The sequence below is a fragment of the Sciurus carolinensis genome, chromosome 15, assembly GCF_902686445.1.
Source record: "Sciurus carolinensis chromosome 15, mSciCar1.2, whole genome shotgun sequence".
Taxonomy (NCBI): Eukaryota; Metazoa; Chordata; class Mammalia; order Rodentia; family Sciuridae; genus Sciurus; species Sciurus carolinensis.
Window position 1 is genome coordinate 78,671,361 of NC_062227.1, and position 71,464 is coordinate 78,742,824.

Here is a 71,464-nt window from a genome sequence, read left to right on the forward strand (position 1 = left end):
CACTGTGGCGCCGGCCAGATCCCCCACCTAGTGCCTGCTGAGATGGGCAGGCAAAGTGTAAGAACCAGAATGTTGGCCTTGCCTGAAAGTTTCTCCCTGAGAGGATCTGCAGGGTTAACGGGACTTCAGAGGACAGACCTGGCAGCCGCCACCCGTCAGGTGGTGAGAGTGCACCTTAGTGGTAACGACGCTTCAACACCACATGCCCTGCAGGTGCCACGAGGATGGGGCATTCTGGTAACCTCATTGCATTGTGGAAAGACGTTAGCCAAACCTGACTCATGAAATGCAAAGAAAACCTGTAGTTGATATAGCACTGGTATTAATTTCTTTGTTTTGATCATTTCACTGTGTTTAGGTAAGATATTAGCTGGGTGCTGTGTATATAAATACTTGGCTAATTTTGCAACTTTTCTTAAAGTCTAATATCAGTTCAAAGTGAGGACTTTTTTTTTTTTTTTTTTTTTTTTTTTTTCCTGCGGTACTGGGGATCGAACTCAACTGAGCTATCTCCCTAGCCCTGAGAACTTTTTAAAAAGGAAACAGGTCACTGGTTTCAGGCACCGCTGTACCAGCAGTTGGTATTTTTGTTGCTGGGTACCTCTTCACTCCCCCAACACTGCTGTGAGAAATGCATTCGCTAATCCTGGAAAAAGAACCACAGGGTCTTTACTCAGAAATGGGCTCATGATCAACTTGATCATGATCAAGTTGATCATGAGCCCATTGCAAGCAGTTCTTGCACCAAAGCGTGTAGCACCCTGCACAGCCCACTGGATCCACTAGAGGAATGGTCTCATTCAAGACCCTAAGATTAAAAATAGGATTTATAGCCACATGCGTCTAGCATCCAACAGTTGTAGAGTAGATGTAAGAAGCAACCACAACTTCTGAGATTGCACAGCCAGGGATGAGCCCATCCCCAAGGACCGAGGACAGACCTTGCTGGCAAGTGTGTGGCCACGGCCCAGCATCCACTGGGGGAACCACAGTGGTGAGCACTGACAGAATTTGCTGGAAATTGGCTCTCTGGAAAGCCAGGGAAAGCTGTGCACAGGGAAGCATCTAGCCAAAGGCATTCCACTGTGAAGCTCCCAAGGATGGTGTTAGGGGCAGCTGACGGCCTCCAGTGTGTCCAGTGTGTGCTGGACAGTGAGAACACAGGCAGGCTGTAAGAACCAGGAGTTTGTTCTAGTTCCTCTGTGGCTGCCTAATTCCAGAAATCAGTATAGAAAGTGTTCTCCTTATATGTACAGACTGCATTTAAAATATCAGTCTTTTTCATTAAAAAGTTGATATTTTGTCCCCTTGCTGACTGTTTTGACTTGGGTCAGAACTTGGATGGAGTCTCTCATACCCAGCACTTACTAGAACAGAATGGTGAATTGAAAGTCACTCAGCAATCATGGCCTCTTGTTAGTAGCAGGGTTCCCCAGGTCCCCCCTGCCCTGGGACATCTCTACCATATCGTACCATATTTCAGAAGCCAGACTTGTCTCTTCCTCCTTATGCTTTCTAACCCTGTCCTCCCCCTGCCCCCAACTAGTCCTTTCAGGGAAGCGATCCTGAGAACAATTGGATAAAATTTTACATGCATGGGTCACTCAATTGTCTATTGTCAATTGTTTCTCTCTCTGTCTTTCGGGCCTTTCACTTTGCACTTTCATGTGTCTAGTTAGGAGAGAAAAACTTTATTCGATGGTAATGATAAGTCTGTGATTCAGCAATGAATTGTTCTAGAAGTTGGTCTTGGGTGTGGAGCGCTTAGGGAAATCAACCTGGTTCTGCATTGTGTTCCCAGCAGGAAGCTGACCACTGAGAAAAACAACCACCTTGTCTGACTTAAAAGTGGCTGTGCCACATTCTTCAGCTATAAGAGAAAGAACCAAGTGAAGCAGCTCTGACTTGAAGAACATTGAGTGGACCTAGGCAAAGTCAAGTTCATTCTGTTCTTATCATTTTGGAACCTGTGTCAGAAAACGTTACACTAGAAATGACCAGGATCCTTTAACTACAGTGTATTAATTATTGAGAAGACTTGCACACAGTGAAGGTTTATGCTTTTATCCTTCATGTAAAAGTCTGCAAGGAACCCAGGGCTGGTGTGGTGGCCATGCTGTCATCCTGGGCCCAGGACCCTCCTGTTACACAGTAGATCTCTTCCACCCTGGGCTTCTTCTCAAGGACGGTTATCTGTCTGCCACCTCCTGCTGGAGCAGCCAGTGGAAAGAAGAGAAAGAGGGGGTCAAGGTAGAGTTCTTCCCTTAAAGAGCATAAGCCAAACTTAGCAGGTTTTTCTTCCATTTGCATCTTACTGTCTAGAAAGTAGTCACATGGCTGTCCACACCTGCATAAGAGGTAGGAAAAAGACCTGTCCAAAAATCCTGTGACAGTGTAGGAGAGGGAGAACAGATAGCAGAAGTCAGCTTTTAAGTTCCTCTATTATACCCTGATTATATTATGACACCTACCCCAAGGAAAAGAGATCAGAAGAATTTTTTAAAAGAAATGAAAACCACTAAGGAAAGGAGGGGATTAAACTGTCTCTGCAGATGGCATTTATATATATAGAAAACCCTAAAGATGCCACCAAGAACCTCTTTGTTCTAATAAACAAATTCAGTAAAGTTGGAAAATACAAAATTAACAATCAGTTGCGCATCTATACACTGAAAATAAGCTATCCAAAAAAAATTGAGAGATTCCATTTCTAGTGTTGAATAAAATACCTGTCTGTAAATTTAACCAAGGAGGTGAAAAATCTGTATAATGAAAAGTAAAAGACATTGATGGAAGAAATTGAAGAAAACAAATTGAAAGATATCCCATGGTCATGGATTGAAAGAATTATTATTACTGTGTTCATCGTACCCCATACAATCTACAAATTCAGTGTATTCCTATCAAAATTCTAATAGCATTTTTCACAAAAATTGAAAAAAATCTTAAAATTCATTGGTAAGTTATTATAGGAGCAGATACCTGGTAGGATGGGTCCACCCCCTTCTTTCTCTCCCTGCTCATGCCCCTCTCTTGTGCCTGTGTGCACACACTCTTGCTTTTCTGCCTTCTACCGTGGGATGATGCAGTAAAAAAGCCCTTTCCAGATGGTGGCCCCAGATGGTGGATCTTGTGTTTTCCAGACTCTAGAACTGTAGGAATAAAACTGTATTCTTCATGAGTTACCCAGTATCCGCTCTGATGTTCTGTTACAGCAGCACAACATGGACCATGACAATTAATTTGTGATTATTGTGTGTGTGTGTGTGTGTGATATAATCATATTATTCACTCAAATGTGTATCTTTGTCAAGTATATGTTTTTAAAAAGAATATATAACAGGAAATACTCTGGAACACACTTTGTTATCCATGTCTCAGGGAAAAAACGTAAACATCCATGTTAGTCCTGCCTGCTGGTCTTGGATGGGTGCACTGCTCCCTCTCAAGGTGACATCCCTCACACCCCACCGAAGCACCCAGGGAGTAGCTGCTGAAGGTGACCACCCACTCCAACAGTATCAGATGACTTCCAGGCACTATCTCATCCCAAATCTGTGCACATGAGACACACTGCTTCTTCTGTGATCAAATGGAAAGAAGCGTCTTTGTTTCTAGATGTGAATGGAACCACTGTGTCTGCTTCATCTTCTCCTGGGGGTGTGGTGGGTTGGACTCAGAGAGATTAAATGGGAGCATCTCTAGGCCCTGATGGAGCTTTTCTTCCACGTTCCTTGGAGGCAGAGGAACTGCTCCGGGCTTCAGACTCCAGCCTGATGGATCTCAAACTCAGGAGAATGGTGAGTAGGACCTGCAAGACTCAGAGCCCGCTGGATCAGGGGCAGCCGGTCCCCGGCCTAGGAGTGCACACAACACCCCTGCCAGCCAGCTGGGCAGGGAGATGCCCAAGATGCCCTTGGGCCTCTACTTACAGAGGTCCTCAAGCACTCCCCATCCCACCCAAGGATGTGGGGTGTGGAATTACTTTATCAGCAATACTTTTGGGTGGTTGTATGTTATTCAAAATAAATGGCAACATTTCCAAGCAGTTTATATTCAACTCCATCCTCAGACTTCTTCCACTCAGCACCATGTTTCCAAGCTTCACCACGGGGTAGATGTATTGGCACTCCGTTCCTTTTGTGGCCAAGTCGTACCCACGGCATGAAGGTGACACATTCCGTCTGTTTGTTAGTAGGTTGGATGTGGGTTGTTTCCTCCAGTGTGAATAGTTGGGTCCTGATTCTGTGTGGACTAAGTTTTCTTCTCTCTTGAGTGTGGCCAGGAGTAGAATTCCTGCATCGTGTTCTGTCATTTGAGAAACTGCAAGACTCTTCCACAGTGACTACACTGTCACGTTCCTGCCGCCAGCATTCCAGGGTTCCAGTTCTCCTTTTCCTCACCAGCTCTTGTCTTTGGCATCTGTTTTACTCTAATCAGTTGGCGTGCAATGGGGGCTCATGAGATTGCTTTGCATTTCCAGTGATGTTGAGTGTCTTCATGTACTTTTGACCAAGGAATCTGCATCTTTAACAGGGACCCTCCACCTCACTTCCCATTCAGAGGATTCTGACATGGCTCTGAGAACGTTTCCAAGTTCAATTAGAAAAGTCCCCCTGGGCTTTTGTTGTTTTATTTGGAGTGTGTTTCCTGCTCCAAGATTCTGAATCTAAGCCCAATTCTTATTTGGTTATCTAGGGCTCAGCTTGTTTCTAACTAAGAAATTGTACTGTTGATTTGTACAAGATAGGATCTGGCTTCCTCTTCCAAGCAGCCCATTAAAAGCTAGGAGAGAAAGAGAGATAATGGCCAGAAAATGCATGGACACTAGCGGCCAGTACTCTTCCAGTGAGAAGGTAGGATGCTCCCTTCTCAGAGAACAGCCCTCCTCGCCCAGCAGGGACGTTTGACCAAAGAGATTCATGACTGTTTCCACCCATATTTCGTTCTTTATATTCACAGACCCAGCTTACCACAGAGGAGTGCACAGGCTTCTCCCAGGCCTGTGTTTCTCCCTAGGTAGGTGCTGACTTTCTGACTTCCTCCCTCCCACCTGCCTGCACGCCAGCTCACAGCAGGTAGGGAGGCAGGGTTGCCAAGTTGGCTTCTTCACAGTTCCAGAGTGCCTTCCTGTCTCCAGTCCCAGCACGTGCTGGAGAGGACGGCCTACAGGGTTATCTCCATGGCTTCCTTCAGCAGCCAGGAAGCTTCTCCACTGTAGGATTGCTGCAACCAGCCCCGCATCGGTCCTGCTGGGGCAGACTGAGAAGCAAATGGCCCTGGGATCAGCAGTGTGACTGCAGCTTGGTAGCCACAGGCTCAGGTTAGCCATGGCATTTCCTGCTTGCCAAGGCTCAGTCTGCTCCTCCATCTCTTGTTTTAATGGAAAGTTTTAAACAAACTTAAAAGATGAGTGCAATAACCCTCCACATGCCTGTTAGCCATTCCAGCAAGTAGCAGCTCATGACCCGTCTTGTGTCACTGAAAGCACCTTCCAATCCCTTCTGCTTCCCAGATCATTCTAAAGCAAATCCCAGACGCTGCGTCATCCCATCTGCTGTTGTGCACATCAGCAATTCCATTAACACATTCTAAAACTGCAGTCATTCCTTCATATCAACAGATATGCCGTGGTCAAATTTCTTGCACTGTCCCATGAAAAATGCCTTTTTATAGTTGGTTTTTTAGAACCAAAATCCAAATAAGGTCAATGCTTCACATTTGTTTGGTGAACCTCTCAAATCTTTGCTGTTCTGGAATGTAACCCTCTCATTAGGGGAGTCATTTATTCAGGAAACCAGACCATTTTCCTACAGAAAAACTACAAGTATTTAATAGTGACTCAATTTTTAAAGTTTCTGCTTTATTTGATAGTATCTAACCTCTGGTTTAATTGTCCTCTCACCCCAGATAAGCAAATAATGTAATTATGAATGATTTTTCCTGTCATCTTCTGTTCATATTATCATCTGCATTTTATCACTTAGAAATTAATTTTCATCATCATAGACATATTCCTTTTGGAATGCCATGTCATGTTTTGGTAAGAATACAAGTGGCTCAGGTTGTTCAGTCTTATAAACCTGCTTTTTGACCCAGTGAAAATGCCTGAACTCTGCTCTGATCTTCTGGCTTGGCCCCAGGCTCCTGGAACAGGTGTCCTAGCTCAGCAAGTCCCCCACCAGTAAATGGCATGACAAGAGGAAGTGAAGGAGACTTTTAATGAGAACTGGAGAGCAAGTTGGGACAGTAGACCCCTGGCAGGGTCTTGACCCTCGAACACCTCAGTCTCCCCATCTGAGTCTCAGTCTCAGGATTGTCAGCTCGCTGCTGTCAAGTGCTCAGCACAGCACCCAGCCTTCACATATTTTGCTACTGCTCATAAAAATGTGAATTGGACCTTATTGCAGAAGGGCATGACTTCATTCTTCAACAAACGGTGGGAGTCCGCACTCACCAGTTCTCTCCACTGCTGTGTGCAGCCTGAGGAATGCTTCAGATTGCCTCAGCTTCTGAGCTTGACTTTATCTAATAAAGGGATGCCGACTTTCCTTCACCACAGTGGTTCAGCACGTCTGTTGTAGACAGTTTAGCAATTCTATTGATGAACAAACACATGATGTTCCAAGTCACTCATCGGGAATCCCACAGCAAGAGTTGGGAGAGCCTCATGAGTCCTTGGTCGAAGGGATGCACCCTCCATTGTCCACATCAGAAGCTTGCTGGTTCCAAAAGAGAGGGGCTGGGTGGGGTCCTCCTTCCTGTGGGCGGCCTCAGCCTGTGGCTCTGCCAGACCCCTGCACAGTTCAATGATGGCATGTACCCTGGCCACGGCTGGGAAAGACACAGCTGCCAGCTGCCCCCAGGGCGTGTTCTGCCTTCAGGCTGGTGCAGCCACCAAGCAGGCCACAGGCAAAGCGGCCACTCCACACCACAGAACCAAGAGGTGCCCCGTGGCCCCTTGACTCACACCCTGGGGGACGCGCCTCCACCCCAGGGAACTGGGGAGCCTCCAGGAGCCAAGACTCGCCTGGCGCTGGGACCTGGGCTCCTGGGGAGGTGGTGGGAGGAGAAGAGGGTTGGTGGTAGCTCCAGCTTCCAGCCTCAGAGGCTGCCTTCATCTGCCTGAGCCCTGAGACAGAAATGTGGGCATATCGTTCATGTGCTGGAAGCTGGACAAGCTGTTGTATTTTAGTGTCAGTGTTTCAGGGAAGACTGGAGAAGTGCTGCATTAGGGGACTTGAACCCAAAGAGCGCCCTGCTCCTTCCCAGCCCCTCACAGACTGAGACAAGCAACCCTACACACAAGGAGAGGAACTTCTGTCCCCAAAGCACAATGCCCCCATGTCCAGCTTCTCTCTCTCTCTTTCAGAAGATTACCACCCTCCCCCTTCAGAAGAGCACTGGTTGAAACAGAGGCAACTTTCAGGCTTCATGCATGGTCCAAAAAAGGACACACACTGTACTTCCGGTACAGCACTTCAAGCTGGTGACCCTGTCCCCTGCTGAACCACTAAGGAATGGGATCCAGAATGCCTTGGGGGAATGGGTGCAGGAAGAGGAGAGAGATGGTGTTAAGAAGTCTGCACAACGAAGTTCCCCACAGAACGGAGGTGAGAGGGAGACCCTGGTGCCACTCAGGAGTCGCCCCTGTGCCCTGGGCATTCCAGGTCCAGAGTCCATGCTGTTTGCCAATTTCAGTTTAACAGTGTGCCCTGGGCACACATTGCCCAACCTGTGCCTTGTACTGCAGGCCACAAGTCCACACAGGAGTGCTGACGTGGGCAATCACTTCACCCTAACCCTGGTCCTGCTGACGGCTCAGGGTTTGGATCTTGCACTCCTGGTGTCAGGACCACAGTTATGAATAATTCCCAGTCCTGGCCCTGGACGCTGAAGATTCCCAGGATATGGACATTTATGCCTTGTAAGGTTAGTGATTGGAGCATGCAACCTTTTCCATGAGACTATCTGGTCTTCAGCTTATCCCTGCTCTCTTCCTACTTGGTAAAGTCTGCATTGGGTAACAGGTAGTGCTTCATGTGGAGTCTGCATGTTGAGCACAGGACATAGGGTCAGGCATGGGGACATCATCTTCCAGGAAGCCAAATCCTTGTAGGCAAATTCTGATCAAGATACTGTACAAGTTCACTCTTGAAACTACAAACAAAGCAACTGCATGCACCTTAAAATTTTAATCAAAAAGGCATAGACTCAAAGCATAATAATGTCACTACTAAGAGATACAAGATGAAACATACAGTGATGATCTGGGGCTGAAGGTCCAGCTTTGCTGGCCACATCCTGAAGGAGTGAGAGTCCCACCAAGAGTAGGCACCAAAAGCACCCCAGACACAGAGGCAGGTAGAGCCAGCCCTAGTGCATGCATTCAGAGGCAGATGCCAACCCTCCAGCTAGCACCAGCCTTGGACCTGGACCTGAAATGGGCACCTCCAAGCACCAAGTGGAGGCCATTACAGCACATCTAGGCAGCAGTCATTGCAGAGAGGAGAACAATACACCTGCCTGCAAGTCAAGCCTGTGTATCCTAATGTACAACATAGGGGCAAGGAAAGGGGTGCTCCCTTTCTTGTCCATTTAAAGGGTCATGGTTGATATTCCTATGACAAAAGGCAGTTTAGCAAGAGAAAAGCATAACAGATTTATTAAGGTGTACAGGTTCACAGGAGCCTCACCGAATATGAAACCCAAGGAGAGGACCAGATGGTTGAAGCTTAAATATCCTCTTCATAGGGAAAGGGTGTGGGGGCTGCCAGCAATTCTAGAGGGGAGTAGGTGGATTTGGGGAGAAACGAATGAGCCCAAAAATATACAATGACTTGATACATAGGTCCTCGGGGCTCGGATTTTCAGTCTCTTCATCCATGATAGAAGTTTAAGCTTCCTTTTTTCATAAAATTTCAGTAAAAGGATTTTAGGGCAATTAGTTCCTCTTTGGTAGATCTGGAAATTCAGGGAAAACTCCTTTGTAGGCTTCAGAAGAGAAAGAGGATCAGAGAGGATCAAGAGACTAGGTGTGAGGAGTTTAAATCTGCTTCTGAGACTCTGAAGCTCAGCATGTCAAAACACCACACTTTGGGGTTCATTTTCTGAGCCCTCAAAATACAAGAGGCAAGCAAGAAGAAAAATAGCCCATAAAATTAATAGAAAAGTAGATTACTGTCACAGAAAAGTGTAGAACATACTTAAAACAGATACCACTGAAGTATGTTTAAAATGATCAAGAGAATTGCAAGCCTAATGCCCATGTAAAAAAATAAGAAATTATAAAACTTAAATAAGTACATATGAAGCAAGAACAGATGGATATGAAAACAATTGAGCATGAAAAATAGTCATCAAAATAGCTCAATAGGTAGTGTAAATTGTAGACAAGGCACAAAAACAGAGAACTAAGGAACTAAAATGCATTTGCCTGGGAGAATTTGCCAAGGACACAAAGCAGAGAGACAAGGAAAAAATTAAAAAAAAAAAAAAAAAGGGTAGGCCAGCTAAGATCTCTGGAGGAAACCAGATGATGAAAAGCTCCAGCTGTAGGAGCTCCTGAAGAAGAAAGTAGGGCCTGTCACAGCCGTTCAGGAGAAATGACTGTTTTACAGAATTAAAACAAGGGTTCAGTTTGAGCAGGAAAGCTGAGGACTGAGCAGGATGGACAGTTACATCCACAGTGAAACTGAGCAGGGATTACGAGGAAACTTGGTGTCCCGGGGGAGGGGACCAGGCTTCAACACTAGGCGTGGTGCTTTCCCACCACAGCTGTGGGGATACAGAGAGGGTCTCTGTTTCAGCTTTGAAGACCAGAAGAACTTGAAGGTGGAGACCCTTGGTGGCTGAAGAGAAGCCATGGGACACTGGGCAGCTGGAGAGCCATGGGCAGAGGCCGATTGTGGGTTTTCAGGAAACTGTGCAGACTCTTGAGACTGAAGGAAACATTGACTCATGTAGGAGCTGCATCTCCTACACAATGCTGAGAGAACTTCTTATGTTAATGAAAGGCAGCTACTCTGTGTCCTGCAGGGCTACGCACTTGGTCACTTGGTCATTCACTAAACACTGGGCGGGCCTGACTGCCAGGTACTGTGTGGGCACTCACAGATGTGGGAACAGGGAGACGGGGCCGCGGGCTCAAGGAGCGCATGATCACACCAATTGGGCAGATAATTTAGTAAACAAGTAAGAAAGTGCTCCGTGGTAATAAGGAAGGAAAAGCAAGTATGCTGGGTTGAAGGCTGCCCCTCTGAAGATTCGTGTCCACCAGGAACTGCAGAAGGTGATCTTATTTGGAAATAGAGTCTTTGCAGATGTGATATTAAAATGAAGTCAGCTGGTTCCGAGTGGACCCTAAATGTGAGGACTATCGTCTTCTAAGAAGAGGAGACACGAAGAGAAGCCGGCCACCAGATGATGCGGGCAGCGACTGGGTGATGCAGCCGCAGTCCCAAGGAACACCTGGATTTCAGGAGCTGGGGAGGCGGGAAGGACCCCCTCCACAGCCTTCAGAGGGACTGCAGCCTGGCCACACCTTGATCTGGCCTTCAGAATGTGGCCTTCAGACCGTGAGGAGAAACTCCATTGGTTTCATCTGCCCAGTCTGTGGGACCATGGCAGCCAGGACACGGAGAGGAAAGTCCCTGCCGTCTGTGTGGATCTGACCTTGCCCTTGCACGCTGAACTTCTCTTCACCACGAATAACAGCCCGTGGCCAAATTCTAGGAGTGGTGCCCTGGACTCATGCCTCCCTTATCCTTGGGCCTCACTTCTCAGCCATCAAGGGCAGCTAAAGCCCTGGGCTTTGACGTCAGAGCAATTTGCTCTGAGCTTAGGGGTTTGGAAGACGCACTCTAAAGCAAGTCAAGGTACTCACAGGTTTCTGGGATCAGAAGGGTGTTCTTCAGTGACCTCTGCATTTCCGTGCCTCCACCCTACTTCGCTCTGTCCGGAGTCCGGATCTCTGCTGACCCCAGCTCCCACTGGCATTGCTCTTCCTTCCTGCATCCACGTTCTGCCTGGGTCTCCTCTGCTGCTCAGAGGCCAAGCACCAGTCTCCCCTGCAGGCATTTTACATGCACACTAACACTTCAACACAGACATCGCTACAGGGAAACTCCAAGGACAGATGTGGGCAGTGGTGGGCTGGTCCAGCTGCTGGAACTCAAGGGGGCACCCACCAGCTTGAGCTTGCGCTGGCACACCACCCTCAACCACTCAGATTTCCACCTCCACCCCTCAAAATCAGAGGCACGCCCTGTTCTAGGTACAGAATCAGAAGCTTCCTGCCCATGAGGATCTCACAATCTGTGTTTGTTTTTTGTTTGTCTCAGCACTGGGGATGGAACCAGGGGTGCTTTACTACTAAGCCATATTACCGACCCTTTTTATTTTTCATTTTGAAAGAGTCTCACTAAGTTGCTGAGACTGACCTTGAACTTGTGGTCCTCCTGCCTCTGCCTGCTGAGCAGCTGGGATTATAAGCATGTGCCACACACTTAGCTACACAACCCAGCTTTATCTGGCAACAGTACTGTCACCCATGTAGTGTATTCAGTGTATCAACTTAGCTGATGAGAGAGACCTTCCTGGGGGGCATATTAAAAGAACAGGAATTTCTGGTTATTATTTGTCATTGTGTTCCAAGCTGCCTTATGTTTGCAGATGCTGGAAGGCTCTGGAAGTGGTGCAAAGCTGGGCTGTCTCTCTGGCTGACCTATATAGACCCCAATCCCTGACCAGACTGAAGGGGACAAAAGTGTCACACTGGAGGTGACACTGTGTGGTTAGCTCTGCCAGCATCTCACACTGACAATGCAACTTTCTCCTTCCCCACGGCCCACCCTCTAGAACCCCTCTCTCAGCCAAGGAGCCGAGGGGCCTCCTGAGCCCCTCTGGGCCTTGGGGCAAGTGTACTAGTTGCCAGAGAGTGAACACACACCCTCTCCTGCCAATCCTAACAGCACGAGGCAAGTACTATGGTCTCAGTAGGAGCCTGTTGCCAGCCTGAGCCAACCAGTCAGAAAGTGCTAGAGCTACGGTCCACACCAGCTGACCAGACCTGCAGAGCAGGTCAGACTCCCCTCCATGCCTGGCTTCTGGAGAACAGGTTCCAGAAGCTGTGCACAGTGCTCCTCGTGGCCTGCTCAGGGTCCTGGCCGAGTGTGTCCTTGGTTGGCACACCCAGACATCTGCCCACAGGGGAGGTGTGGCGGGCTCACCTTCGGTTCAGAAACGAGTTTTAGCCAAACCTGGCCTCAGCCCAAGCTGCTCTGCCATCACTCCCACTGGCCAGATCCCACTTGAGGGTGGTGCAGAAATCCACAGTTCTTGGGATTTTCTGGGAAACTTCGCTCTTAGGAGCTGCTCTCTTCCTCTGGTGCGACGTCCGGCTGCTCTCTGGGGGACTGCCCCCGCTGCTTCCTTCTGGACCTGCTGCCATTGATATGGGCAGGCATCCAGGCTCGGCTCTGCTTGCAGGGGATCTAGAGAATCCAGAAAAGCCTATTTTCTGTCATTGTTTTAAATCCTGTGCTGGTGAGACAAGCTAGGCTTTAACCTCATTTTTCTGTTATTCCAAGTTTGTCAAGCAGAAAGATGACAGAGCACTGTGTCACACACGAGCACGGGGTCCCTGGAGCACTCAACGAGGGGAACCCTGGCCCTGGAGTGCTCCTGAGCCCCGCGGTCTGTCCCTGCTGGAGACCAAAGCCTGGGATGCCTGCTCTCCTTCCCACTCAGCTCAATGTCAGCGCGGTCGCAGGTTTTGTCCCAGCGCCCCACTCCTGGCTTGCTTTTGACTGCTGTCTTGTGGCAGGAGACAGAAGTGTCCTTGTGGAGGTGGCCCACCTGGGGGCCACACAACAGGAGCACGTGGCATCAGGCAGGCGGGAAGCCTGGCAAGAGGAGGAGAGAGGAGGAGGAGATGTCAAAAGGCCGAGAAGACTGAGGACACACTGCTCACTTCCTCACTCTGGGGAAGGGTTAGGGCATGGGTGACAGACACGGCCAGGGTGTGGCCCTCCTCTGAAAAGTTTTAAAGATCTTCAGCACAGGGTCACTTGAGACTTCTGTTTCAAATCTAAGCGACCAGCCTGTGGGATCGTGTAGCTAAGGAAACACTGAGGCCAGACCTCTCTCTACCCAGTCCTCGATTCCAGACCCCCGAGTCGCCTTCCTGTCCCCAGCTCCTTTTTCTTCTTCCTACAAAGACAAAAGCCAGAATGACAGTTCTAAATCCCCAGATTTTCATTGGGTGACTAGTTCAAGACCAAGCAAGACTGTCACACAGAAAACAAACAGAAAAGTAAAGAACCGGGGAGGAGAGCAAACGGACAGAGCCGGAAATCCCACCCAGAGAGGATAAAGGCCATATTCATGGCCAGCATTGACCTCTGAAGCCTGGATGTCCAATGCACAGACCGCTCTGCGCAGCAGGCTTGGTGCCTGTAGGGAAAGGGAGAGCAACCGGGAAGGAGGTGGGGCCAGAGCATCAGCTCTGCGGTCAGGACAGCCTCTCCACCTAGGAGGCAGCACCCACCGAATCTAAAAGATTCTCTGTCCTTTCATAAATGCCGCTTTCCTTCTCTTCCTGTGACCTCTGTTTCTTTCTCTCATTTCTCTTTTTCTCTTTCATTGGACAGACGCACCAAGTAAACTTTTTGATGAAAATTGAATGAAAAATAAAAGTTCAAAAGCCTACACCATCTCAGAGTCTGCTTGGGTTTTCCTCAGTGCCCTGAGCTCTATTTCCTGCCACTCGGGTCTATAGTTGAGCTGCCCACCTGATTTATTTGCCGCCTGGCTGTTGACTGGGCCCAGAAGCTCCGCAGAGTGGGGCCTGGATTGGCGCATCAGCACCACCTACTGGTTCGTGTCTCAATCCGCCCATGAACAGCCCGGCCTTACTTTGACCTTGTTTTTAACATTCCTCATAATGATTTCTATTGTCAGATGAGTGATTGTGTTTGTGATTATGACTGTCATGCCTGTATTGTGATGGAATTCACGTACTTCACCCTTCACGCATATAAAGTAAGCAATTTGATGTTTTCAGTATATTCAGAGCTGTACCACCATTGCCACAATTTGGAAATACTCTTATCACCCAAAAAGAAACTCCTTCATTATCAGTCACTCCCCATCCCCCCAGGTAACCAGTGATCTACTTTCTGTCTACTTACCCTTCTGGACTTTCACATAAGTGGAATCATACAGTAGGTAGCCAGTCCACGGCTCATGACTTCTTTGTGCGTGGCTATTTCACTTGGCACAATGTGTCCAAGGCCCATCCGCATTGTAGCAAGTGTCACGACTTTATTCCTTTTCATGCCAAGCACTTCATCCATTGGTTGCCCAAATAATCTTTCATTATATGGACATTCCACAATTGATTCACTCATCTGCTGAGGGGCATTTGGGTTGTTCCAGTACCATCCCTCTTTCACACTGACTTGTCTTGGCACCCTTGTTGAAAGTCAATTGATCAGATATATGGGACTTTTACTTCCAGATTTTTTAATTCTATTTGATTCATTGCTTTTTATCTACACCCCCCTCCTCAAAGTTGCTCTCAGCCCGCTTCTTCTGTGAATATGGGGTTCTCTGTGGTGTCTCAGATTTTATGCAAGCTGAATCCTACCTAGCCTGAGAGTTCTGAAGCTGAACACCCTCTATCATTGCAGTGTCCACAATAGGAGGCACATTGCTTGGGAGCTGTTCTCCTTTTGACTGGCGATGTTTTATCCTGTGCTAAGGGACTTTTTGGCTAGGGAGGTACACCTAGCCTGTCACCAAGGATGTTGTCAGTAACCAGGATGCATGTGCTGTGTGCAGTTCCCCCTGAACTGACGGGGAAGTCAGTTCGAATACCCACCTTTGCTTGGTTGGGGCCCAGAGACCAAGGGACAGTGCAGGACTGGAGTTGGCTGTGGTCAATGGTGTTTGAAGAACAGGAACAAGTGATGGAGAGACCCACACATGGTGCCCTCCAGTCCCTGCACTGTGCCTGCAGAGGCAGGTAGACCCTGCCACAAAAGCCCAGGGAGGCCAGGTGAACTGCTGGGTTCATCTCAAGTTCTTGAAAGAGTTTAGAGCAAGCAGTGACAGGATCTAACCCACTTTTAAAAGTTCACTCGGCTACTCTGTTGGGAGTGAGTGCAGGGCTCTCTGAGAACGGTGATCGAAGTGTGAAACGCTCAGTCTCCTGTCATCCAACAGACTTGCTGACCCGCCGTCGTAAGGTAGGCAACCTCACCACGAGGTCTTACGATGGGCAGCCTCTGAAAGTGGGCGCAGTGACCCCCCTTGGCCAGGACAGTGTAGGACTGTTCCTTCCTTTCTGTTTGAAGGGAGTGGCACTTCCCAGGGACTTCAGACTGACCTCATGCTGGACCCTGTGACATTATCAGGCCCAGAGCACCAGGTCAGGACCCAAGAGAAGTCCTGCATTTCACAGACCTTTGATCTCTGTAGGACACAGAACTCAAACCCAAATGAAGGGCCATGGTCATGAGTTGGCCACAAACGTTGGTGTTGCATCCGACTCTCCTGGTGCCCCAAACCCATGCATGTGCAGGTAGGGATGGAACCCCCTTCACGCCCTCTACTCCAGCCCCTGCAAGCACGCGTGAGCACTCCTGGCCCCTGCTGGGTAGTAGGGCTGCTACACATTGTGGGCTCCTGAGGAAGCATGTGTCCAGTGTCTCCTGCATCTCTAGACTCCCTGGTGTCCCTGAGAGCACCTGCACATTTCTGGTGCTAAGCGCAGAGTATTGAGTTGGCCTCAAACGCCACACCAGTTTGTCTAGCACTATGTTTTAGGCAGCAGACTCTACAGACTTGCCTTCCTCTTTTAGTCAAAGGAGAAACATGATGATCATGTTTATTTTAGAAAAAAATTAACAGGAAAGGGAATACAAAGGGATTTGCGTCCACCGTGTGCCAGGCAGTTAGACCCAACAACTAACTGTCCCGCGGTGCATGCCCCAGGTGCCACTCGAGGGGCACGTGTCCGCACAGCACTGGAGACAGACAAAGCCGCTGGACCTCAGAGCCGCAAGGCTCCAGGGCCCATGCTTGTCCTTCACCACAGAGGGGCCCGAAAATCTACTCCCAGACGATGGAATGGTGTGCCTCATTAAAAAGGAATGAGCTGCCAGGCATGGAGAGATGTGAAGGAACCTCATGAAGTGAGAGGAGGCGGTCTGAGTCGCGTGCTGCGATTCCAGCCCCACGACCCGGGAGCAGCAGAGCATGGGGACAGTGCACAGACCAGCGGTTGCCTGGGCGAGGGCGGGACCAGAGCAGAGCACCCAGACTGGGTTCAGTGAGTGCCCTGCGAGGGACTGGCTCCTGAGCGGGCGCCACTGTGCTTGTGTCCAAGCCTGCGGGACGCACGGTACTAGAGGGAGCCCCAATGCCATCGCGGATGTCGGGCTGCGAGGACGTGCCCGTGTGGCACACTGATAACAGGGGAGGCTATGTGTGGGGGGGCAAGGTGAAAGGGGGAGATCTCTGGACCTTTTACTCAATTTTATGGGAATCTTGAACTTTAAAATCTATTAAGAACTACATAAAAACCCAGAAGGGAGAATTGGTTTGGGAGAAGACACTTATTTTTCTCTGAAGCTGGAGATCTTCCCATCCTGGATCAGTGTTTTCTGCTCCACCTGGCTCTGCATTGGCCTCTGGTCCCACCTGACTGAGCAGAGGTAGTCTGGGGGCAGTCTTGGGCACCTTGCCAAGACTATGCCTCTGTGTTCAGAGACCGCACCCCTGAATGGGCTCTTCCCAACCTAGGTGATGAGTTCAAGGGACGCCTCCAGGTAAGCCTCATATTTAGAACAGGAAGGACCAGCACGTGGTGAGTTTGGGAATCACCGAGTCCACCAAGGTTCTAGGTATGATGCTGACTGTCCCCTGGTGACCAACTGGACTCTGATTTAGGAGCCAGACCCACTTTTCTGTTGTAGGAAAACAGGGGACAGATTAACACAAGGTCAGTCTTGTTATTTTAGACCCTGAAACTCCATCTTTGATCATTTTTAAGTGAGTTATTTTATATTACAAAATCATGATGCTTTTAATCTTTAGGTGTCTACCTTCCCATGGGTGAAGGTGAGTGGGAGAGAGAGTGAGGAAGGACTGAGGCAGGAGAAACCTTGAAGCCCCCCTGGAGACCTGCCCCCAGCGGACTGCAGCTCCACCGAGGGGAGAAGTTGCTGGTGTCCCTCCCCCAGCTACACCCTGTGCTCCTGGGCTTTGGCTGGCAGCTCCCACGGGCCGTGCAGGGCTCTGGGGTTCCTGCCGCCCGGGAGGCGCTCAGCTCACTTTGCCAGGGAACATGTGGGGCCAGGGAGAACGGCCTCTCCCAGGCACACTGCCTGTACAGACAGAGTCAGCCCACAGGAGAAGGCAGTGGTGGGAGAGGGAGGAGGGATGTGAGCAGAGGCCAGCTCCTGGCAGGTCCCTCATTTGGAGGCAGTAGGGAGAAGGGAGCCATGAGGGGCAGGGAGCCAGAAAGTCAGAGCCAGGGCCAAGGCCAGGGGCTGTCCCTTAATGCCATTATTCACAGGGAGGGGTGTGAGTTTCTTGGCTTGCTTGCTTTCTGGAGTACTCCAGTTGCTCAGCTGGTGGGAAGAAAGCCCACGGTGCTGCAGGGCTGCAGGCATTCCCAAGTGATTCCTCACAGAAGGCTTCTCAGGGCTGCCGCTGTTTCTGTTTCTCCCCCCACGTCCCTCTGCCTCTGCCCCTCAGGCAGGACGCAGAGCACTGATCTTCCTATATGGGGAGCAGAGCCGCAGAATCGTCACGTCGCAGGAATAACCTGAGTCACTTGCCTTGCACATGAGCTCGTTGACTTGGTTTCTGTGTTATTAAAACCCTTGAGCTGTGAAAATGTGGCATCTGGGGAAAGATGCCGGACAAAGCCCGTTTCTAGTTCCACCGCCCCCTGTTAGTCCACTGCAGCTGACTGGGATGGCAATCAAGTGTTGGGTAGCAGCCTTCCCAGAGCACTCGAAAGGTCAAAAGTCCAAAACTGGTACTTACTTGAATGTCCCCATCAACCACTGACAGGCCGCGTGTCTGCTGGCGCTGCTGCTGCTGCTTGAGGGAGGCATGTTCTCCGAGTCCCCTCCGCCCTCGGGGCTGCTGGAGAAGCTGTGCCAGTACATCGATCTCCACCAGGATGAATTCGTGAAGGTAGGAGAAGCTGCACTCACATGCGTGGGTCACACCCTCTGGGACCTTTTGTGCCAACCTGGCTCCATCTAAACTGCCTGCGGCTCCTGGGTGAATCGGATGATCACGGTCCATCAGGTCTGCGGAAGAGCCGCCTCTTGCCACCCGCCCCTCCTGGAAAGGGCACTCTGTCCATCCCGGGTGCATTCATCTACAGTGGCACTTTAGAGATGACCAGCAACTCTGTGGAGCTCAGTCTTGTTCTGGCCCACTAGCAGTGCCACCTGGACCCTGGTGAGGTCCAGACAGCTGGGCACTGTTTGTGGTGCAGTACAGTGGGCAGGGAGCACTTGGTCTCCTTTTCTATGGCCCTGCTTCCTGCCTTACTCACCACACAGCTGGGCACATGGGATGGGCACAGGGGGAATGGGGAGAAAAGGGACGAGGAGGAGGGGAAGGAGGAAGACCAGGGAGCAAGAAGGGAGAGGGACGAGTGGGTGAGAGGGTGCAGGCACCTGCTGTGCCCACCCTACCACTGGGCCGCTTCCCTCTGCCTCCCTTCCCCTTCCTTTTCCTTCCCCTCCCTGGGTGTTGGGCCTGTGACCCTCCCCAGCTGAGTGTTGTTGTTTGTGCTCACCAGCCTGGGGGCCCTGGGGGCCCACTGGACTTTATCCTCCAAGCCCCCACCCTGTGTCTGATACATACATGATAGGTGTTCGATACATGTTCATTGGATCAATCAACCAATTTTGGGAATATTATCATGTAAACAGATGTGAAACCTTCCTGTTTCATGCTAATGGCACAAAACTGAATATCCAGACTGGTTTTCCTGAGCTTGACCTTCACATAATCCTTCTTTTTACCAGACAGAAAGCCTGCTTGGATCTTCAGAACCCAATTGGGTTTCCAGAGTAGGTTGGAATCAACAGGGATGAAAAGTGGTACCTGATGGGGTGAAGGCTGATCTGGGCTTTCAGGCACGGCATCCCTTCCCAACCTCCTTGAACACACTCAGGCCCACTCAGGGTGGAGAACCCTACAACACCTGCTGAGGTTCTGCTGAAAAATGGGAACACGGTTTTCCTTAAATAAGTTCCCTTAAAATAAAAGTAAAAGTGTAGCCACCAGGAGAGAGATCAAAGTACAACACATTAGGAAGTGGAGTTGAGATCAAGTGGGGTGGGGATCAAGGGGGTAGAGATCGAGGTGGGTGGAGAACAAGGTGGGTGAATATTAAGGGGAGTATTAAGGGGGGATTGAAATCAAGAGGGGTCCAGATCAAGGGGGGATGAGATCAATGGGGGATAAGATCAAGCTGGGTGTAGATGAAGGAGGGTGGAGATTCAGGGGTGGAGATCAAGGGGGGTAGAAATCAAGTGGGATAGAGATCAAGGGGGTAGAGATCAAGGGTGGTATAGATCAAGTGGGGTGGAGATCAAGGGTGGTGTAGATCAAGTGGGGTGGAGATCAAGAGAGTGGAGATCAAGGGTGGTGGAGATCAAGGGGATGGAGATCAAGTGTGTGGCGATCAAGTGTTGTGGAGATCAAGGGTGGTGAAGATCAAGGGGGTGGAGATCAAGGGGGGTGGAGATCTAGGGTGGAGGAAATCAAGGGGGTGGAGATAAAAGGGGGGTCAAGATCAAAAGGGTGGAGGTCAAGGGTGGTGGAAATTGAGGAGGTGGAGATCAAGGAGGGGTCAAGATCAAGGGGGGTCGAGATCAAGGGGGTGGAGATCAAGTGGGTGGAGATCATGGGTCATGAAAATCAAGGGGGTGGAGATAAAGGGGGGTCAAGATCAAGGGGGTGGAGATCAAGGGTGGTGGAGAACAAGGGTCATAGAGATCAAGGGGGGTCAATATCTGTAGCTTTTCATAAAATAATACTATCCCAGGAGGAGTGAGCCAGGTTCCAACAAGGAATGTGAGATCATCACTAATAACTCCATGTTAGCTGGTGCTTACTGAAGAGGCATCTGGTGCCTCTTCACCACGCTGGTCCTCTCTCAGTGTGACAGCTCATGGCTGCCATGTCCTGCAGTTAGGGAGCACCGCCCTACGGGACAGGTGAGAAAAGCGAGCCCGAGAGAAGAAGGGTCATCAGAGCCACAGGGCTGGCACAGACTGAGTTACCCCGGTCACACTGCCTACCAGGCCTGAAGGAGCAGGGAGGGGCCCACCACTTTCCTCCGCCTATGCCACCCGGTCCTCCGTCCTAACCAGCGCCTCTGGCCTCAGGTCTTGATTAAACCCCAGCTTCTCTGTCACCTCTGAGTGTCACCAAGCACAGTCTACAGGACTTCCTGCACGGAAGGCACCTGGGGATTAGTGGGTCCCTGCCCTTGAATCGCCCCCACCCAAGGGGATGCAGGACCCCCCACGCTAATGCCCTCCCTGCCTTTCCTCACAGACGCTGAAGGAGTGGGTGGCCGTTGAGAGCGATTCTGTCCAACCCATGCCTCGTTTCAGACAAGAGCTCGTCCGGATGATGTCCATGGCTGCTGATACGCTCCGGGGTCTGGGAGCCAGTGTGCATTCCGTGGACTTGGGCTCTCAGCAGGTGCCCGTGGGCAGGCTGCCTCCTGTTAGGGAACCACTTCTGTGGCCATCAGTCATGGCTTACCCTGCTCCTCACTCCAACCTCCCAGAGTGCCAATTCCCAGAAAGGATGAGGCACACCCCACTGAGACTGTTACAGACTCAGAGCAGGCCTGGGTGGGGTGGGGGTGGGGGTTAGAAGCAAAGGGAGGAGGTGAGAGAAGCAGGTAACAGTGCTATGGAAAGGCCCGCCGCTGCACTTGAGGCACATCTCAACTCAGTTGTCCTTTCCCTTAAATTCATATGCAGCTCTCTCCAAGGGTCATAGGTAGAACTGCATTCTTTCCTCAGAATCATTACTTAAAACTGCCATTGCAACCCTGATGGTGACCCTAAGCCAATGCCACTCATTCCCAATGACAACCCTATGCCACCCTTCTCCAATGGCAACCCAAAGCCCAAAGTCACCAATTCCAATGGCAATCCTAAGGCCCAATGCCATCCAATCCCAGTGGCAATCCTAAATCTAAGCATCCAAGGTCACCTGCTCAGCATGAAGAACTTCTGAGTGATCCAAGTTTTCCAGGATTCTACTTTAAGCCAGTTGATTTCTAAGTTCTTATTGAAGAATGCATCCTACTGACTATAGGATTTGTCAGTGTGTAACTAAGGAAGTACTTTGCTTTTAATTATGTTTCATATTTTTATTAAAAGTATCCAATGGTACCCATTTTAGAGATGGAGAAAGCAATGCTCAGAAAAATGACATAGGCTCTTCAGGGACCCAGGAATAGAATGGAGAGATTTCTAACATCATGTTCTGAGCTTTCTGGAAGAACCACATAGAGATGTTTGAACTATGTGATCCATTACCCTTCTGCAGCTGCCTGATGGCCAGAGTCTTCCCATACCTCCTGTCATCCTGGCTGAACTGGGGAATGATCCGAAGAAACCCACCGTGTGCTTCTATGGGCACCTGGATGTGCAGCCTGCTCAGCAGGGCGAGGGGTGGTTCACGGACCCCTACACGCTGACGGAGGTGGACGGTCAGCAGCATGCTTATTCCTCAGCACCGTACTCATCTGTGGATAGGGCTTGCTCACAAGGGTCAAGAATTGAAAATGTGACTCTGTCCCCAGGCTCCTGGTCTTTCGGTGTCATTAAGAGTGAAGGAAGGGGTTGGGGACATAGCTCAGTGGGAGGGTGCTTGCCTAACACACAGGAGGTCCTGGGTTCCATCCCCAGCCTGCAAATAGCAACAACTACTAACTAAAGGGTGAACGGAGGCCTGGGGCATAGCTCAGTTTGCGCGAGGCGCTGGGAAGACTGCTGTCAGAGTCACCTGGTTGGCTCCTTGGGGCTGGTTTTCTTTCATTTAAGAAAGAAACTAAGAAGCTCTGTGCCCTGCATGGGGGCTTTTGGGGCCTGAGTAAAATTGTTGTCTAGGTGACGACTTTCCTTTTATTTTTTGGTACCAGTGCTCAACCACCAAGCCACACCCCAGCCCTTTTAAAATTTTTCATTTTGAGACAGTGTCTCGCTAAGTTGCTTAGGACCTCACAAGTTGCCGAGACTGGCTCTGAGCTTGTGATCCTTCTGCCTCAGCCTCCTGAGCTGCTGGGACAACAGGCTGCACACCCAGCTTACCTTTCCTTTTTTAAAATGTGATTGTTTCCTTTTATTAGGGCACTATAGCTATGCCTAGTAGCTGAGTTCAGCTTGACAAAATCATACTTGCCTGGAATTTAATTTACTCCATTTCAGTTCCCTGTGCCCCCCTTCCCTCCCTTTCTGTCTCCCCGTTTTCTCCTTCCTCTACTTTACTGGTCTTCGTTTCACTCACTTATTTATTTTTTATGGCTACGTTATAGATATGCATGCAGTGGAATTGCCTGTGGTGAAACTGCACGCTGCACACAGTGTGATTCTGTCAGGTTCACTCTGCGTGCCCTCCCCTTTCCCATTCCGCCTCCCTCCATCTCCTGCTCCACGATCTTCCCTTTGTCTTTTTGATGTCCAGCTCCCCTCTTCCCCCTTATTTTCCTCTAGTTCCTGCTCAGGAGGGGAAACACTTGACCCTCTGAGTCCGGCTTATTTCACTTAGCATGACGATCTCCAGTTGCAGGCGTCCTGTGACCTGCAAATGCCCTAATTACACTCTTCCTTATGCCTGAGTAAAACTTCATTCGCACCCTCTCCTTTTTAAAAATACCAAATATAATTTGTATTTTATGAAGAAAAGAAGAAAAGCTGATAGAGATGCACAGACCGTTTTCATTCTTCCCTCAACTGTAAAACTCTGGAGCACGCGGCTCCACACGGGCCTTCTGCAGCCACCCTGGGTCCCCTTAACAAACATGGTGGAACCCCTGGTTCTGGAACTGAGGCCAGTGGAATCCATTTATTTAAAATCAGCTTATTTCGTCTGACTAGCTGTTGCCATGTGGTACATAAAAAATCACGCTTGGCAATTTCAGAGAAAGATGTGTGCCCGGAATATTAGAAAGTGTGGTTAAAGTATTGCCCATGAAATCACATGGGTTTTCAACTCTCTCAGCTTGGCAGAGGTGTCAATGCATTTTTAAAATCTTTCTCCTATTTTTAAAGGGAAGCTGTACGGACGAGGATCAACAGACAACAAAGGCCCTGTCCTGGCTTGGATTCATGCCGTGAGCGCCTTCAGAGCCCTAGAGCAAGTAGGTGGCCAGCTGCAAGGTGGGGGATACCAGGCTGAGTCGCCCTCCGGGGACAGTGAACTTGTGTGTGACTCGCTTCCCGGCGCCTTGGGAGGCGCATGCTCCCTTACCCCCGGCTAACAGATGGGCGAGGAAGGCTTGAGAACCTAGGGACCTTGCTCAAGCAGCCCAGCCGGTGGCAGCGATGTGCCCTGAGCGTGGTTCCAGCCTGTGCCGTCAAACACCTTGAAAACAAAACACCACCTTGATGAGCCTGTGACCACGTCACTGTCTGCTGCAAGTTGTCTTTTTCTAAACTCTTTGTCTTTTTAAAAACATCTTCTTTTCCTTCGTATCATAGGGCGTGATTTTGTTCACAGGGGTGTACATGCGTTTTTTAAAATGCATTACCGACTTTATGAGTGATGTAGGCAGAAATCTCGGCCGCCTGACATTCTGTCTGAATCCTTAGGCCTTTTCCCTAACAGCCCGGATTGGGGTTATGGAGGGAAAGCCAGGAGCAGCTTTGGGGGTGAGCCCACTCTTTCTGGCCACTAGAGGACATCACTGCTGGGTCTAGGTTTGTGTCTTTTTTCCGGGGCGGGGAGTACTAGGGATTGAACCCAGGATCACTTAACCACCAAGCCAAATATTTAAATATTTTGTTTAGAGACAGTGTTTCGTGAGTTACTTAGGGCCTTGCTAAGTTGCTAAGTTGCTGAGGCTGGCTTTGAACTCATGATCCTCCTGCCTCAACCTCCCAAACCGCTGGGATTACAGGCGTGTGCCACCGTGCCCAGCTAGGTCTTTAACTGTCTCATGCCTTGTTCTCACAAGGATGGTTTTGTCTTCAACCAGTCTTTCCTCCTAAGGAATGTGCTTAGACTCCCACTGAGATCAAATCCAGCTGTGTGGCCCTGGGCAAGTGACTTAATCTCTCTAGCCCCTGAACCCCGTTCTGTAGAATGAGTCACTGATTTGAACTGTCCTTTTGCTGCCACTCCCACTGCATGTGGACGTGGCCTGTCTGGATGGTACAAGCTGAGGCCGGGAGACTGGCCCTCCTCACTCCCCAGGGAACGTGGGCACCTGCTGGTCAGGTTCTCGCCACTGTTCCAGGCCAGGAATGGTGTGGGAAAGGGCAGACACTCACTCACCCCAGCTCCCAAGACTCCTCCCCAAGGAAAACCAGCTGCTAGCTGCTCCCTGGACTTTACAGTAAGGGGACACTGAGCTCCAGGCATGGCAAGCGTCCTAGGGCTGAAGGGCAGGCTCCAAGCTCCTGCGGACTCGTGCCTCACTCCTAGTTCACACAGGAGCCCTGGGACAAGCTGAGATGGCCTCCGCATTCCAGGAAGCTCCCCAGGGCTCTGGACCAGTTTCTCTTCTGCCCACACCCAGCTTACTGGGTGCCCATTACTGAATGTTCCTTGATGTGCAGTTTTGGACAGGAAGTCTGATGCCAGCAATTTTTAAACGATGGGATTGACACTTTACACAAAGACTCAGAAGTAGCTGATGTAGACGTTGTTCAGTGTGATATGATCACAACAAGGAGGCCTTGTGCTGGCTTCATGGGGGGTAGAAGCTGTGAGGAATTAGATTTGATCCCACGGAGCATTCACGATGGTGCAGAAGGATTTTAGGATTTTGCGCTAACCTTAAAAATCTACAGCCTTTCTGCCTTTCCCTCCTCTTACATTCTTGGGTAATTGCATCAAGCGCATTCAACAATAAATATTTCAGAGGATAACGGGGCCCATTTGTTGGGATGATGAGCAAAAGAGAAAATGGCTCCATTAACAGAGCTGACCCTGCCCATCTTTCCCACGCCGGACAGGAATGGGTGCACCTTCTGAGGGAGAGGAGGTTGGCCTTCAGTCTTGTTGGTTCATCTCACCTACGTGGGACAGCTGGGAGGAGGCTCAGTCGCGGGCACTGAACCACAGGGCGAACACGACCGTGAGGGACCGCCAGCTCTGCCCAGGCCCCCCGGCAGAAAGCTCCACTAGCACCTCTCCCGAAGGGTGCCCACCAGAGCAGACGCCAGGGCTTCTGTCCCAGGAGTTTGCTTTCTCCTGAGACGTAGGCCTTGAGAAGGGAGGTAACCCCTCAACACCTTTAGCTCCCTGAGAGAGATGAGCTCAGTACTTAGAACACGTCTCTGCTGGGTCCTGCTGATCACTGCAAAGTTGTCTTCCTATCCATCACGCCCGCTTAACTGAACAGCCCTGAACGTGTAACGTGGCCTAACTTCTTCCACCCCTCTTCCTCACTCACCTGCCTTCCTTCTATCATATTCATAACCAATGCTTATTTTAAGACCCCCATGTAAAGGTAAAAATCTGCTTTGATTTTTAACTCAACTCTGAAAATTACATACCTACAACAAAACATAGGGGAGAGTCTCTACCCGTGGAAGTCTGCTACTCTCTCCGAGCCTCATGACCCTCATTAAGGGGAACAAGAAACAGCTTTCCTGAGAAGATTAAACGAAGAAACACATGCAAAGGTCCAGTTGTGGGACCAGGCCCTTCCTGAGAACCAATATTTTCCCTCTTCCCTCCCCTCTTCCTTTTCTTCTTGCCTACCACTTACCTTTCCTCACAGGGATATATCACTAGTGGCAGAGTGGGCATTAATATTCAGATCTCATGGGTAGGAAACTGAGTCACCTGTAAGTGACATGTCTTAGTTACCTGAGGAACAGAGCATACCCAATGCAGACTTGGTGACTGGTTCAGTTGTCCCACAACACTTAGTCGTCATTGATTGGGTTTATGTTTTATTAAATGTGATTTGCCAGCAAATTCTCAAAATTTCCAATCACATCTCAGCAATTGTGCTCATTAAGTGTTAATAAGGAACCTTTGAACATTTCGGAACTTGAGCTCTACTTCCTGAGATGCACAGTGAGTGATTAACACATTTAAGCAAATCATTATCCCAAAATGCCCTTATCTAGCAGAATGACTGAAGGTCACTTATCTTCTAACACACAACCTGCATTTGTTGACCCACCACGAGCCAAGCACTTACTAGGACTGATGAGCGTGTTTGTGCGTGCCAATCATCCACACCTAATTACTGCTCAAGTTCTGTGCTCTAGCAAAAGACCTTGATCTCTTTTCTTAATGTGGCTCTCAAAGATATGAAGCTGTAAATTATACAGAGAAAAGAGGATCAAAACTGGATGGGAAAAGAAGCATGTTGTAAAAATTTTAAAGGAGCTGTTCTATGCCCTAATATTAACTAGAGAAAAACTCAAGTTCCTTTTTGCTCCAAGATCAAAGCCTTTGAATAAGTTAAAAGGCAGATTGAAATCATAGCTGAATAATAACAGATACTGGAAATAAAAATTATCCTGAGGCTTAACAATCTTTCAAAGGAAAAAAATTCTAATTTACCATATGCAGAAATGTGAGGACAGAAGAGCAATTTGTAATTGAGTAACCTTTCTTTAGAAGTTCCTTTTGGGGAGAAGGAAGAAAATGCCACCCACCCCCCACAAGAACTCAGAAAAGCCCAGTACTGCAAATGTTGCTTTTTCTCTAGAAATTTCTTCTTCAAATTCCATATTAAAGCATTAAGTTCATGGGTCATATTGGACTTCATTCACTAGGCCTTATGTTGCATTTTCCTCTGCAATCTCGAAATCTCGGTTAGAATGTCATTGCTGTAAACAGAGATGCTGGAAATGTAAATGTTCCATATGTTGAATGTGAACAACAATTCAATGTACCCTTGTCCAATACAAATGCATCCTGGAGGTTTAAACAGTGGGCAGGGCATGCAGTGGTTTCCTTCTCTGTGTACCCAGGATCTCCCTGTGAATATCAAGTTCATCCTTGAAGGGATGGAAGAAGTTGGTTCTGTTGCCCTAGAGGAACTTATGAAAAAAGAAAAGGACGGTTTCCTTTCCAGCGTGGACTACATTGTGATTTCAGATAATCTGTGGCTCACTCGGACAAAGCCTGCGCTCATTTATGGGACTCGAGGGAACTGCTACTTCATGGTGGAGGTATCCGTGGGCAATGTGCACAGAGTGAGGTATCTGGGGCTGTGGACAGTGGGGAGGAACCTGTTCTGGGATCTTGGAGAGGAAGACAGGAAGCTCTTACCTGCAACACAGACTGGGGGGGAGTCACAAAGGTCTTGGGGTTTGGGGGTACAGTCATGAAGTCTCCAAAATTGGAGTGGATGAGGTTTATGTGCATTTTTTTTTTTATCCTGGAGAGGAGAGAAGATTCCAAGTGGTGTATGACTCACAACCCCAAAGGTCTAGGGACCATGCTTGTGGACTATAGAGGCAGACTAGCAGGCCATAGGGAGGACTGCCTGGCCCAAGGCTGGGAACACTTAACATTACCATGGCGAGTGTTGGCCAGGTCTGGTGGTGCTGCCATTGGGGTGTCCAGTTAGGGTCCAGGTCCTCGGTGTCCTGAACAAAGAATTGAGCAAGACCCACAGAAGTTAACAGGAAAAGTACAGATTTATTGAAGGTGAAGGTGATACCAGTGTTGACCATCAAGTTTGAGTTCCATTCCCCAGTGTTGAGGATCGAACACCTGAGAAACGCTGAGGCAAGTGCAGAAAGTTTTATGGATAGGATGCCGGGGAGGGGAGGCTCCCCTGCAGAGGAGGAGGGGTGCGCTCTGGAGGTGTCAGCATTTTACTTCCTCTTGAATCATCTTCATCTTCCTGACCCATCATTCATCACCTCACCGAGTGTCCTTTGGTCCCTGGCCTCACCATCGGGAAAGTTGGCACTTGAGTTCATTCCCTCCCATTGCCTCCATCCCCTTGCCCCCACCTGTTGTGATTAGTCCTTGGGATATTCAGGTCTGACGCACGAGTTTTCTTCTTTTCCCTTTTCTATTAATACAGGCAACCTGGGATCATGCATACAATTTAGAATCAGAAAATTCCTCCTGGCTAACTGATTGATAATTTAGCCACTTTCGTCTATTTCCTCATATAACAATATGTAGATTTACTAATTGACATGACCTATCTGAACCCAGGCAGTTATGAGACTCAAATGTGAGAGCCCAGATAGAAACATGGTGCACTCTGAGTGTTTGAAAAACTATGTGTGCCCTTTGCCCCAAAAGGGTTACAGGACTGAAAAAAGCGGTCTCTGCTCTCAGGGCATTTGCTGCCAGGAGGTACAGGTGTCTCCAGAGATGAAGTGGGAGTGAAAGGGAAAATAGGTAGCAAGGATGTCTTACACAAAGCTCTTCCAGGAAACTTGACTGAGAGAAGAAGGAAAGATGGGTCAATAGCTGGAGGGAGCACAGAGCCCCGGAGAGCCCGAGGAGGCAGTGGGAAGGAGGGGCAGCAGGGGCCTGGGACAAATGTGGTGTATCTATGAGACCAAAGGCCTGAGGAGATGGGAGGGAATGAGGATCCTTAGTTAAGGAAGGTATGAACCTCTTCTGCTGGGGTGGAGGGTAGGTAGAGAGATGAAAGTCAGGCAACACCTTCTTTTGTTGTTGGTTTCCATTATTTCCCCTGCTGAGTAGAAAGTGAGTGTACCTGCTGAGAAGCGATGGTCTGAAGTGGTTGCTATGGAGATGGGGAAGAGGACCCACTAGACAGGAAGCGTCCACAGTGTAAGGGTGGGGGTCACTGTTCCTGGACACCTCTCCACATCTGTGCTCAGTAGCTAGGGCCAGAAAAGACCCAGGAAGGTATGGTGGATCTAGGTTGGGGGTATTCCAGATGGGTGTGATGGAGAGAACAGGGAAAAGCAAATCAAGATGTGGACTGCAGAGAGGTTGAGGTGATCAGTTGTGGCGTTTAGGTTGAAGAGGGGAAGACAAACAGGAAATCAATAGGTTGGGAAATCTTGGAAGGGTCAAGGAACCTGATGAGGACCAAGATTGGGTAGTAATGTGGAAACAGAGAAAGCGGAAAGAAATCAGGATCAGAAGGTAGGATGATAAGTAGCTTCGGGTTTCGGAAGTGAGACTGTAAGCTCCAAAGTGCCTTAGTTAGTGTTATTACTTCCTAAAACAAAGTCTGGAGCCAGTGACTAAATGGAAGACTCATCTGGCAGCAAATTAAAGATGGATTGGAGCTGACCAGGAGGGAAGGAACTGAAAAGATGATTTAAAAAACCAACTCATTAAAAACTGGTAGCTGATTGGGCTTGTGTCCATAGGAGAAATCAAGCTGGTAGAAAGTAATTGCAGGAGAAGATGTTGGATTCATTTCTAAATCTACTGAATCTCAGAAACCAGAAGCAGTGCCCTGAGGCACACTCAAGTGGAATGCACTGTAAGCTGCCAAAATGTTCAGGTCTGGGCTTAGATGTAGGCCCGACCTCTAGCAAGGAACATGGAAAGGACAGAGGCAGGAAATGATATCCGGGCGTCCTCCAGGCAGAAAGGAAGAAGCAGAGGTGGGAGGAACAACAGGAATTACTGAAAGAGACAGCAAGAGGATTGTTGTACAGGCAGGAAGGGACTAAAGAGAAGAAAGTTCCTCAGAAACCGAGAGGGGCATTTTTCAGAGAGGCAATTTGCAGTACAAGCTGAAGCCAGGAAGACAGCTGTAGAACATCAATAATTTGGCCAAGGGGAACCTGACCAATAGGATCAGGTCAGTGGAGTGGTTGGGGAATGAAGTAGCCTCAGGGGATTCAGGAAAGAGAAGGGTGGCATCTCCAAGTTTCGAGACTGAGAAGCACAAGCAGTGAGGTTAGGTCTGGAGGTCACCTGGCTGAGTCCTCAGGGGCACCCCTGGGGCATGCCTTCCACCAGGAAGGACCCAAGGTGGTAAGTACATCTCTTCTCTTTTACTGTTTCCCAGGTGAAATGCAGAGATGGAGACTTTCATTCAGGAACCTTTGGTGGCATCCTCAATGAGCCAGTGGCTGACTTGGTTGCTCTTCTCGGTAATGCTGTTTCATTTCCCCTTTTAAGCACCAAAGAATCTACTCAAATTCAGTTCTGTTTGACTTTCTTGGCCTCTTTCAGTTTCTGAACTGGCTCTGAAGAGGGGTGTAGTTCACAGAAATACCACTTTCTCTCCCCATGGCTGCATATTCCTTAGGCATAGAATTAAGTTCATGCTATTTCTTCTCATGGAAGGAAACTCTTTACTTTTAGTGGATATTATGACACATCCAGCCATATGCAAGGCAAACAGTGCTGAAAGGCTTCCCAAACAAGGGGTGGGAGAGGGTGTGGTCCCAAGCCAGCAGCACCACAAAGTCCAGAGCAGAGCAGGCATGACTTTTTGACTGCAGAAAAATCAACAAAATGATGACCAAAGGGAAAACCACCTTGCAGGTGAGGCCCTTGACACTCTCCCAGCAGCCAATTGTGCCACACCATAGAGGGAGCTATGGCAGCCCACCCTGGCACAGGAGGCCATGCATCAAGCAGGTGGGTTCTGGGTGGCTGTCCCAGGTTGTGTCCCTGCTCTGCCACAGACCAGTTGCATGACATTGGGCAAGCTACTTAAGTTGTCGAGGTTTTGGTTTTCTCATCTGCAAACGGGCATAATAATCTATCTGCCTAGTAAGTGTGTTTTGAGGGCCCTGTAAGATGCTTCTCAGGCACACTCACTGTGGTGGCTGGAACAGGGTGTCTGCAGGCGACTACTGATTTGCCAGCTGAGAGAGCAGTTCTGACCTTCCCAAGGATTCCGGAGATGGTGCCAAACATGCCAGCACTGCTTGGCTTCATTTTCCAAGGTTGCTGTGTTCCCAACTGGCACAAGGATGCCACTGTGTTGGCTGGTGGCACTCAGCACTGACCTCTGCTCCCCATCTCCTGTGGGTAGACTGATACGTGCAAGCAGGTTTTCCTCAGGAAGCCAATTTTCTCAAGCTTGACCCACTTGGTAGCTCTTCCCTGAATCAGGGCTGCTCATGATGGATTCCCTGGAAGCTAAGGAGGTTTTAACTTCAGGACACTCCCTTGTAGGATCCCCTCCACATTCTGGCTGGTACACATATCAACATTTGGTGGATACAATTTATATTCACACTTGGTGTTCTTTTTTGTAAAAGAAGCAGTTCACAAGTCTGCATAAGCTTTAGGCCCCATAGTACCTCAGCTTGTCCCTCTATCATGCATGACTCTTTATGCAAATATCATCTCATGTCCTTTGGACAGAAAAATTGCCAAAAAGCATGCCCCCACTCCCTTGGCCTTGGTAGTCAGCCCACATGAACAAGCTGTAAGGGAGGTCTCCTCATTGTCTTTGGCATCATCTTTATGGGCAGAACTTCCACTGTTATTGCCCCAAATTAAATAGTGAAATTTATCTCCATTTCTATTTATCTATCTATCTACTGTCTACCTACCTGTTACCTATCTACTCTTCTATGGTCTTTTAGTTTTCCTGTAACACAACTCTCAGACTGTTTTTGCCATGTTGGACAATTTCATTCAGAATCAACCAGCTATTCACCTTCAAAGACTTTAAATGATTTCCAGAATTTAGATGACATGTAACCTAATAGTGGGTGGGGAATGGTTAATTTTCTACTTTACTAGAACTTATTTCCTCTTCCTTGGAAACTGCATCATCAAATCTTTAGCAACACATTTTGAGTTTTCCCTCTAGCATCATGGCTGCCTGACATCTCCATACCGTCAGACCTTAGGCATGGAATTTCATTCAGTCACACAAGTGCATATGACTCTGCTAATGAGAAGTGAGGTCAGGATCATGAACAGAATGAAAACACATGGTTTTACTTTTGTTAGTTTTCGATACAAATCAAAGAGTTCATGACAAAGGGATTCTGGGTTGTGCCATTGATGTGGTTTTCATATGCTTTGTACAAAATCACAGGGACATAAGGCTGAGCATTAGTGTTGATCAGAGAAGCAGGAATTTTGCTTGCTGGTGCGCTGGTCTGTGATGGAGAAACTCCAACAGCATGGTGACCCCACACCCTCCCTCAGAGTCACTGCAGATCTCTGCATCAAGGGAGCTGGCTGTGCATGTCCTCCCCTGCTGGCCAGCAGGTGTCCATCAGGAAGCTGGTAGTCCAGAGGAGGCCTGCCCTGTGCAAGTCTTCTGACCTCTCTATCCTCTGGGTCCTTGTCTGCACAAACCTGGTTATGTCATAATTATTAATATCAACAAACACTTGTTGAACTCTGTTGTATAAAATGCATGGTAATCTCCACTTCTGAGGTCATGTAAGTTCCCTGTCTCCAGAGAGGCTTAAAACTCAATGCTGAGGAGGCAGGAGTTGGGGTAGGGAAGGGCAGTTCGCACCCTAATTTCCCTGTTCCCCTCGTTCTGCTCCATGTTTCCTAAAAGCCGCAAGGCAGAGATCAGGGAACCAGGGCGATTTCACGATACCTAGTATTCAATGTTATTTCAACTGTCAACACTCCAAAGCACTCTGGGGTGTCAAGATTGTTTCCTGTGGGCAGTTTTCAGGGCAGCATGCTCTTCCTCCTGAGAATTTCCCCACCATGGTGGAGGTGGCTACAGAGACTGCATCAGTACCCAGGATCCTGACTTCAAGTGGAAAGTGAGCAGGAGGAGAGGGATCAACTCTCAGTGGCGCCAAACACTCAATGTGAAAGAGCTAGGGCACAGAACTAGGGAGGACAAGTTTGTCAGGCAGAATTATTTCTGCAGAGCAGAGCATGGACATCAACCTTTCCTTGTTTTCTAATCGCCAATGCAGAAAAGGAACCAGCAGCACTCCACAGCTCTCCCTAGTCAAATAACTCTGCACGTGAGTTAAAGGAAAAGGAAAATGAAGAAATGCTATTTCTCTTTGGTCGGGGTATGTGTGCACTAGCACTTTCCCAAACTGGTAGTTGGAAAAGGGCTGCATTGCATCCTGAGAAAATGGAATCATGATTCAAAGTGATGCTTCTAACCACTTGCTGGGAAAGCTGATCCTGTGCAGATCCCAGACTGAGGACATTGCCACCATCTTTACAACTGGCAAAGTTTGCAACACCAGCTACCACGTCAGGGCAGCTGTTGCTGTTCATGTTAATAGGAGGAACTTGAGCATCCTGGCTCCTGGGGGCACTCCTGTCAAAACACTATGGTGCCTTTGGGTTATATGTAATTGTTGACCACAGAGACTGTGCCCTTGGTGCCCACTCATCCTTCCATGTCCAGCTGCACAGCCATGTAGCCTCATTGGTCTCCTGGTGGCCCCTGTGTTCCCGTGTTACAGTCATTCCCTGTTACGGTTTGCTCACGTGTGAGACAATGCAAGAAGGTTCAGAGGAGAAATGATTGGGTTGTGAGAGTCTTAACCTAATCAGTGAATCAATCACCTGATAGGGATTACCTGAGCGGTAACTGAAGGCAGGTGGGGTGTGGCTGCAGGAGGTGGGGCTTTGGGGTGTGGCTTTAGGGTATATATTTGTATCTGGCACGTGGAGACCTCTCTCTGTTTCTTGATCATCATGTGAGCCGCTTCCCTCTGCCACTCTTCTGCCATGAAGATGTTCAGCCTCACCTCTAGCCTTGAGGAACGGAGCTAGCCTTCTATGAACTAAAACCTCCAAAACCGTGAGCCCCAGATCAACTGTTCCTCCTCCGAAGTCGTTCTGATTGGGCCTCTTAGTCAGAGCAGTGAGAAAGCTGACTACAACGCTGCCCTTCAGAGCTTCCCTCCTCAGCCCACGTCTGCCGGGCCCTGGTCTCCCCGCCGATGGTGGGCAGGGTCTGCATCTCGTCATTCTCACAGCTCTGTCCTTCATAGGCCACCGTTGGCAGAGTCTGGAGATGAATGCTCGAGGGAAGATTCGGGGGTTGCATTACTGGTGATGTTCTGATGGTTTTGGTGAAAATGAGAGGAGGTGGACCCTTGGTACCAGTCCCAGTCCTCCAGCAGCAACTTATCCTTAGACTGGGGTCTGACAGAGGGGTGGGAATCACTCACCAGACGGTGCGTCCCTGGGGACAGTGGGCGGTTCTGTAACACTGGGCTCAGCCCAGTGGCCTGCAGCACTATCCTGTAGTGCAGTCACAGAGGAACAGAAGTCTGGGGAAGTGCTGTGGGACCGGGAGAGGGCGAAGGAGGAGTTGGTGGAAATAGAATGGAATTCCTTCCCTTCAGATTCTGCCACCTTGACACCCTCAAGCCTCAGGCTTGGCTTCCTGTGCTTCGAAACCCACTGCTGTCACCCAACCTCTGACTGTAGATTCTGGCAGGCACTCTGCTGGTTTTCCTGTGTCTACATAGAGCCAAGATCCCTGGTGCTCTGTTCACATGGTTCCCCTGTGACCAGAGACGGTGCCCTCGTTGATGGAAGGTGAGGTCTTCTGTGTCTGCTCGTCCCAGCCATGGCCAGTAAATACATATCCACACGTGCGTGGCTCGGGGGCTGATGATGGGCTTGAGATTGCAGACATGAGCTAAGATCCTCAAACAGTGTTTCTCAGTCATGTTCCTCCCCCGGCATGGTCTTAGAATCACATTGAGAATATGAAACATTTATTTATGAAGTGCCTTTACTTGAATAAAAGTCCTCAGATGGATTGAGGGTGAATTCAGCTGCCCTGGAGACATTTTTTGCATTATCTATATCAATTTATTTGCTGGTTGCAAATATTTTTTGGTAAGTGTTTCCTCCAAAGAGTGAGCAGTATTTACTAAATCTCAGCTTGTGCTTCTTTTATAGATATTTTATTGATGATTTTTAAAAATTCTAATTGATCCCCAAACTTTTTCATAAAGAGCAGTTCAGTGTATATGCTTACTTACAATAAAGTATTTTGTGGTCATGATGGAGTAGACTTTAAGGATATTATGCTTCTGATTAAAGAGAAGTATTTATTATTATTTATGGGGGTGTAGGGAGACAGTTGAGAAGGGATGATGGAAATTTTCAGTTTTTTATGTTTATTGTGTATATATCTATATATACATATGTGTATGTATTTAAAAATATTTAAAATGAACACATATTACTTTTGAACTCAGGGTAAGATAGAATTTGAAAATTAACCTTGTTTATGATACAAATAGTAGAGCTGAGAACTTGAACTTAACACAGGTGAACCACATCCGATTTAATCTATCACAGACCCATGGTTCCAGCCCTGTATTTGCAAGTGGACACTCCAGCACACTTGACTCTGGCTGAGTCCACCTGGTGACTGGCTCCTTCCTCTGACTATTAGCTTTTGGGTGTCATTGTTGCCAGTGGCTTTGGTTAGGGGGATCGGGGACAGTCACGAGACCAGCTGTCACCAGGAGAGCCGTTGCCTGGCCCACTCATCATTTCTATCTGCTTTGTTTTCTACATGCACTTTGCAGGCAGCCTGGTGGACTCCTCAGGTCATATTCTGATCCCTGGAATCTATGACCAAGTGGCTCCTCTTATGGAGGAGGAAAGAAAAGTGTATGAAGCCATTGATCTGGACCTAGAAGAATACCGGAACAATAGCCAGGTTGAGAAATTTCTGTTTGATACCAAGGTACGGTTACAAGTAGATGGCAAGTCTGAAAGAGGAGTGATGATAATGACTCACATTTCCCAGTGTCTAATTAGCACGAGAGGGCACTAATCTGCACATCTTAGAACCTAGTGATGTTCCTAACAGATCTTGACTTTCACAGCTACCTTTCTGTGATCTGGACCAACCAGTACTGTTTCTGGGGTCCCGTAGGCATTGGCTTCAGACATGGACAAGGACTAACAGCACAGCCATACTTTTCCAAGCTGGTTTACTAACTTAATTCCCAAGCCAGCCTGCAACCTGGCTGCTGATATTGGGAAGAGCCCAGGTCTTCTCCAGCTCCAAGGCTTCTAACGTGCTCCTGCCAGTCCCGCCCAGGGACTGATCTACAAGACAACACTGCTTCCTTCGTGCACTCGGGAACTCTGGAGACCCAGCTGTGGTAACTGGCAAATTTAGTTTAGTTTTTTGTTTTGTTTATTCTCTTTTATTTTCTCCTGCTCTTCAAAATGCTTGCTAAGGTGTTTGGTAGCTATGGCTGATTCCTGGAGAAACTGCCAACAGGGCAAAATCATGCCGGAAAGAAGAGGTAGCGTTCACTGGTATGAAGTGTACTTCTTCCTCCAGACTAAGTCTGGAGAGCCACAGCTGGAAAGGAGAGTGGCTCTGACTCTGAAGAGTTCTTCGAGGTCTTCTGAAGAACGTGGCACACAAGTGATCACTGCTATGACTGTGGATAGAAATATATAATTGAATCAAATTTCTGAACAGTTCCATTTCTGCCTATTAATGACCAACTACAGAACCTGGGCAAAGAGTGGACCTTGGCAGTGGGCAGCGTTGTGAGCAAAGGGAGGCCACAGAGGAAGAGAGGCCCTGTGTCCTGAGAGAAGTCCATGTGTGTTGCTGCTGCAGACATAGCTGTTAGGTGCTATTTAACTCCACTGAGTGGGTCTCAGGTGTGTAGATGCTGATGGGACATACAATGTAAGTCCACTGAATCTTCACTGATGTTCTTGGACGCTTGTATTTTCATGTAGGAGGAAGTCCTAATGCATCTGTGGCGGTACCCATCTCTTTCTATTCATGGGATCGAGGGCACATTTGATGAGCCTGGAACTAAAACAGTTATACCCGGCCGGGTGATCGGGAAATTTTCAATCCGCCTAGTCCCTCACATGAATGTGTCTGTGGTGGAAAAACAGGTAACAAATATCCCTTGCCACCGTGCCTGGCAGCACTTTTTCTGAGTCCCACACACCACAGTGCACTGAGCAGTCCACTTGTGACCAGTGAAGTATCATTTATCTAACACAAAAGAGCTGAAACAAACATCAAGAAACCAGCATCAGTCTTTTTCGGTAAAAATCTCTTTCCTCAATTATACACAATTATAGTAGTCCAATACATAACCATTAGGAGTTGTGGCAATGGGAAATTTTTAAAAATTAGATGGGAGCCATAAAGGCAAGATTGGTTTTGCACATAGATGGAGTCAGTAACTGCTCACGCTCGACTGGAGCCAGCAAGCTCAGGCCCACTCATTAGTTTTCTCATGATGTCTGAAATCAACAGTTCGAAAGCAGTCATGTTCATGAAAATATCATTTGGAAGGAGTTATATGTCTAAATTATCAGCCCGTCATCCAATTCCCTCCATTTGGTCTAACAAAGTAGAGAAAGCCCAGCCTGACCCTCAGCGGCCCTGCGTCCCGTCATCCTCTTCCACTGCCCAGATGGCGCTGATGCCCTCCGTGTCCTTCCCTCTGCCCCTTCCTCCTTGCCTGGGTGCATGGCCCCTCTCTCTACAACACCTGCACTGACCAGGGAAGGGCCTCCTGTGGCTCAGTCAGCACCTGGACCACTCCCTGGACATGCCAGTGCGCACACACATTTGCTGAAGGAACGGCTGGAAGAAATGTTCCAGAGGACGGGATATTCCCTGGGAGGACTTCCATAGCAGCATGGGAAAGAGGCAAGGGAAGGAGGGATGCGGAAATGATCTCCTTCATAATTTGGCTTGGCATTGATCCCTCTTTTCAGAAAGTTCCCAGAATATTCACTAGGTTGCTAATAAATCCTCAAAAAATGACATTCCAATTGAGAAGTTGTACTTGTATCTGTTACAGTTTTCACAGAAGTTACTAGAATACCACTGTGAATCAGATGCTGTGGTACAAATGGGGCGGGGACGGGCTTGGGGCTTGCAGGGACAGGGGCAGGAGGGAAAGAAGAGCGAGTGCTGCCTGGGGTGGGGCCCAGGGCCTCTCCTCCATGTGGGGAACCTGCCCACTGGCGCTGCACCCTGGCGCTCCAGCTTGTCAGGCTGGGAATTTGGCCGGCTCCGGGATGGGAGACTACTTCCCTGCGCGAGTGGAACCTGACATTCACTCATACTGTTGAAACGTCACCTTCTAGGTGAAGCAGCATCTTGAAGATGTGTTCTCCAAAAGGAACAGCACCAACCGCATGACCGCTTCCATGATTCTGGGATCTCAACCGTGGACTGCAAACATCAACGACACTCAGTATCTCGCAGCAGGAAGAGCCATCAAAAGAGGTGGGGCCTTAGATGTTCTGACTTGCCAGTTTACAGTGGAACCGGTGTCCTTCCCGTGGGACGGTGGATCAGCAGGCACTTCTGAAACGCGGGGGGTTGCCTCTTCTCTGTATCTAGAACACGTCATTGAAGGCTTGCTATGTACAGGGTGCTTGGCACCAGGGTTTGAGTGATGCAGCTGCCCTCTCCATGTCACACAGGGACATTAGGGGTTAAAGAGACTAAGTAATTTGCTGAAGGGCACACATCTTGGTGGCAAATCCAGGGTACAAATTCAAGTCTGGAGACCTGAATTTTAGGGAAAATGAGGGCCTAGAAAAACTTCAAACCCTCTTGATGCAAAACTCATGGAAACATTGGCCAACATGTAAAAATTCATTCAAAAACAGGTTAACACATATGAAGGAAAGGAAATCCTTGGGGTTAGAAATGAAAGAGAAGGTACAATCTGGTGGAATGGGCTAGGGGACATGCTGCCCTGTGGGCCTCTGCTCTCCCGGGGCTGTGAGAGCCTCGGACCAGCATGAAGCAGTAACTGAATAAACCCCACTGCGTACAGGCCATTGTTCCCCTAGAGCCCTGCTCAACCCTGTGGGCAGGGGCACATGTGCAGGTTTGACCATCTTTGTGCTTGAATGAACACAAAGTCTTCCCTGAGAATTTCTAACCACAGACCCATTCCCACATAGATTCTGCCTTTCATTTCTGCTTTGGGTGTGGTTCACTTCTTCCCAATCCCACAGCTGGACCCCCTGACTGATGCAAACACCAAACTGCCCTGGAGAGACATGGTCTCATGTGGAGCCATGAGAGATCTCCATGGAAGGGCTTCCTGGAGAGGAACTTGTTGTATAAAGTGAAAACACATGAGAAATCCAATAATAGTCCATCCAACTCCAAACCAATGATCTCACAGGGCCTTGTTGCTTCTCTGGAAGGCAGTATGGTTTTGTTTGGCATTTCCTTGGTGGTGCTTATTTTAATTCTATGTTCTTCAAAGTCCTGGGCAATACATATGATGGGACAAGCAGAGAGAATTTGCCTGGGTCCTGGATGCCAGGATGGGAGGAAGAAACACCTAATCTTGTTGGTTTCTACTGCAAGAGGGACACCCTGCCAATGATAGTGAAATGGGGGGGGGTCTGAACATGGGGATAGTTTTGGGGTGTGCCCAGAAGTGAGCTGGGCAAACTTGACAAGTGTTTATACAGATCTATAGCACAAAGCTACAGGTGAGGCCTGAGGCTACACTACTAGAGAGGCAGAACTGGAATTGGAAACTCAGAGCTCACTGTGATCCTGGTTCTCCAATGAGGTCATCAGTTTAAGAGACATAGCCATGAAAAATAAGAGGTCAAGTCCAACCCTCAGAGCCATAGTTGTCTAAGTCATGATTCCTACTGCCTCAATTTAGCAGGTATTTTATTTATAAAAATTGAGAGAGAAGAAAAGAGGAAGAACAGTTAGGAAGGTGAGAAGGTGAGCACCATGCCAGCTGAACAGAGACGTATGTTTGAAATGTCAAGGTTAACAGCCGTAAAGGGCCTGGCATGCTCCTGCTGGAGTGCCTCTTTTGGTCACTGTGTGGACCAGTTCTGCTAAGAAGGTACATCACTTCCTTCACACTCACACCTTGCTTTGTGATTAAGGAAGAGGTTGCATGCTCTCTCTCATTTCTTTGTTTTATATTTTATGACCAATCAATTACTGACAAATTGTCCTCTGAGCTAGAGGGTTTGAAGTCATCTCTGTCTAGAACTGAGGGTAGCAGCAGAAACTATTTTATGGGATCCCTTGAAAACTGGGAGAAACACTGTGACATTCCAGAGGGAGTTGAGGACAGCTATTTGTTTGTATATATGTTACAAAAAAACCCAAGAAAGTCCCACTTCCATAGTGTTTAGTTCAAGAAGAAACCATTATAGTGGGCACATTGTCTTGTGTCTTGCCAGCAATGCATGACCTCTTCCAATGACAAGAAAATATCAGACCATCCCAAATTGATAAGCATTTTACCAAACAACTGGTTGGTGTATTCTTTAAGAAGGTTGAGTTCACAAAAGACAACAAAATATTGAGAAATGGTCACAGACTAGAAAAGACTACAGGGAAGCAATGATAAAACTGATAAACATAGTGTGGAATTCTGGACTGGGTGCTGGAATGGAAAGAGGGAAAGATGGTGGGATTCTGTGAGGCCTGAAGCATGTCAGCACATGTGTCTGTGTCAGTGTCCAGTTCTCGATCGGTGTGGGTCACCCAACAGTTGTGGGTCAACACATTAGAAAGCAGAGTTAGGGATGTATTGGACTGCTGTCTGTACTATTTTTGCAAATTTTCTAAATTCTAAACTTTTCTAAAATTGGTTCAAACTGAAATTCAAAAAAAGTTTTTTAAGTATGTAATTGTAAAGAAGGAATTCACAGGTTTCTTCTTGACTGCTGTGCTCATTTTAGAACAGAAGTTGCATGATATTGAGGAGCTGACACCCTGGCCACCAAATCTAATGTTAAAAATGGCAAAGAAAAAAGGAAAAAAGAAAAATAAAGATAAAGCAAATAATTCCATTTGAGATTAGTAGGGGTTGGTCCTGTCATGTATTCCACTGCCTTCTTTTTTCTGTGTTTCAGTGTTTGGAGTAGAACCAGATATGATCCGGGATGGGTCAACCATTCCAATTGCCAAAATATTCCAGGACATCATCCAAAAGAGCGTAATGATGCTTCCGCTGGGGGCTGTCGATGATGGGGAACACTCTCAGAATGAGAAAATCAACAGGTCAGCAGGTCTCTGTGACCTGGGTCCTGCCGCACAAGCCCAGGGGTGCATGTGGGCAGGCCCATTCATCTTGTGTGACAGTGGAGAACACCAGATGCAGGGACATTCATTTTCTTAGTTCTGGAAGCTGGGAAGTCCTGGGTTAAGGTACTAGATGATTGGGCTCCTGGTGAGGCCTCTCTTCCTGGCTCTCAGGGCACCACCTTCTTTCTGTATCCTCACATGGTGGAATGGAGGAGCAGAGGAGAGGGAAAGTGCCAAGGAGCCAGTGAGCTCAGTGTCTCTTCCTCCGTCTAAGGGCACCAGCACTGGGGATTAAGGCTGACCCTGCTGACTGTAAGGTCCCACCTCCAAATACAGTCACACTGGGGACTGGGGCTTCAACAAGTGAATTTTGGGAGTCACAACATTCAGTCCACAGCAAAGGGTATTTAAGTATGTTTGACACATTTATTACTGGCAGATTACACAAACCTCCTAAGTCTCCCAGACTAATAAGAAACCAGATAATGTGTTGCTCTGAGATTCAGGTCATGTCAATGATAAGAAACCAATGGACTTTTTTTTTTTTTTTGGATTTGGACCCAGGATGGATTCCCATTTTTCTTAATAATAATGGCATTTTGACACAGAAGTCATCAAGTGCCTTTCATTCTGGAATCTCAGAATAGTGTCCAACACTCTGATTGAATTCATATTATCTAATCTTCCTGTCTAAATGTTAGAATGCTTTTCTCTGTTTGGTCATTATAACAAAGTATATCTTTGTTTTTCCTTTTGTTAGGTGTAACTACATAGAGGGGTCCAAGTTGTTTGCTGCCTTTTTCCTGGAGATGGCTGAGTTGCATTCTCAACAGTAGAAACTTCTAGTACTACCTGACCCACTGACAGATCCCCTCCCACACCCCTTAGCAGAGATGACATCTGAACATCCAAAGAATGTTGGTCCAATCAAGTATGTTTTCACTCTCATTTGAAATGAACTTGGGACGTTTGAACCAGGAATACAATATTTTGAAGACACTGAAATGGTTTAACATCCCTACCACTTGCCTTCCTAAACTCCCAGTTGCCTTCACCTTCATTTCTCTGAGTCCTGTGCAGTAGTCCTGCAATTGGATTCAGTCTACCCTTCAAGCATGAGTAGCACTATTCTTCAGAGAGTTAGACTCTCACCTTGCAAGGTGATGGGCATAATCCCTCCAGTTTCCTTTTAGGTCCTAAAACGCCCATGACACATAATCGTTCCATCCAGTGACTGTTAGTACTTACATCACTGTTTCTCTGCCTGCACTTTCCTTTTATCTTATTAATAAAAATGTTGGTCTCTACCACTGACTACTGTGATTTCCCTGTGGGTTCATTTTTAGAGGAGTTACTAAGGCATGGTGCTGTATTAACCTCTTTCCTCCCCTTCATTTATTTTCTCCTGCTTCTTGAAAAGTTCTGAAGCTGAAATGATTAATATTCATACCCTTATGCAATTTGGGATTCTGTGTGCAAAGAGGAGTTTTTCTCTTATTCTAAGCTTCTCAACCTTCACTGTGATTGATGTCACCTGATTAGCTCCTCTGCCTCATATTCTTCCCACCCTGTCAGTAAAGGTCCTCTCACTAACTTTTGCACATGGGTATATCCTCAGAGCAAACTCAACCCTGATAGAATTTCTCTCACTCCATTGGAATTTTACTCAATGACTATATCTAAATTGCTCAAAGCTTTTAATAGCATCAGTTTTAGGTAGAGAACTAATCAACCTTGACATCAGTAACGTGTTCTAAATTTAAAGCCATCAACTAATGCGACACTTATTAATCATTTTAGTTAACCATCTTGTTTGGCTTGATTGGGTTTGATGGTGTAAACACAAAGGAATTTTTTAATTTTTTATAGTCAAGTATATGTAAATAAATCAATTCAATATTTATAAATTCATTATTTAAATCACATTAATAGTGAAGAATTTAAGGGTTTATTAAAAATGTTTTCTCTCATGATTCCAAATAAAAACAAAATATAACACATTTACTTTCAATTTTTTCCATGTCTCTGTTGGTCCTTTAAATGTAAGTTTTAAAACTAGTTGCATCACATTGAAAACGAATGAACCATGTGGTCAGTGACTCAGTTTATATAGGATCAAACTGGGGTAATCAGCCTTTTAAGGGAAATTCATCGAAGATTCCATTTAGGGTTTACTTTGGAAGCAGGGGACTTCCAACTGCCCTATCTTTTCTGATGCTAGGGAACATCAAACCCTGCTATTGAGTGTTGGCAGGCACCTGCTATTTTGTGGTATTCTGCAGTTTGTGCTCTCCAGACTATGCTGCATTTTGGGGTATTTTAGATTCTGTTGGACCTACCTGAGGTATTTTACATTGTGTCTGAGGATAAACAGAGCAAAAGAGCTATGATTTCAATTTATGTTTTGCAGAAAGTGTTCATATTAATCAATTAACAAAAGTTTATTATAAAATATGTTGCAACCATTTCTGGGCAATGCAATGTACATTTTATGAACTCATTAAACAATAATATGTATTTGCTTATTCTCGTTGCTGTAGAATCCCTGAGACCAGGAGTGCCTCTGTTATTATTCAATCACCAGGAATGAAGGGAAGGAGGATGGATGGTTATTGAGGGTGTTGAACCTAGGAGATTCCAACCCTGGAGTGTCAGAGTTCAGAGTTCATGTTTTGCTGCCACTCAGGGTCAGGATGGGTCTCCCTAGCTCTCCTTTCCTGTTTTTCACCCAATTCCAAGCCTCATAGCTACCCTGATCTAGCTGTGACGTGTGGGAGTCATAAAAAAGGATCAACAAATCTCGTTACATTCAGAGGGATACAAGAAACCTCCTTAGTTATTGGTCAAACTAATTTGCCAGTTGTTAGGAGGCAAAAAAAGTTGGAGGAGAGTCATTTAAATATTGGTTTAAAAATTTATCCAAGAAATATATGCACATGGGTTAAAATGACCACCCAGTCTACTTAGGGGTCTGTTGTGTCATATCAATCAGAGGGGGGACCTGATTGTACTGGAGGAGGACAAGGCATCCAGTTTAGTTGGTAGAAATAGTGTACTAACATGTCACTGTTGTGATGAAGCATAGAGATTATGGACATCAATTGTAGATGCTCTTGCATAAAATAATGATGACTGGGAATGTTTTTGGTGCTATGCTGTATTCAAAAATAAAATGCAATGGGTTGGAAACCTTGCCTAGGTGTCCGTCAGACAGTATGAGAACCTTGGTCAGTGACACCCTTACTCTGCACTTGAGTTGGGAGAGGGGAGTGAGCAAAGACACACTGAGGATGGTTGAAGGCTTCTGCTCACTGGACACTTATTCCTCATGTGTTTATCACTCCCATGGCCTTTGTGTCAGCTGAATGATAATGCAGTCCCCTCTTCTGAAAACCAGACCCACTGATCCTTCTGCCTGCTTCATGAAACACTACTCATCCTAAATAGAAACCTCCACCCATTCCCAAATCTGTTTCCTTTTTGGGGGGTCTCCATCTTGGCAACTGGACTGTGGGCAGAGTTCTAAATCTTCAACACACTGTATTTTCAAATCCAACACACTATCAAGACCAGTCAACTCCATTTCTCAAGTCACCATTTTTAAAATTAATTTACTTGTTCTAATTAGTTGTATATGACAGTAGAATACATTCATGTTTTGATAGATCATACATAAGTGGAGTGTAATTTCTCATTTATCTGATTGTACATATTGTAGGATCATATCACCTTTCTATTCCCACTGTCACCTCTCATGTCCCATAAGTCAAAACTTCCACAGCTTTTTCTGGGCTACTGCAAAACTGTCCCTCTGCTTCCCTGACAGTGCCTCTCCACAGTATGTTGCACTGCAACCTCAGAGTCCTTCTAACGAGCCCTGGTACGTCGACCATGAGGTCTCAGGATGGAGACTGAGACTTCAGGGGTCTACAGTCCTGTACAATTTGACCTTGGCTTACTCTTCTGGCTTTGCTCTTCCTTCCTAGATGGGCCCTGATACTCCATCTTTCCAATCCTTCTATCTCAACAACCAAGAGCCACCTTGGAGCCTTCTCTGATTCTCCTCCCCTTCCTGGAATTCTCTTACTGCCTGATGGATCCGACTAATATTCCCAACTCCTCATTATTCTTCAGATCTCAGCATAGATGTAATTTTTTTTGGGAAATACCTGCTGGTTCACCCCAAGTTATGTGTCTCTATTATACTGTCATATTCTCCTTAATTCCTTTAGAGCATTTATTATAATTGTAATTAAGCACACATTTGTACAATTTAAAAGTTGCTGGCTCTGTTGCTAAACTGCAAAATCCATGAGGGTAGAGACCATGTTTGTTCTGTTTATTGTGATATCTCAAAATTCTAGGTATGTTTATGTCCTCAGGAAACGTGTGATGAAATGAATGAAGATTTCAACACTTGTACAATCCATCTGCATGCTTCCAGGAACTTTCGTAATTTTTGTGCATCTACCTTTCCCTTAGTCAACTTGCAGCTCTATGACAGCAGAACCTTCCCTTTCCAAGTGAGAACATCAGGTATCCAGCAGAGTATGCTGCACATAGTAGGTTCTGGATGCTGATCACTAATATCTTGATCCTCCAGTTACAGCTTTTGGATTCTCCTCCTCCAGGGCTGCTCTCCCTTTTCTGGGCTGTCTTTTTACTCTTAGTTTGAAATCTTCTTGAGAGCAGTTAGTAATGCAAGAAGGCACATACAACAGGCCATGTTGGTGTCCATGCTGTTCACTGTGCAACTCCCCCAGGCAGGGGCAACTTTTTTGGCTCAATGAACCACAGACCAGCAGTCTGTGACCCCAACATGGAACCTTCACCATTGTTTGATGTGGCCTTCACTATGTCCTAAATAATTTTGAATTGAATGCCAACATTGCACTACTGGCAGATTTTACACACATATTTCTCTTGAGTAATCAGATGATTGCATAACACTGTTCCGCCATCCTGAAGGGAGACATGTTGGGCTGAGAAGAATGTGCACCCTCTAGGCACCAAGCACCATGCATAATCTGTAATACATGCTTAACAAATTTCTTCGAAGAGGAATAAGAAGCTCGTGAAAGAAAATAAATGCTATTCTATTTGATTTCTCACTTCTATTGATAACTACTGTCACTTAAAAATAAATCCTCAAGCTGTTTGACAATGGGAACAAATGATTTTTAAGTACTATTTTAGCAGATAGTATGCTAAACTACTCTAGATGTCAAGTTTTAAATGTATACATAATGTTATTTTAGTGTTATTTTCAATTTAAATTTGAATATTAATTGAACATGTAATGGCTGAGGAACACACTCATGATTTTAGGTCTTGATTTACCACTAACTCTCATAAGTTAACTTAAACCAAGGCCTAATACTTGTACTGTTCCTTCTCTTCCATCACCCAGCTCTGCAGTGGCACAGTCTACGTGGTAGCACACTTAGCAAGTAAGAAGCATGATCCTCTTCTTCACTATGTTGACAAAAGTATCCTTCTTCAGAAAGGAAATTCTTGAGGGTGGGAGGCATGTGCAGAGGCTAGGTTGGGATGTTCTGCACTTTCTTCAGCTGTCCAAAGGTTCCATTAATTAAGGAAGTACAAAGACAGGAAAACATGAGATCTTCTGAAGAAAAAAAAATGGTTATTATTTTTCTAGTATAATATAGAAGTGATGATAGGTGTAATGACTATAATTTCTTAACAGTTATGATAAGTAAATAAATGCTTCTGAGCTATTTTAGTTTGGATAGAATTGAAAAATTGTCATTATGAGGACAAATTTTTATTTTAAAACATTATTCTAGGGTACCTCCTCATTCTAAATGAAAAACGATGTCAGAGAAATTATGTCTTTGACTATAATAGAAAATATCAAGTTTTAAATCATCTCACCTCCCACAGTGAAATTTGCCAAAACAGCATTCAGAAAAAGCTAAGATTTAACATTCCAGTGTGGGTGTTTAACTTTTCATAGCATATTCTGTTATTGTAAGTAGGCATTTGAATGTAATAACAAAAATGTTAATTTAAAAGATATTAGAACTTTAAGTGACACCATTAAAGTGAATTAGTCATAAAAGATGACTTGTCACCAAAAATGACCAATGCTTCCTTTCACATTTTAAATAATTATAAGAAATGAAGGAGTCTAGGGTAGGGGATATGGCTCGGTTGGCAGGGTGCTTGTCTTGCAAGCACAAGCACAAGGCCCTGAGTTTAATCCCCAGCACTGCAAAACAAACAAACAAACAAACCAGAATGTCTATGTGCAGCCATACCTGCAGAAGCAGAAGGCAGAGTTCTGGGACACAACAGCAGATGAAAGTAAGGGGTGGGGTCTTAGAAAGAAGAGAGCCACAGAGAGGAAATGCCACATTTTACACTCTCTGTGTAAACCCCTGGATGATGCCTGGATGATGTGCGAGGCAGGTTCAACCTTTCCAGCTAAGGCTAAAGTCACAAAATGAGAGTTGCTTACCATGACAAGGTATGGAACGAATATCACCACAACTGCTTGTTAACACCATACAAATGAACAATAAGAACAGTTAAAAACCCTTCAATGCTCACAAGAGGAGCATATTGGAATTGGGCAACTTTACCTTGTATTTTTCAAATGTCTATGGCACAATTAAAAATTACTAGATATTTAAGAAATAAAAAATCAAGAATCATAATCAAGAGAAAAATTAAGGAAGATTAACCCAAGATGATCCAGACATTGGATCAGCAGACAAAATTTCAAAGCAGCTATTATAACTGTGTTCAAGGATAAAAAGGAAAATAATGCCCATAGTAAATGAACAAATAAAAACTCTCCTCATTTGATAAACAGAAATTATAAGAAAAATTTAAATAGAATTTTGAGAAATTATACATGAAATATCTGAAATAAATAAATGTCAGGATGGTTTTAACAGGTTGGAGGTGAAAAAAGAATCAGGGAACATGGAAGACAGATCAATAGAATTTATCCAATCTGAGCGTCATAGAGAAAAGAGAATGAAAACAAAAACAAGAACAAAACATAAAAGGACAGAGTTTCAGTGAACTTAGTACATTATTAAAAGATATATATTTAAGTGGAGACCAAGAGACACTGAGAAAAAATGGGAAGAAATATGTCTGGAGAAATAATGGTCCTTAATTTTCCAAATCTGATGAAAGACATATTTTCAGATTTTAACAGTTCAGAATATTATCTCTAGTCACATCATTAACTTCTGAAAACAAAAAGTAAAGAGAAATTCTCTAAAGCTGAGAAAAATGACAAGTGACATATAGGGAAACCACAAAGGGGAGCAAAGACATGAATGATGAGTGTCCATCAAAACAAATGGAGGCCAGAAGACACATTGATACATCTATTTAAAAAACATCTCCTGCAGACAGCAGATGGCTGATTTGCTTTTTAATCCATTCCAGTAGTCTCCTTCAATGGAGTGTTATTAACACTTAATAATACAGCTGGACTAAGGCCTCCCTTGTACTATTTCTCTGTGCTTAATCTACAACCCCTTTTGGAAATTCTTTAAATTATGTAAAAAATATAGAACAAGGTAAAAATGAGTATAAAATCTGAGTAAGATCTCATTAAATTATGGTTTGGTTATGAGGTGTTCCCCAAAAGCTCTCTTCTCTGATGCTCCTTCTGGGTCTTCTCGTATTTTCTGCTGCCATGAGGGGGCAGTGCTCTTCCACCATGTACTTCTGCAGTGATGTTTTGCCTCACTTTGGGCCCAGGGCAATGGAGTCAGCTACTGAGGGACTCAAGATTTCTAAACCATGAGGCCCCCAAAACTTCTCTCCTCTAAGTTGTTCTTGTTGGGTATTTTGGTCACAGTGACACAAACATAACAGATTATTACATAAAAATAGTATTCTGTTATTTTCATATTGCTCCTCAGACTTTTGGCTAAGACCAAGTATAAAAATAGTTTATAAAAAAAATTAACAGAATGAATCAAAAACTATTACCCTAGGTAAATGTATGATTACACAAATGGTATGCCTCTACTTCATGTACAAACAAGAGAAACAAGATGTATCCCATTTGTTTACGATACAAATAAATTTAAAAAAATAGTTTATCATTATTTTCATGATTTTGGTAATTGTTTTGTGGCTGACTATCCATGTTCTTTGGACATGTGTGCTGACACATTTAGAAATAAAATGGAATAACATTTGCTATGTATTTTTAATGATTCAGTAAAAATATGCATTAAACCATAAAGCAGAGAGCAAAATGTGGACAATTATAGAATCTGGGTGCAGGGACCCTGGGAATTCTTTGTAGTTTTCTTTCAATTTTATTCTAAGTTTGAAAAATTTCAAAATAAAAAATTGTAACATTAAAGGAAATGAGGCCAGAAACTGAATGTTCCCTAAATTCTAGCTGAGTATGAATGATTGGTTTTAAAAAAGGCAATTAAATCTAACTTTCTCCTTGCATTATTTTTTTTAATTGGGGAAAACATCATTGACCACGAATTTAAAACTTCTGAAATGGTCTAGTTGCTCATTTTTCCTGCTGGGATGGACCTCCAGTGAGACTTTTAGCTGGAGAATGGTAAGAACAGTGAAAAGGAAACTCAAAATGAGTTACCTGAAGATAGAACTCTTGAAGAAGAGAAGAGGGTCTCTTGGGAATGAGATCCTCATTCCCTACTCTTGTTATAAGTATCATTTCCTACTCTTGACCTGGGAAGAGAGGATTGTGGCTTACTTTCCTGCCTGAAGAGACAGCACAACATAGGGCTGGTGGTTCCCAAACTCCCCTCCACATCGGAATCACTGGAGGATCTTCTTTCATTTACTTGTTTCTGCCTACACCTGGCTCTGGGATCACTCCTAAAAACATTGCTGACAGCTGAAGGTGCTGTATAACAACTGCACTGCCGCCAGGAAACAAAGCTAACACAATTAATTAATTTACTTACTTCAGATATGACTTGGTCATTGGGACTGCTCCTAAGGTGATTCTAAAGGGCTGCAAATTGGAAACCACTTGTGAAGATCTACAGATCTATTCAATGGCTTTGGATTCAAATCCAGACTCCAGATCCTACCAGTTAAATAGCCTTGGGGAAAGTCTGAGCCTTAGTGTCCTTGGGCATACAGGAAGAATGAGAACATCGTTGTCACAGGGTTGTTGGTAGCAAAATGGTACTATATGTAAAACATTTAGCATATGCCTAGCTCGACATATGTTATTAATTTACCATTATTAAATTTTGAGACGTGGTTTTCCTATGTTGCCCAGACTGGCTTCACACTTGTGATCCTCCTGGAGTTGAGCTCCACTTTTACTACATTTGTGATCTGGGGATAGTTATTTGACTTGTGCATCGCAGTTCCCTCCTGTGGATATGAGAAGTCATGTGGATCACAATGACAATTCAACCAGAAGGCGCCCTGAAAACTTCCCTGCACACTGCACCGAGGAAGGTAAGGGTCTGTTCCTGCATGCGTTCCGAGAGCACCGCGTTACAGTCCGAAGTTAGAACCCCCGTGTCAGAGGACCCCACGCAGGCGGCCGCCCGTGCGCGTCCTCGTCGCGGCGAGCAGCGCTGTGACGCTCCCCGGCCCGCACTGGGTTTCGGGAGAAAAGGTTCTAAACTGCAGGCCCGTGGGGGCGGTGACGCCGCGGGGAAGCGGCTCCTGTACCCTGGACCGGGCCAGCTCTGTACCCCTAACGTCCATTCAACGAAAAAGTGCTTAGGGGACCGTCCTCAGCTCTCACCGCCACGCAGCCTCCCACGCCAGCATCGGCGCTCGGCTCGAGGCCCCCGTCTGCGTCCCCAGATCCGCTGCCCCCGGGTGCGGCAGCGAAGCCGCCTAGTCGCGAGCCTGTAACTCAGAGCCCGAGGCGGCGAGGCGGGCACAGAGATCCCGGTCCTCCTGGAGCTTCCGGCGCCGCCCTCGAGGCGGAGGGATGCGGCAGGAAGGAGGCGGGACCGGCCCGGGAAGAGCCAGCTTGGGCACCTCCTGGGAATCCCGGCGGTCCTCCGCACCAGACACCCGTCTGAGAGCCCAAACCGCATCTCTTTTAGATTGACTCTTTCGGCTTTCCGTTTTCCTTCTTTCGGGGAGGGGTGGGACTTCCTGTATCATCTTTGGGTGACTTCCGGAAAGAGCTGCTGGGCTAAAAACAAGTCGACAACAGGAGCCGTCGGCCACTCGGGGAAACAAAGAAGGAAGTGAACGTAGGTTTTACTAGAACAGTTGAAAGGTCTTGCTTTTTGGTTGTGGTGTCCGGTGCTCCATCCACCAGAGTCGCCCTGGGAACGGCCGGAAGTCGCTAAAAGGAGAAACAGGAAATCCCGCCTCTTCCTCCCAGAGGGAAGACGGTGAGCCGGAGGAGTCAGTCAGAGGGGCGAGCAGGAGCGATTCTGTCGGCAAACAGGTAAGTTATTCTCTGGCGGGGCGGGGGGCCTGGAGGCGGGGACCGTCCAGCGTCAGTGCGGGGCCTGGGGGCGGTGGCTTGAGGGCCCGGGGCCGGGCCGCTGGACGCCCGGAGCCCCGTCAGGGCCCTTCGCTCTTTCTCCTCCCCCCTCCCCCCGCCTCCGCCCCTCCCTGCCGCCGTTCCCTCCCGACGCCCGCCCAGACCCACGCCCGGACACACACCCTCGCCCGCCCGCTCGCCCGCTCGCCCGCTCGCGCACGCCGCCCGCCGCCCGCCGCCCGCCGCGTCCCTGCGCGCCCGCCTGCTGGCCTCGCAGGCTGGCCCCGCGACGGCCTCGCGCCCCGCCGTCCGTGGGCTGGCGCTCTCGCAGGCGCCTGGGGCCGCGGGCCTCGGTTTCCCCCGCCGCGCCGGCCGTCAGCGCAGGGCCAGCCCCGCACCCTCCGCGCACCCCGGCGCCGACCCCTGGGCGGTGCCCCCGAGGGAGGAGCCGGCGCCCAACTGCAGGCCGCGGGGCTCCGTGTGCAGCTCTGGTAGCGGCGTCCCGGCCGCCGGCCGCCTGCCCCCGTGGCTCCCCGAGCCCCTCGCGCCTCTGGTTGGCGACCCAGGAGCGGGCGGGCGGCTGCGCCTGCCGCGCTGCGCCCCCGCGCCCGGGGCTGGGGCCTCCCGAGGTCGCGCCGAGCCCGGGCTGCCGCCCCGCGGGCGGCGCTGGCCTTGGGTCTCGGCTGCCCACTCCCGCTGCAGCCCACGAGCCCGGGCCTGATTGCCCTCTCTGCAGCTAGTCGGAGACGGCGGCAGAAGCTGCTGACCCCTGTCGGTCGCGTTGGGTTTTGAGCGGCCCATTTCTTTCATGGATGGGTTCTGGAGTAGGACGAATTTTTTAAGCTGAAGATGGACCTTTGTTTTATTTATTCTTATGCGCTGCCGAGGAACGAACCCAGTGCCTCACACATGCTAGGCGAGCGCTCTGCCACTGAGCTACAGCCCCAGCCCCGTGGAACAGGACATCTTGGCAGGGCTGGCAGCCATGGACACTTGTAGGATTTCTTAATTTCATCGGTAATCATAGTCTAATGGTGTATTGAGTTATAACTCGTGCCAAGTGGGCCATATACAGTATGCTTCTGTTTTGAGGTGTTAGTCCGGTTGGAACACTGTAGGGAAGGGAACTAACATTGATTAAAACGTTATTAGAAGAGCTCAAATGCCATTTGACATAGTCCGTGTATTTCATGTAGCACAGCAGCCTTATAAAAGTGTTCCCTTTATACAAACTTTCAGATTAAATAATTTGACCAGAATTTGTGTTGGGGTACGAATCTCCAGGTGTGATTCTTTAAGTTTGTTACAAGCAAAATTATTAACTTACTGGCACAAGGCAGTGCTCCCTAGTAGTTAGTTGATGTCTTTTGACATGTATGGCAAGTGTGATGATGTCTGATAATAGTTGAATTTGGTGCCTTTTAAAAAATTTTATTTTGGAATAGTTTGTATTTACAGAAAAGTTGAAAGAAAGATAGGACGGGGTTACATTGGTACCTCTGAAAGCAAACCAAAAAGGCTTGACTTCCGGACGATTAGTTCCTTCTTTATTCCAGATAGTATTCTAGGTGCTAGAGATTGTAACATACTTCCCTTAGTGATTTTGAGATGTGGTTAAAGAGACAGGCATATCAATAAATACATCTTTCTTAAGTGCTGTAATACAGATTTGGGAGCATCACTGCTTAGTGAGGAGTGGCAGAAACTTGCAGGAATTAGTGTTTTGAGTTAGGTTTCAAGGAGTAGTGTGTATTCACTTGATTGAGGGGACATTTCCCCAATATCGATTATAAATATGCTTGTTTTATTACAAAGAACTCTTGAATAAAATAGAATCCTCATAAGTTCTGTCATCATCTTTAAGAAAGTAGTTTGTGCCAGGTGCCATGGGACACACCTGTAATCCCAGGGACACAGGAAGCTGAGACAGGAGGATTGCAAGTTCAAGGCAACTTTTAAAAAGGACTGCTGAGATGTAGTTCAGGGGTAAAGCACCTCTGGGTTCAATCTCCTTTATCCCCCACTACCCCCAAAGAGGTTTGTTATTCAAGATGATAAGAATTCTGGTTTATAAATCCTGAGTTAAAGAATAGGCTGGTAGTTCTAATTGGCATCTTGACACCCTCGGCAGTAGTTGACATTGGGTGTTTAGGCATGAAAGGTGACCCTCCACTGAGTTTTCCTTTCTTTCAACTGATTAATAGTGGAATTAAGTAATTCATTCAATGAACATTTCTTACTTGCTTTTTGCCAGCCACTGCACTAGGGTAAAATGAGGATCGAGGTAGTGGGGAATAGACACAACAAACGGGCGTTGGCAGTGCAGTCCGATGTTAGTGCAGTGGAAATGGACTCTGGCTGGCTTATTCAGGAGAGAAATTTATTGGGAACTCTAACCTATTTTATTAAGGATAGAGTTCTTCTGTAATAAAACAAGCATATTTAGAATAAATGTTGGGGAGATGTCCCTTCCATCAAGTGAATTACATACCAGCCCTTGAAACCTAACTCAAAATACTAATTCCTGCAGTAGCTTTCAGAATTGATGGTAGGACTGGAGAAGTAGGTTTGATAGGATCCAAAAGAGGCTGGGTGGTTGAGACCATAACCTAGGTCATTTTCCATAACTAGTCTGATCAAAATTTTGCCACTAGCAGTGTTGCTCCTAGATATATTACCATCTTTGTTGCTGTAATGTTGACTCTTTTGCTACTGGGAAATCTCTTACTGCTCCTGCTAACTTGTGACAATTTTTTATAGCATTTAAAGTTCTGGGTAGCAATATGAGATTGGCCAAGCCATCCTAGTTTCTAGGGAGCAGACTTAAGACAAATGAGTCCATTGAAATAAAAAGGTAACTTGGAATCTTGGTACCCTAAAAGCAAAAAAAAAAGTTCAGCATAACCACTTAACCTGGATTTAGATTATGGAGGGATGCAGAAGGGGATGATATCCAAATAATGGATAGAAACTAGTTGGATAAGGGATAGAGAATGCTGAGTAGAGTTTCAGGTAGAGTATTTCCAAGAATCAAGGAGTAACGTGGGACATTTTAGGAGTTAAGTTTAAGGTGTTGGATCACAGAATCTGAGAGACTGGAGAGGCCTCTTTGAAGAATGTAGGCAGACATGCAAATTTATCAGCTGTTATTTTAGCCACTTTGCAATGTGAGTTCATTTGAGTGGTGTAAACCTGAAGGAGAAGGGTCTCTTAGAGGCTGTTGCATTTATGAGACATCACAGTAATCTGACCTAGAATAGTGGCCTGTGAGGTAGGAGGAGGGAGGTGATTATGTGTATTTAGCTAGAGTGAATTTGGAGAGAATGCTTGAGAGAGGAAAGTGAGGTGGAGGAATCAGCATGGACACTAAAGTATCTACTTTGGATGACAGGGTAGATCCTGTTGTCCAGCTCTGGGATGGGCAGTGTTGAAAGGGAAGCAGATGCTTGGGAAGATGATTTCAATGTGGGTTCATTTTAGTATAGGTAATGAGTAGGCATTTATATGGGTGAGTCTGAATTCCAGATTACCCATAGCATCTCACCAGAGCCTCAATTCTCCCAGGTGTATGTTCGTCAGTCTTCTTCACTTGATTATAGCAAGAGCCAGCTTTCACATTTATACATCACAGGTTCCTTGCATAGAGTCCTGTGTATAGAGGATAGTCAATAAATATTTGTAGAATTTAGTTCGCAGGATACCAGTTTGGGAAGTGAGAGCGAGTATGGCAGTTTGGAGAGGAAGGAAAGTACATTGATATTTATGTAACATATTATAAATGCATATTATAAATGCGTACTCTAGTAGTGCACACCTAGAATCCCAGCAACTTGCAAAGCTGATGCAAAGAGGATTGCAAGCTTGAGGCCACCTCAGAATTTAGCAAGGCCCTGTACAACTTAGACCTTATCTAAAAATAAAAAATAAAAGAACTGGGGATGTAGTTCAGTGGTAGAGCACGCCTGGGTTCAATCCCTAGTAACAAAAAGAGAAGTAAAATAAAAATAAACATATACATATATATGTACATGCAGATGTATATGTCTTGGTTTTCTTGCAGCACTAGTCCAAATCTCCTATATATATATTTGTTGTGGTGGAAAGAGTCTTTTTTTGGGGGGTACCGGGGATTGAATTCAGGGACACTTAACCACTGAGCCACATCCCTACCCCTATTTTATATTTTATTTAGCAAGAGGGTCTCACTGAGTTGCTTAGTACCTCGGTTTTGCTGAGGCTGGCTTTGAACGAGGTATCCTCCTGCCTCAGCCTCCCAAGCCACTAGGATTATAGGTGTGTGCCACCGTGCTTGGCAAGAATCTTTTATTCTTATCATTATTCTTTTGTAACTTTAACGTCTTTTTATGGTCGTTTTGTAGGTAGATCATGATTATAACAACTCTGATTATCTAGCAACTCCAACTCCCTGGAATATAACCCAGAAGTAGCCCTACAAGAGGCAGACAGAAGTTAATGGCAGCGTCAAAGTACAAAGTAATTTATTACAGTCTCCCTCAATAAACTTCCAATGTTTATCTCTGGAAACAGAACCTTTTTGGGGAATAATATGGAGATAGATGAAGTAGTCCTCAGTGCAATTTTATTTAAGTGTTATTTTTTCCTTTTGAGCATTATTGCTTTTATATTCATATGGTTAGTTTCCAGTTGTGTTCCTCTTTTAATAATTTGGTTCTCTTGAGTTAGCCTAGAAAATTGGAAGTGTCTAAATAGTAAGGGACAGTAGAAGGCATTACAGATAGAATTCAGTGGAAATATCAGTGGTGATGTTTTCAAGCTCTTAGTTTGTAGGTTTGTATGAACACTGTTCATAATGTCTTTAATTCAACAATTAAAAGCCTTTCTTTTTTTTTTCAGTTTTTCCCATGTCTGATATAGTTTCTTAAAGAGTAATATAAACATGTTGCCATCATAAAACTTGCAGTCTTGTTGGGAAACACAAATTGTTGGGATATTTAAAATCTTATCAGGCCTTAGCACCATTATGTACCCGTAGTAGATCTTAAATAACCGTAAGTCAAGATGAATTAAAAAGAATACAAGGGAAAATACAACAGGTCATTTATCTACAGAAACTTTTGTGGTGTAGAGGAAGTTATTGTGTTTTTCAGTCTATCCATTCATAGACTCTTAATGAATAATTATAATTTATTACAGTTTAATCCTCATTTTCAGTTAAGTTTTATAAAACATGATTATTGGAGGGAGCAGCACATTTTTACATTAGACGTAACCCTATACCTGTTGTCTTTCACCTGAAATCACTTGTTTTTAATTTTTTTTTGTAGTTGTAGATGGACAGCACGTCTTTATTTTGCTTTTATTATTTTTTTTTATGTGGCGCCAAGGATTGAACGCAGTGTGTCAAACATGCTAGGCAAGTGCTCTGCCACTGAGCTACAGCCCCAGCCCCTGAAATCACTTTTTAAAACATTTTACTTTGAAACAATTTTAGAATAAAAAAAAAAAAAGCGCAGTAGTCCAGTTAAGTTCCTGTGTATGTATTTTTTACCCAGTGTCCCCTAATCCCAAAATTTCATATATCCAGAATGCAGTTATGGAAACCAGGCTTTTCATCAATTGTTCACTGATGTTCTTTTTCTGGTTCGAAATCTAGTACAGGATCTCACATTGTGTTTAATTATCATGTTTTCTTAGTTTTCCACTCTGTGATAGTTCTTTTTTATTTGTTTTTCATGACCTTGATATTTTTGAAGAGTTCTGGCTAATTACTTTGTAGATTGTCCCTCAGTTTTGATTTGTCTGGTGTTCTTTCATGATTAAATTGAGTTAAGTTCTTTTGACACGAACATTGCAGAGGTAAAGTCACACCCTTAGTGCATTGTATAAGGAGGTACATGATAGAGATGTGTTGTCTTATTGGTAAATATGACTTGATCTCTTGGTTGAGATGGTGTCTGTCAGGTTTTCACTTCTACATTTAAAAAATTTCCCTTTGTAATTAATGACCTTTATAACCTTTTCTGATTTGGATGAAAAAGTTTAAAAGAAATGAATATATGTCACAACTTTTGAATCTGACACTGTGAGATACACCTTGTCTTGAGAAGCTTTGTTATTTGTTAGATCAAAACATGGCAGGGAAAGGTATAGATATAGGCTGTTGGAAGAACAGATATTTTTTTCAGGTACTTGCGCTTGATATAAATTAGTCTTGAATTGGTGGCTATTAAAACTGTCCCAGTTCTATTGCTGTGGTTCTGTGATCTGTCTGATGAGTCTTCCAGTGCAAAACTTTCTGTAGATGCATTCCTCCTTCATTCCTTCCTTCTGCGGGAGGGTTGAACCCACAACCTTTCACATTATAGGCAAGCACTCTACCACTGAACTACTCCCCCAGTTCTTTGTGTTGCTTTTAAAAATTGTCCCTAGAGTATTGAATGAGATTTTTGGGGACATTTTATGAATTCTTCCTTGAGTGGGGTGGGGATCATTGTCTAATTTGCAAATAACCTTCCAAATTTTCATTTTGAAAATTTTCAATTTTTTGTTTGCCTCAGTGAGAGAGCAGAATAAACCCAATAAAGTAATGGTTAACATTGATTCAGTATTTCACTGGCATTCTTTTTGTGTCTTCCCTAAAATTATAGTTGTGTGTGTGTGTGTGTGTGTGTGTGTGTACACCTTTACCAAAAAGGAACTTCCTGAGGGTGGGGTGCATTTCTAATTCACATGACTCAGAATAGTCAATGCAGTGAATTAAAGGCTTTATTTAGAAGCCAAAACTATGAAATGTTTAGAAGTCAGTCCAGAACTGTAGTTTATGATACTGGCACAGGTAAGAGGTTCTTAAATTGATCACAGAAAGTGCATTTCGCAAGGGAAGAGATTCATGTGTTTGACAGCATTAACATTGACAACATGTTCATTAGGAAAAACCATAAAGAAAATGATCAGATGGGTCATAAGGGAAAATAGATATTTTCAGTATATGTTACTGATAAAAGGTTAATATCCAGAAGGGTAAATAACTCCAAATCAGTAAGAAAAACAAAAATGGACAAATGACCCAAATAGGCATCTCACAGAAGTGGAAGTCTGAATGTAAAAGTGATCAACTTCATTATTAATTAGGGAAATACATTAATAATTAAGGAAATTAGGCCAAAAGTGTGTAGTTTATACACATTAAGTCAGTGTTTTAGTCAGCTTTTTCATTGCTGTGACTGAATGATCTGACCAGCACAATTATAGAGGAGGAAACGTTTATTTGAGGTCTCACAGTTTCAGAGGTCTTAGTCCATAGAAGGCGGGCTCCATTCCTTAGGGCTCTAGGTGAGGTGGAACATCATGGTGGAAGATCATGGCAGAGGGAAGCAGCTTGCATCATCAGGAAGCAAACTACGCTCTCCAGATAAAAATATACCCCGGTAAAAATAAAAATAAAATATATGTACCCCAAAGCCATGCCCCAATTTCCACTTCCTCCAGCCATACCCTACCACTTCATTTAATCCCATCAGGGATTAATAATGCACTGATTGGGTTAAGACTCTTAGAACCCAATCATTTCTCCTCTGAACCTTCCTGCATTGTCTCATGTGTGAATTTTTGGGGGACACCTCACATCCAAGCTGTAACAGCAACAATGTAAAAAGTCTGACAGTATTGTTGGGAGGTTAGGAAATAACATGCTTATGTAAAACCAGTGGGAATGTAAATTGGTGCAGTAACTTTGGAATTATCTAATAAAATCAAGATGCATGTACTCCAGCTCATTAGTACCACCTAGTCTTTACCTTAGTGCTGTGGTTCTAAACTGTTTCCTAGCTTCACTTGGGAACTTGTTCAAAATACAGATGTTTTGGGTCCCACTCTTGATCTATTGAATTAGCTCCTTTGGGAATGTGGCAGGTTTCTTGTCTTACCAAGTCCTTGAGGAGACTTGATGCTGAAATTTGAAAACCACTGCCCTAGGGGAAATTTACGTGCTTCAGTGCTTGGAGATATGTGCAAGGATGCTCATCGTCATAGTTTGCAAAAGAAAAGACTGGAAGCAATGTTCGTTGCAGAAAGATGAATAAATTGTATTCCTGTAGGAAAGTATTGTACAGTACTTTGCAGAGTATTATACAGAGGGAAGACATGTTAGCTGTTTGCATCACTGAGGATAATAAACAGTTGGAACATAATCTTGAAGAAAAAAATTACATGTATAAGACTACATTATAGTGGTTTTCTTTTTTCTAGAGGTAAAAACATGCAAAACAAAATTGCATATTGTTAGGAATACAAATAGGGTAAAATAATGAAAAGCACTTAGGTTACAAACAGGATTCAAGTTAGATAATGGTAAGAAGAAGGAAGGTGGTAAAGAGGGGAGGTCACAGGGAGTGACTCAGGTAATACTAATTAAACTGCAATTTCTACTCAAGGTTTTGTTAATGTTATGCTTAATGTTTTATACATATTACAGTTATTTTTGTATTTACAGATATTTAAAAATGTTTTTATTTTGCAAAGTCTATTTACATAGGGACTGTTTGGTTTATATGAGAAAGGTGTGATGAGGTGAGGACATCATCTTGGAAGTGTGATAAAACTTACTCTTTTGAGTACTGCCAGGACATCTGGTTTTGATGATAATGATGGTTAATACCTACCAAGCACTGCCTGTGTGCCAGGCACAGGTGTGAGTACATTACATGTGGAGTTGTGTGCCATGAAATAAACGAGAGTTATATCCTGCAGCGAACCCTGCAGGGGTAGGCATTGTTACTGTCCCGCCTTTCACTGAGGCAGCTTGCCCATGAGCACAGTTGCCAGGCGGACAGACTTCTGACTTCATCTCTGTCATGCATAATCAGAGAAGGAAGACAAGCAGAGAGAGGAGGGAAGAGAAAGAAGTCAAGGAAGGAATGGGAGTGTAGAGGAAGCCTGGTAAAGGGTATATTTACCCTCTTTTTGAAAGTTACTTTATTATAGTTCATTTTTTTAACCAACATGGATGACTTTATCATTTTAGCAGATGACAGGCTTCTAAAGTCTGGCAATTCATTAGGAAATTGTAATATCATGCCACAGGGCTTGGGAAATCATACTTCTTTGCTTAGGCAGTTTGTTGCTAAAAAGAGTCACTTTTGGGAAACCAGCATTTGCATATTTTTTCTTAACCTTTGATAACTTTGTTTTCCTTTGTCATATTTTCTGTTATGGGAACCCCCTGCCCCCACCCCCATTTGTGGTACTGAGAATTGAGCCAGGATCTCCTGTGCTAGGCAAGAGCTCTAACACTGAGTTACACCCCTAGCCCTTTTAATTTTATTTTGCGGCAAGATCTTACTAAGTTGCCTTGGTTGTGCTTGAACTTGGAATTCTCTTGTTTCAGCCTTTGTAGTAGCTGGAATTACAGTGGTATGCCACCATGCCTGGTGGACTTTTCTGAGAAGAACTTTGCTTATACTGTGAATGTTCTCTTAAGCCATTATATTATCACAGTCACCTCTTGAAATTAACAAATGTTGGAAAAATAAAAATGTATTTCTAGAAGTTCTATGTCAAATTAATGTCCTATGGAAGCAAATAGCACTGCTATTTTTGTATGATATTCAGTGCTAAAATTGCCTAAGCCATGAGAACTGTCAAAGTTTGTAATTATGAAATATTATCTTTTCTGGCACATTCAGTCCCTCACCAAGAAGTTGACAGCTCATGAGAGTCCTTCCACGGTAGGGATATCTGCATCTCTGACACGTGTTGATGGTAGGAGGTACCTCATGGGCAAATGTGGAACATGGGCTTCTCACACAGATTTCAGGTACTTCAGCTCTTCTAGTTTCAATTATATTTTGTTGAAGCTAGATAATCTCAGTCTTAATTGTAAACACTTGTGTAATGCATTTGTTCATACTTTTATTTTCTTTTATATGCTATGCTTTTTGTTACATGAAAAATAATTTCAAATAAAGACAAGGTAATAAGAAACCTGCTATGGAAAAGACTTTGTTTAACACAGTTGGAGTAAATATTAGTGTAATCATCAAATGTAACCAAAACCCATATATGCTTTCCAGTTATTAACTATAACTGAAAAATATAATGGGAAATTTGTGTTTTAAATGCAGAGGAAGCAGCAGTCTACTTCTTGGGACGTGTATAATTGTGATTTCTCTTGATTATGAATTATGGATCAGAGTTTGATGTATAATTATTGGGTCAGTTATTACAGAAGAAGAAATATCAGTTATTGGAACACATGCTAATTTAAAACATAATTATAAAACTATTAGAATTTAAACCAAGGTGATAATGTACTTTAAAAAATAGCTTAGAAAATTTAGATCATGTAAAGGGAAGGGAGTAGAAGTTATAGTCGTCCAAAAAGGAGAACAAATGGTTTTCATTAAGAATCTTAAGGGTACAAAATCTGGTCTCCTTTATGGGTGGTGTTTTATTATATTTCACCATCAATGTCACAGAATTTCAAAATGGTAGGTGTGGACATTCATGGTAATTTCATGTGTCAAATTAGAAAGCAGGCAAATGTCTGAGGAATCTCTGTGTGATAGTGCCATTTTAAGTACATTTCTTAACCATTCGGGATTCAGCTCCCGACACCCATCCACACACACTCCTCTGTTTCGCCTGTCCTTACCATAGCTTCAGATGTAGTAAATAATGCATTAAGTGTACATTTTTCCAGTGGTTTGGAGGAACTTTAATCTAGTGGTTCCCAAATTTGGCTCATTTCAATCACTCACAGAACTCTAAAAGTACAGATTTTTGTCCCTATACCAGACCTTTTCTTCATCAGAATCTCTCTGTAGCTAAGACCTAGGGATTCACATTTTTTTTATAGTAACTGAATTTGTAAAGGATCGGTTTTTGTCTCTGTCAAAAGACAAAATCTCAGGCAGTGATGGATCTAATTGGATTTTATTTATGCCTAGTGAATTGGGGCAATCTTCATTCTATACAATAGAACGAGAGATACCACTGGCAGTAGTAGAGCAGTGGGCTTGGTTGGAAAGGTGAGATCAAGGACACAGAACAATAGGAAAAAACTAGTAAGCATTAGGTTAGTTCAAGTTACTTTTTTGTATAGGTTAAAGCAGAGGAGACTTCCTTATGCTGATTCAGGTAGACTTTGAATCTCCTGTTTTTAGGAAAAGTGAGTATGTTTTGGAATCTCTCTGCTTCCTTAAAATTTCAGTTCCATGATATGCTATTTACCACGAGTGACTCCATTTTGGTTTAATCTGGTCTCTTAGGGCCCTAGTACCGGAACTTAGTCCAAAGCAATGGCCCCCATCATTTTATTTAACATCTGTAATTCCTTTATTTTTGAATTCGTGCAAATGGTAGTTCTCGGTAGGCTCATCCAGGAATAGTTGCATTTCTATATGGTTTCTGTAAGTGTTATATAGGTTACAAACCTTCATTAATGGAAGAATGACCAATAATATAATTTTTGGATTGGTGTGTGGCAGAGATGTCTACCTAGCCATCCTCATCATTTCTTCCTTTCTGCAAAGTGCAGTTGTACAACTTCAGGTTGGTATTTTTTTGGGTACTGGGGATTGAACTCAGGGTCACTCAATCACTGACTCACATCCCCAGCCCTATTTTATATTTAATTTAGCGACAGGCAGGGTCTCACTGACTTGCTTAATGCCTTACTTTTGCTGAGGCTGGCTTTGAACTCACGAATCTCCTGTCTCAGCCTCCCAAACTCCTGGGATTACAGGTGTGTGCCACTGTGCCCTGGTATTTTTTTAATATTTCCTTGCAGCCAAGTTTATATGAGTGGGAGTCATAGATGCCACTTTTGCGTTGAGGCTTTTTAAAGCAACAGATTAGCTGCCTCTTTGATTCTTACTTTCTTTTGTCTGCTGGATGCAGGAAGTGAGGAAACTCAGAGGCAGAACTTCAAGACACAAGGAGCCTGAATCGCTGAATCGTACCCTGGAGCAGAATACTTGCTGATGAGGAACACTTGCTTCAGAAGTTTACAAGAGCAAGATATAAACTTCGGTTGTATTTGAGCCACTTTTAAGTCATTTTATTATAGCAGTTAGGGTGTGAGGGTGTTAGTTCTAGCTACATTATTCAAATTTAAAAGGGCAGATTATGAATATGTAACAAGTGAGTAGTTTACAGTTTTCTCTCACAACATATAAAATTTCTCTTATTCTGCAGAATATGGAAGAGTAATATTACAGTTAGGACATTTTAGTAGATTGTATTGTCTCGGAAGTATAATGTGAAGGTGCCATATTAAATGACAACTTGAGATGCTCCCTATGAAAGGTTATCTGCAATGAGGAAGGGACTGATTCTCTGAACAACCTTATTGAATAATGGACTTAGAGCTGATAATTTTTTATTTTTTTATAAACACTTGGGATTTATATGATTTAGAAATTAGCAAATGAACCAGATATAGTGTAATGTAGTTTTCCAAACTTTAGTTTTTCACCTATTCCTTCACTGGTTTTGCTGTACTTCATAAACTTACCCTTGCCATAAGAAGTAGTAATACATATGTAGTGATGTGTCGATGTATTTATTTTTTCTAATACACATTTGAATAATACAAAATTATTTAAAACTCCTTACTATGGTACTATCTTTGAGGTGCTGCTGGCAGTGTTTCCGCTACATTCTGGGAAACATGCACTTGATGAATGCTATTTTTTAAGTATCTTCAGTGCTTAATCCATAAAATTCTAATATAAGTACTTGAAATTACCTTGGAACTAGCAGACATACTGTGTCTGATGGGGCTTTAGGTGTAGCCTATTCCTGTTGGAATGGTTAGGGTTCTGTTTGGTTAATGTGTACATTTGTTGTTGATTTGTAAGCAGTGTTAATCAGGATCATCTAAAGCTAGTACTGGACTTAAAGAATTGCTAATGAACATGAAGTTCATGGAAACCAAAATGAAATTCTTGGAACAAATTGATGCTGTTGATAGAAAAAGAGCTTGATGACAAGGTTTGGAGGGCCTGGGAAGCACTGCTTTATTACTGATGTAAACTCCATCTCCATCTTTACATTTTCCCTGTGACTTCTCCCGGATTCCTTTTTTCTGCTCTACACTGAATCTCTGTTAATGATTTTCACATGTCATTCTCTCAACTGTACAAATATGAAAAGGGCAATCTCCAAACCTCACTTACGTGACCTCATCCTGTGACTATTTTAACATGCTTCTATTTTACCTCATCTAAAAATTACAAAACTAAAGTTATCTGAAATTTTACCACCTTTCCTCTGTCTCTCCTGCTCTTATTTATCCTGCCTGGTAGGTGTTAATGAATTGAAAAAACTATAAGATAAAATATAGATAAAGGCATTCAGTAGATGAAACAGGACTAAATATAAGTTAGACTTCAAAAGAAAAACCTAAACTTGTAAGTTTCAGTGTACTTGGTGTCTGCAGCATATAAGACTCTTCTACAAAATTCTGGAATATCTAAATAAGAAGCGTCCTTTTTAGCTGAAAACAGAGGTTTTGGAAAATATTCAAAGTATTAATTTATAACAATAACTGTTGAGTGGAGTAAGTCCAGAAAACCTTTTGTCATTTTTATGCAGCTTTATGTTCGTGTGACCTTTCTGACAATTCCTCAAGATATTGTGGCGGTCTTTTTTAAGCCACATGAACAAAATCAACCCAACTTTCCTTCCCCTTTTAAATTTGGAAATAGTTTTAATTTATTGAAAAATATAAAATAAAATTAGAAAACTTTTCTAGAACACTGTCCTGAGTCATCTATTATTATCATTTGGCACTCTTTTTTTGTTTCATTTTTGTGGTTGGGTGGGGGATCAAACCCCCAGGGCTTTGGTGTATACTGGGCAAGTGCCCTGCCCCATTTTTTTTTTTTTTTCTCTGACTCGCTCTCATGAACACACTCTCCTTTCTCTGTTCTCATGAACACACTCTCCTTTCTCCGTACACATCTGTGTGTACACCCCCACATACTTTTCTTTTCTTCTAGCTCCTGCTTGAGAGCAAGTTGAATACATTGTGACCCTTTACCCATGAACACTTGGTTGTTATCTTCCACCAATAGGGACTTCTTCCTACATAACCATGCTACTGTTACCAGTTTTGTAAATTTATGTTAGTTCTTCTTGTCAGTTGTCCTAACATGACCTTGATGCATTTTCCCTGCCAGCAGGACTGTCTGAGAGCAGGTGTTAACTTTTAGTGTGCATGCCTCTTTAGCCTCTTTTAATCTGGAACATTTCCATAGCCTTTTTTTTTGTCTTTTGTGACATTGACAGTTTTGAAAAATGCTGTCCTCTTCACCATTTTTTTTCCCTCAAATACAACATCCCTCCTGGGGTATCTGCTGTGTCCTCTTGATTAGGTGGAAGTTTTGTATTCTTGTCTGCAGTGATTCATGAGTGATGTGATGCCTCAGAGTGTCATATCTGGTGGTACAAAATGTACACATGACTTTCATTGAGGATGTTGATTTTGATCACCTAGGCAAGATATTTTCAAACTACTCACTGCCCAATTACCTCATCATTTGTTTTTCTTTTCTTGAACTACTAAGTGGTTTGTGGGAAGTTGCTTTAACATAATGCATTCTTCTGCTCCATATAAAAAATATCCCTTCAGATTTAGCATCCATTGATAGTTCTTACCTGAGAGTTTTTGCCAACATGATTTTCTGTCTCCAACACTCCCTCAGTACTTGCCAGTGGCTCTATATTCTACCATAAACAGCTGTTCCTTTGCCCTCTTCTCCCTCCTTTTCTCTCTCCTGTCTACCTATTCATCTACCTATCAGTCTAAATACACTTATTCATGTCTTCATTTTAATGGCACTGCATTGTTTTGATGCTCAAGCTGACTTCCTGTGTCTTTGTGATATCATTTATTACTTCTTTTTTAAAAAGCATTTCCCTATCTTCTGACGTAAGATGCTCCAGACTCATGTATCTGCCTTGCCCATCCTGGAGCCGGCCATTTCTTCAGAAACCCAGTTTTTTTTTTTAAAGTGGGCACTAGTATTAAAGACCAAGGATTGGGTGCTGGTTGTGCTCAGTGTCACTGACCCTCTTCCTTCTAGCCCCTAGTGTCCATCCCCCATTCTTGCATATTTAAATTCAGATCTAGTAGTCACAGGTAGCTTTCTTGGCATCTGGTATTTGACCAAAATTAGACCTCACACATCTGTGATTTAACTACAAGTCACCCGTTTTTCATTTTATTTGTGGTGCTTCAGTGAGTTTAATCCATGTACCACAATTGTTAAGTGTGTTTCCATCTTACCCTTTTCTCATTAACAGTAGTCATCATTTTCCATTACTTCAACAATGTGAAAAGACTTTTTTTTAGCTTCCCACTCAGTCACATCTTCCCTCAAAGTAATATATTATAGAGAGGAGAAAAAAATCACCTATAATTCAATAACACAGAGGGGGAAAAATACTAGCCTTATTTTATATATGTGAACTTGAGTAGAACTATATTCATTTAAAAAAATTAATACTGAAGTTTTTTTCTTTTCTAAATATACTTTCTTAACACCCAGATATTCCGTACCTAATAATTTATATTCCAAATGTCTAGAGACTTGATAGTTTTATATGGTATATTAGCTTATTGACATTTGGAATTACAGTGTTTTCCAGATTTCTTTCAAAATTAGTAGTTTTAGTCTTTTTTCCCTGCAGTTCTTTGATTAGCCATTGTATTCCATCTTTTCACATAGACCTGATGAATCTGTCAGCAAGAGCAGGGTGGAACTTGTCTTTGCCTTTTCTCAATTATCTTGCCCCCAGATTTACATTTTGGAAATACTTTTTCCTGCTGTAATGAAAAGCAAATACACTACTAAGAGTACTTTTTTTTTACTGTTTGAGTGTTCAGCAACTCTTTAGCATCAGGGATTTTCTCAATGGATTTAGAAGTCTTAGTTTTTTTCCTTCTTGCTTTTACAAAGAAGCTATGGCTCTGTAGGGCCTCCAGCTTGTTGTTGGTGTAGTCCAGTTGAAAGCAAAGGCCTCTGTTTGTAGCTTAATGTTCTGTTTTCACTGGGGTTTAAACTTTTCAGTATGAATACATTTTGTGTTTCTTTAATTTTGTACTTCTAATTATTTTTGCTTTTATTAGTATTTGTAAGTGCTTTATTTTCATGCCTTTAGAAGTTGAAGGAGGAGGAGGAGGAGGAAGGAGAAAAAGAAGGGAAAATCTAAGGAATATGGACTAACTTATGGAATGCTTTTTTATAGCCGCATTATAAATTCTTGAAAATAAGAGGTCTAATGGAAACACTTAATGAGAAAGGAGGGGCTCTATCACATGTAATAGATATTACACCTATTTTTTTTTTTTTTTAGTGAATAGACCGTTTAAACTAAATTAAGTAAAGGATATAAATTTTGTTGTTTCAGTTTTAATATTTCATGACTGATTTTATAGATGAAATTATATTTTACAACAAATAGAAAGAATTTATACAGCCTGTTCTATTTGATGTGAAACAGCAAATCCCATTTCTCTGTAGCTGTAAAGAAAATTCATTATAATGTCTTTAGTTGTGGGAGATGGTTTCATTGTGATTAGTTACACTGATAATAAAACAACCTTTTTCAAATGGCATAAGATACAAGTGGTCCTGTCTGCTTTTAATGACATTGAATTTTTTCATTTTTACTTATAGAATCTTCATTCCTTTTTCTAATCCTCTTTATTTCTGTTACAATAGGAATTTTCTTTAAGAAATTAAATGGAAACACTACCAAAGCCTTGATTTTAAAATAATTTTTGAAAGGAGATATTAAATTTAACTTTTTGTGTAAAATCTTTCTCTAAGAAAAGTATTTGTAAGAGTTGATATAAGGTTGTCATCAAATTAACATTTTAATGCATTTGGAAAATAGTACTTGAAGTGTATCAAGGTTTTTATAAAAGAAATTGCCAGTTATGATGGCAGAGCTAATGTTTACAGTTTATTTTTGCCATGTGAGTTGTTTTATATTGCTGTTAGCACGTTTTCATAAATAGTATTGGTAGGGTGGGAAAATTTTATAATAAAAGAGATGATGGTCTACTTTGTTTTGTCACTGGTCTGATCCCTGTCAATACAGTGTTTTAATGTCTATTTTAGCTCTCATTTAAGCACTAAGAAAATGTTTATATAGGCAGAATTGAATTGGGTAATTTGAAGTATAACATAGGTATACTCTGTAATAGAAACAGTCCTCCTTTCTGACTCGGTGAGACTTCTACTTTACTGTTACCACCTGGGCTTAGGAGCACACAGCTGGCCTGCTTGTCTGTAAATGCCTTGAACTTTGCCTGGAGAAGGTTCTGTAATGGGATCAAGCTAGACATGTTATGAAAGGTGCTTTGGAGGTGGGACTTAAGTCAGTTCCATGTCCTAAGTATAAATTAAGGACTATGACCCATTTGGCCCTGTGTCCACTGCTTGGGCCACCTCCTCAGGTTTGGGCATACTAGAATAGTAGGCTGCAAAATTTCTGCTTCTCACAGGGAAGGAACCCATGTCTGCTGATATCTCTGAGGAATGCTTCCATCCAAAATAAGCAGGGTTTTCAGCAAATGTTAAGATATTTTCTTCATGTTGTACAAATCTAAATTTAACTTGCTCTACCTCATCTCCTTTATTAGGTAGCCCTTTAATAACTTGATTTTCTTCTGTCCAGTTTTCATCTTAAGCTGTATCAGATATTAATTTGGTAATGGGAGAAATGTAAATGTATATTTCATTTTATTACAACTTATTTCCAAAATAAGTTGATGGAAATTCTGCCCCATAACATGTTTCACAGGGCTGATACTGTTCAGTTAACATTTCCTGACCTCCTCCTGTGTGCCTCAGTGCTATTGTGTAGTTTAGAAGCTTCTTGTGAAGGGTGGGAGCAGATAGGAAGGAAAATGTATATAAAATATATGTTCAGGAGGCGTGAACTGGAGCCCTGTTTTTAACACGATGGAAAGGAGAGAAGAGCTTTTCTATTCCTGCATTAACAGATTATGTCAAAACTTAGTGACTAAAAGTGACAAGCACTTAAAATCCTGCAGTTTTTGTGCGTCAGGAATTTGGAAATGGGCTTACCTTGGTGGTTCTGGCTCCAGTCAGAGCTATGGAGGGACTACTGTCATCTGAAGGAGTACTGGGGCTGGAGGGTCTGCCACTCAGATGGCATATTCCCTGACTGTTGTGGGGAGCCCCCAGTTTCTCAGGGGCTCTGGGAGGAGGCCTCAGATCCTCCATTGTGGTTCCTACAGGTGTCCTCCCTTTACTGTACTGGCTTTGCCTGGAAGGAGTGATCCTAGAGGGAGGGCAGTCATAAAGTGTGTGCCTCTTAGGACTTCGTATTCAGGTGGAACACTCATTTCCACTGTTCTCTGTCCCTTTTAAGCAGGTCACTAAGTCTAACCTGTGTTTAAGAGAAAGGGGACTAGGCTTTGAAGGGAGTATCAGAGAATCTGCAGACTCATTTAAAACCACAATAGATACTTTTCTGGTTAGTTCTTTTAGCAACTTTACAAACTTATAATTGGGGAAATGTTTTGTAGCCTGTTCTCAGGATAGTGAGGAGGTGATTTTACTAGACTCACATATTCATGGACTTGTCCCCTTGTGCATAAGCCAGACTCTAGTGCCCATCTATTTGTTGAAAATGGTCCCTGGTGTTATCTAGTAAATGAATTTTTAGGGTGTTAAATATTCATGTCAGAATTATTTGTTCAACTTGCAAGTGTAAGCATTTTCATGGGAGACTAATCTTTTCCATATAGAATCGGAGATTCTTTTGTGATCCCTGTTACAAATTTTTTTTTTTTTTTTTGGTGGTGCTGGGGATTGAACCCAGGGCCTTGTGCATGCAAAGCAAGCACTCTACCGACTGAGCTATCTCCCCAGCCCACAAATTGTATTTTTGATGGGAGAAACCTGGAGCGGGTAGCTGGGATGCTGCACCTTTGTTGCCCTTAGATTATGTACATGGTGTTCTGTAACTACACCAGTAGTACAGAGCTTCCCATTGATTGATTTGATGTGTGGACTTTTAAATTAGGTTATAGTATAATTATAGGGCTTCAATAGAAGGTCCAGTTGAAAATGGTAGATTAAGAAAGAGATGTGAGTGCTCCACTAATTTCCATTTATCTTTGTCTTACTCAGCTGTTGCCATTGCAATTCACTGTAGACTTGTAGGCAGTCCTACTTTGATCTTCCAGGAGGGAGAATTCTGTTGCCCTAATTCTGGGCTTCTTCATCCTTTAAACTCCTAAGAACAAGAGGGCGTTATTTTTGCACATGTGCACGTGCAGACCTGCTCTGGTGTACACACCCTTGCCGTGATGTTAGTGTGTCCTGGTGATGTGGCTAACTCACACTGCCTGCACCACCAAATTTGAGTAAATTCTACAAAGGTGAAGGCTGAGTTGGGATGGGATGGGCAGGAAGAAGATGGTTTTTATGTGGTCTCATCATACCTGAGAGCATGATTGTGAGTGTGTGTGCTTGTGTCACTGAAGGAGGGAGCCTACATCCCTTGAGAGGAAAAAAGGTGTAGACACCTTTAAAGACGAGTGATCAGAATGAATGAAAAGTGGGACAAAAAGGATGAAAATTAAGGGCAAAATGACATGCGTGCTTGCCTGTAGTATAGCTAGTATTTGAAATGACTGAATAATTGTTTTCCTACTACTTCTTGAAATGCTTTCTTTAAAATGCTGAAAGAACCTTCCTGTGAGAAGTGGCCACCAGGTGTCATCAGAAGGCTGCTATTGATTAGTTTTATTCTCAAAAAGTGTGTGGTTTGATTTCTTTGTCGAGACTTTTTTTTTTTTTTTCTTCCCA

General features: G+C 44.7%; 2 protein-coding genes and 1 long non-coding RNA gene across 6 annotated transcripts in view; 2 read left to right on the forward strand and 1 right to left on the reverse strand.

The window, feature by feature from the left end:
* Nucleotides 1–3,668: 3,668 nt before the first annotated feature.
* Nucleotides 3,669–42,483, forward strand: Cndp1 (carnosine dipeptidase 1). Of its 4 annotated transcripts, XM_047526901.1 has the most exons (13): nt 3,786–3,800; nt 7,373–7,613; nt 18,088–18,213; nt 20,602–20,751; nt 21,613–21,775; nt 23,337–23,425; nt 27,225–27,425; nt 30,221–30,305; nt 35,673–35,833; nt 36,856–37,020; nt 38,233–38,374; nt 41,005–41,152; nt 41,937–42,483. In XM_047526901.1, exons 2-13 carry the CDS (start codon nt 7,521–7,523, stop codon nt 42,010–42,012), a joined length of 1,599 nt encoding a protein of 532 aa, XP_047382857.1. In that variant the 5' UTR covers nt 3,786–3,800; nt 7,373–7,520; the 3' UTR covers nt 42,013–42,483. The 4 variants fall into 4 exon arrangements, with proteins under 4 accessions (XP_047382856.1, XP_047382859.1, XP_047382857.1 ...); XM_047526900.1 differs by lacking the exon at nt 7,373–7,613 and having other exon boundaries at nt 3,669–3,800; XM_047526902.1 differs by lacking the exons at nt 3,786–3,800; nt 7,373–7,613 and adding an exon at nt 7,779–7,932.
* On the reverse strand, nt 8,468–12,438 carry LOC124965749 (uncharacterized). Its single transcript, XR_007105225.1, has 3 exons — nt 12,231–12,438; nt 10,886–11,069; nt 8,468–9,988 (listed from the first exon to the last, which is right to left on the reverse strand). It is a non-coding gene; the product is annotated as an uncharacterized LOC124965749 (long non-coding RNA).
* An 8,674-nt stretch (nt 42,484–51,157) lies between the features above and the next one.
* The window catches only part of Znf407 (zinc finger protein 407), a 430,584-nt gene continuing 410,277 nt past the window's right edge, over nt 51,158–71,464 (forward strand). The window contains 1 exon segment of the mRNA XM_047526899.1: nt 51,158–51,587. The gene's annotated coding sequence lies outside the window, so the exon portion shown is untranslated.

Coding starts and splice junctions, on each gene's coding strand:
- Cndp1 (XM_047526900.1), top strand. CDS start 3,690: ATGGGAGCATCTCTAGGCCCTGATGGAGCTTTTCTTCCACGTTCCTTG. Junction 27,426..30,220: donor ACTGCTACTTCATGGTGGAG/GTATCCGTGGGC, acceptor ACTGTTTCCCAG/GTGAAATGCAGAGATGGAGA. Junction 30,306..35,672: donor TGACTTGGTTGCTCTTCTCG/GTAATGCTGTTT, acceptor TGCACTTTGCAG/GCAGCCTGGTGGACTCCTCA.